Source organism: Echeneis naucrates, chromosome 12 (genome assembly GCF_900963305.1).
Source record: "Echeneis naucrates chromosome 12, fEcheNa1.1, whole genome shotgun sequence".
Lineage (NCBI taxonomy): Eukaryota > Metazoa > Chordata > Actinopteri > Carangiformes > Echeneidae > Echeneis > Echeneis naucrates.
The window spans coordinates 14,417,504-14,489,592 of record NC_042522.1 but is presented as its reverse complement, the minus strand read 5'-3'; the positions used below and the strand labels follow the sequence as shown (position 1 = coordinate 14,489,592).

The following is a 72,089-nucleotide window of genomic DNA, read 5'->3' as shown; positions in this document are numbered from 1 at the left end:
ATTCTACTTTGCACATTCTGCCCCTGCTGGGAAGCTAACATGGCTAACAGCTGCAGATATCAGGCTGATGTCTTGTTTACACAAAAGAGGGATAAAGTGAGCAGACTTTCAGTTTGTGCTCTGTCTGCACTTTGTCTGTGCTAAGTTGAAGCTTCTTACTGACAGTCTGTGTGTATGTGAGTCTTTGTGCATTTTTACGAGACTGAGAGAACTTGAAGACAAACAAATGAGCCACAGGGATAAATTGTCCAGGCAGATATGTTGATATTACACACAAATGCTGCAGCAAGAAATTGCTTTACAAATGTTTTATGGACCAATAAAACCGAGGGTGAGTACTTTGGGAAGAAAATGGAGCATTATCTATGGCATAAAAAGGACATATCAATATGAAACACTGTGCCAAAGGTGAAGTGTGGCAGACAGAGCATCATGACGGGGGCTTTGCTGCTCAGGTGAAACTGGACAATTCAGCAGCAGCATGAGCCTAAATATTAAAGTAAATCTACCAAAGAATAACTTCAGAGAACATGCAGCCTTTAGAGGCTTCCTGAGAATATGTCTGTAGGAAGACTCCTCAACCCCCCCGGAGAGTGTGCAGGTCTGATCAGGACCTGCTGGAAGAGCCTGTTTGAGGTTACTCATGCCAAAGGAGCTTTGACCAATTATTAAAATTATGCCATTTAAGTTTTCCACCGATACATGGCATATTAATTGCACATGTTTGAAAAAGGAAAATAATTGTTGGTCTGTTGTTACCATAAATCCTGACAAACACAGCTCACCTCTGACCGAGATGAAGATCTGGTAATCTGCAGAAAAATCTCTTCATTCGAAATGGCTCACTCACTTTTTGCCATTTCATTGTTTAGGGGTTTCAACCCATTTTGTTTGTGTCGCAGCTTAAACGTTGTGTTAACACAGCCATGATTGCTCCTGTCCATCTTTATTAGACGAGGAACCAGCTGGCTGGGAGGACTCCAATTACGGGCCTCTCAGCCTCAGATATAACGTCCCTTCATCAGTGCCACTGTCTCGCAACCCTTTGTCCAAAGAACAAAAAAAAAAAAGCAGGCTTTAAAATTCCCTTGATGTGTTCAGGTAGGCTGTTCACGAATGCTGTGTATGTGTATTCAATAGATTTAAAGAAATCAAATATTTAACTTTTCTTTTGATAAGGATTTCTTTTTGATTGAGTATGCTTTTTGAAAAAAAGTTTCATATTGTCGGCCCCCCCCCCCTCCCTTTTTTGTTTGGGCTCACACTTTTTAACCAAAATTATTCTGTGTAATATTCTCAGTGATGCAAACAAACTTCGAAGCTAAATTAAATTCATGATTCCCTCAAGGACTTCACTTGAAAGAAGAAGAGTTTTGTAATTTCTAATTTGGAGCAGCAACAGTGTCAAGGCTTAACCGTTGTTCAGTGGCTCTCTCCCTTCAAAGGCGTATGTTTGGTTTAATATTCAGCTGAGTACGTGAAAAGCAATTTGGTATCATGGGGAGCAACCAGGCATTTCAGGGAAGCACATCTGAATGTTCAAATAGAGCTTGTGGCTGTCATCCTGTCTGGTCAATCACCGCCATCGTGCTTTAAAGGAAAGATGACAGAAAAAAAAAAAAAGATAGTTTTTAAGTAAACAATGTTGCCTTGCTGATGTGGAATCCCACTTTAGATTATACACTTAGCACATCGTTACTGCTTCTCTTGAATTCAAATAAAGTTGTTATTCTTTCCAAGAGACTTCTGGAGATAGAAAGTATTGGCTCTAATTATAGAGCACAGTGCTAGCCTGCTCAGTTATCTGCTAGACTGCCCACTCATCTTTTACCCTGACGCACGCACGCACGCACACACGCACGCACGCACGCACCAACTTGCACACAAATGAACACTCGCACCTCCAGTCTCCTCTCCTTCTTGCTCTCTCACAGACTGTCGCCCTCACAAGTTGTGGTGCAGTGAGAGAAGAGGTGACATCGACACACCCGACTCTGTGTGTGCACGCGCGCACATAACCACAGAAACACACACATGCGCACACAACTTAATTTTTCACCAGGCTTTTTCTGTCTCTTCCACACCACCGCCGCCTCCGCCTCCTCCTCCTCGTCTCTCACCCTCTGTCACACTCAGGGTTCAGTTGTGGGTTAGCTGGCTCAGTTGCTACATATTTGGTTTAATGTTGAGTTATTACTGGGATTTTTAAGTTTTGTTTGCAGCAGTTTTACAATATTTTGTGAAGTTTTTGTTTGTCGGAGGCATCAATTCTTTAAGAATTCATCAGGTATGAATAAGGCGTCAAGAAATGCCAACTTTCACAAAGACCATCAAGACCAGTGAAGTGGTAATAATTCCCCATCTGCTCCTTTTTGGTCATTTTCATCTTTTTCATTTCATTTCATGGCTCCTCTTGACATCTCTTGTGCCAAATTGAGAATAGAGGACACTAGGAATGAATCAAGGTACCAATCAGCGTCATTTTGGCACTAATGCGGCTCCTTTTGCTCCTCCAAATATTCGAGCCCAGTTTTAGCACAGACAGTACAGACATGTTAACCACAGCTGTGAAAGCAGCTTTACTTGGCAAAGACACTCCCACGTAGAGCCTAAAAAAATTACATCAGTGCTGCTTCCCTTTGGTTCATTTCATTTTCAACTGCTTATCCATCCCGGTCTTGGGCTTCTCTTTGGTTTGATATAAATTCAACGAGCAGACACAACTACATGTTTGTGCTTAAGGCCATAATGCCAGTGGGGCCGAGTCTGTCCTGTGCGGGGGGGGGGGCTATCTGTCAGTCACAGATGTTTGCACGCTGTATGAGACACACCACTTTCGCCTGATTAAAACCCCACAGTCATCTTATCTGAAGGCTGCAGGACAGGTGAGTGAGCTCCAGTGGAAACCGTTAATTTGAGGGATGTGCTGCACATCTTCAAAGAGCCAGTCCAATTACATAAAGCACTTCTGTCGGAGTGTCTGCACCCTGGTTCAATGCTGCCGTTGGGATCAGACTTAACTTCTTGCCTTCTGTCTTCACTAAGCTAGTAGTCCAGAACTAGCTTGTTGTAATTTATAGAGTTGGTGAAGGGAGCACATTCATTTTCTAGGACCACGCCAGTATGAACACATCAGTCGTTTGTGATGAGTTGATTTCATTTCCTCATAATCAACAAAGCGTCTCTGCCCGGACCAAACAGAAACAGCATATTTAAGTATTGAGCCATACCCTACATTTATGCACACCATTATTCTGGTTACCATAATACTTGGGATATGAAATTTGTAAAGACGAGGCACTTGCTTATTCTTTGTGTACAGATGAGTGCGTGTGTGTAAATGAGTAAGACAATCGGTGGATTTAGGCTCTACCGAGCACGGTGTAGATCCAGGTGTCTTTGATTTCTCACTCTGCCACTTTCTGCAATTTCTATAGCAACTAAATTAACCATGGCAGCTGAGTGTGAACCCCACTCAGATCTTTTATAAGACCATCTGCAATGCCATAATTGCATAACTTCTAATGAATAAAATTCATCCTTCCCTGTCAGACTTCCATTCCATTTCAGCAAAGATCATTATTACATATTCATCGCAATTATTTTCTTTTGTTTTACAGTGATAATGTGAACAGATCAAACATCGAGGAACAAGTTTTTACATGTCATAGTTTCCATTTCCAATGCTGTATTTGTTTAATAGTAAGTCAGAGCTCACTGTGATGCCATCTGCCGTGCAACATTACTATTTGTTTACCTTGTTTTTGTCCAAAGTGGAAAGCTCTAAAATACAGCGTACTACCTGCTCAGCACCAAACTGCAGGCGGACACAGTGACTGAATAGCTGTTGTTGAAGCACGGAGTTAAACGGATCTGAAAAGGAAGGTGGATGACTTGGATTTGGCAAGCATATCCAAACAAAGGCTAATGTTTCTCTGTTATGTGTAAAGTTTGCCAAATCAGCTTTGTCAATACTGTTGTCTATACTTTGCTCACAACTTGTTTCTATTGCCACCAAATGGCCAGAAAATCAGTCAGGTTACAAATAAGGTTGGACAGACACATCAATCAACCGCCAGTGTTGCAATACAAAACAGTACTTGTTAAAAACAAATAAGAACACAACTATAAATGCTTGACAAATTTTCCTGACAAATCCAAAATGTCAGTGTTTTATTTTTGTGTGTGTGTGGGAATCCCCCCCCCCCCCCAAAAAAAAAAAAAAAAAATCCAAACTGTCACCATTTCTGCAGTGTCATCATTATCCATATTTTAAAAAGCATTACGTTTTAAAACATCCTTCTTACAGACCTGCCTCAGACATTCTCAGGATGCCTCTAAAGGCTGCATGTTCTCTGAAGTTATTCTTTGGTAGATTTACTTTAATATTTAGGCTCATGCTGCTGCTGAATTGTCCAGTTTCACCTGAGCAGCAAAGCCCCCGTCATGATGCTCTGTCTGCCACACTTCACCTTTGGCACAGTGTTTCATATTGATATGTCCTTTTTATGCCATAGATAATGCTCCATTTTCTTCCCAAAGTACTCACCCTCGGTTTTATTGGTCCATAAAACATTTGTAAAGCAATTTCTTGCTGCAGCATTTGTGTGTAATATCAACATATCTGCCTGGACAATTTATCCCTGTGGCTCATTTGTTTCGGTCTTCTGGTTTCATTTTTACTGAGATGTCTTATGATGATTAAAAACAAAAAAAAAAAGTATGAAATGTATTTAGTTTGTTTTTGTGAATTTTCTGAGTGTAATAGAACTTTTCAGCCATTAAATTGATACTTAAAGGTAAAATGCAATATAAAATAGTGCATGGTGCACAGGGAATCATGATTTTATATTCATGACCTGCCGTGTGTGTGTGTGTGTGTGTGTGTGTGTGTGTGTGTGTGTGTGTGTGTGTGTGTGTGTGTGTGTGTGTGTGTGTGTGTGTGTGTGTGTGTGTGTGTGTGTGTGTGTGTGTGTGTGTGAAGTAGCCCCTGTTGTACACTCATGGCACCATGATTCAATTATATAGAGCCAGAGCTTTGCCTGAATATTAATCTGGGGGCCCAAACTTAATTTGTCTGGCGATGGGGGGACACAAGCCCATCTGGCTGTGTGGTAAGTGTGACTCTGTGTGTGCATGTGTGCATGAGAGGGGGTTGTCTGTCTATTGTGAGACACAGAGGGACCTGTCACCCTTCTCTGAGGAAGACAGATCACTTTGTGGGGGGCAGACCATCACTGGACACACAAAACACACACACAAGCACACACTCTCCCCAGAGACAGAAGGACTGAAAAAAAAGGGGAGAGAGAATGAGAATAATTCAGAAAAAGTGAAGGACAAAATATATATATATATATATTCTTTTTATGCAAAATATTAATAAAGTTCTAAGGAACTACTTTTACATTTAAAAAGAAAGTCCTCATCTTGTGGGGATGAAAACCAACATTTTTATTCCGATACAGGGACCTCGAATCTCAAACAGTGCTCACATCCACTGTAGAAGTGAATTTGAAGGTTTTATTTTCTTAAACTAAACAAAAATCCAAAATTCTTTGCTGGGACCTGAGCTGAACCATCGTGGAAAATGGAGCTCCATATTCAGAGAAATAAGAGTACATAGCTGCACCCCCCCCCTCTGATTAGGTCAAGTGGGACCCCCCTGCCTCGTCCTTGTCACAGTGCCCACAGTCCTTTGGGACAAAATCAGCACCGCGGGGCATGAACCCAACCTCTCCTTCACCTTCCTCTGCGCATGTGACCTTCCTCTGATGTGAGGTTAGCTTTTATACTAGCACCGAGGTCAAAGGCAGCGGCTGAGAGGAAAGAGGCTGAATGGAGGCAGGCTGCGACGGGGGGGGTTGAAATGGAGAAAGCGAAGGGGACAAAGAGTCGAGAGGGAGTGTTTGTGTGTGCAGGAGCCAGAGAGTGAGACCTACTGACGGGGACGTGTCTCACATTCTGCTTCACAGATTTATGTATTTTGAACAGGAAAGCTGAAGGCCATAATAGGAGTGCTAATACAAGGTGACAGACACACACATGTAAATATGCACATGGAGACACATGCATGCTGTGTAGTCTGAAAGGGGAAGCTTCCATGATGCTGGTTGTTGTTTTGTTCTCAGTGTTTGAGGTCAACAGACTCGTGAAGATGTGCAGATGAGGACTCTGTGGTGCGTATCAGCTGACTGCGGATGTCTCTAGTTGCATCTTCTGTTAGTGGCATTTCTGTCTGAGTCATTAGGGGGAAAAAAGTTCTTCCTCTAAATCTAACCTTGCAAACTTTGACTCACCTAAATTCAATCTTCTCACCCTTCACACTCTCCGGCCTTCTCTGTTCTCCTTTTAACCTCATAACTAGCTGAAACCTAACCTCCAAAAAGCTGCAACTCTGAGCTCAGAATCAACATCCTGAACAGATCCCTGCATTAGTCTAGGTTTCTTTTAGCCATTCTCCTCTGATGTGTACTGTTTATGCTCCATCTTTGCTCTCTGTGATTACATTTGGTACACCTGATGCTTTTACAGATGTTTAAGGATGTCGTTGTTGATGTTTGACAAAAAAAATCCTCAAAACAAAAACAAAGATTTAAGGATCCTGAACTTACCAAAATTCATCTTAATATAGATTTAGTATTTTCATCACAATACGAGCATGGCCAACAGTCCTGTTCCACAATTCTGACATGCCTGAATGTTAATCTCAATTTATCTTGTTGATTTTCAGTGTAAAATGCATATACATGAAAATCAGTGACTGCTTTCAGGGTGCAGGAAATTTAAAAACTCTTTCAGAAACAGTCAGCTGCAGGTGAAACACCTTATGGTCTCACACACACACACGCACAGTACGGTCCTTTTTTATAGAAAAAAAAAAAAAAAGCCAGATGGAGAAACAGGTAAATCACTTTGAGCGCATGGATTTCTAGGGTCAGCTCTCAGCCAGCTTACTTTAAAAGTTTTCTAAATGCACACTCAAAGCTTTGTCTGTTCGACAGCTTGCAGGTTAAGATATGTATGTCGACAAGACTATATCAGCCAAACCCGTGGCTCTGTAATAACACAAGGCTAAACAGGTTTTTACACCTGTATGTTAATCCTGACACGTTGGTGTTTCTCTTGGCTCCGAGGTGAGTGTTAGCACAAACTAAGCTTTAATTAATGGCCAGGCAGTCTCTCCTTGCACATGCCAGCCTTCTTGAGTATACATAGGAGGAAAATTTGGTTCTAATGTCTTGATCCTCCCAATTCTTCTTCTCTGACTCACAGACATTAAGGAGGCAATTTGCATGTCTGGCCTGCTTGTTTATGCTTTATTTGTCCCATTTCTTCACCCTCCATTCATCGACATCTCTCTATTCATGTCTATATACTTCTTTTATTGCCCCCTTCAGTCTCGCCGCACGGCTTGATCTTAAAAGCGTTAAAATGCATGTTTATGGTGTGTGCTTGATTAATAATTTAGATCAATAGCTCCAGCCATTATGAGAAGGCAAAACACATGCCAGAGGGGACGCTAGCCACAATGGTTATGTTTTGTAATGACTAATCAATAACTTAATCAATCTGTCTGGGAGAGGCTTGAATGATGATAGGTAATCATGTCCAATAACATCTCACCATAAGCAGCACAGCACGACTGTATTAGTAATACGAAAAGATCAATCAGGCTTATCTGATTGTCTAAAGTGTTTGACAATAAACCTGTCAAGATAGTCTTTATTTTTGCGATTATGATGGTTTTTAAGTGAATATTGATCAGAAGAAAGTCGGCCGTCAATGACTTTCCAAAGCAATCGCAAACAAATCAGTTGGTTCTGTCTGTTCTGTCAATTTTGGGCATCACTTATTTTTAGATATGTGAGCAAACACCTTCTCCACAAAAAAAGAAAAATCTAAACTACCCCACAATGTCCAGATAGTTTTCTCGAGGATTTGGTTCACCTACTTTTAGTTTCCTGCTATTTCAAGGACCACTCCTTCGTGCCAGCGTTTCGTGAAGGGGTGAACATCGCTTTTGTGAGCGTGACAGCGGGAAACATAATGGAATCTCACCAAGGCTCCGAAGGACCAGAGAGTCAAACTGTGTGCTCCTCACCAGCGCGCTATATGACAATGAGTGTTTGCAAGATGGTGCGAAAGAGGTGAGAAATGAGGTGATCACCTTGACTGAGAAGAGAAATATCCTGTTACCAAGACAACACGCCTCTAAAACACCTACTGCTCCTCAGGAGAGAAACAAGCAACATGATCTCGACTGCCAAGCACTTTCTGAATGGCAGTGTCTTGAGTTAGTATCACGCATAGACACACAACTGATTCACAAACACATCCTGCACTAGTGCGTGTGTGCGCTTTCATATTCAGAGCCCGGGCCCAGAGTCATTCTTCCAAGAAGAAAAGCGAAGCTGTACTGACACAGAATAATGCCACTATTGTAGCGCCTGGTGCCACCGATCTCGGCGTCAGCCCCACTGTCTCCAAGAGAGGCCTTGCAATCGCTTGAATGGAACGATGAATTGTCCTTTGTCTGCAGGCCTCGTGTCTGAAGTGCAGCCACGGAGGCTCTGACGCTCAAACACACACACACACACACACACACACACACACACACACACCCCCAGAAGAAACAACCATAATAAAGTAGAGTTCAGCTTGAAACATCATGTCTGCTTCATTCTAATTACATTAAGTGAAACGTTCAGCAGTTCGCACCAACATAGATGCACAGATACCTTGGGAGAAGGATAATGACTGACTTTAAGTAGGTGAGCGACGCTGCAGCCCACACGTTGTAATTATCATATATATTGTATTGGTATTTTACTCATGACTCAATGTCAAAAAAGGTACATATTTAATGAAAAGCATGGCTCCTGGATGAAGAGCATCAGGCCACAGTGTGTTATATCTGATCTCATTAACCATGTTATTATTGTTATAATGGAGCAGGAACATACATCGTTACTACAGGGAGCCATGAAGATGCAGTAATGGAAATTCAACGCTTCACTACTAATCTCATTTTTTAACATCGACTTAAAGGAATGCCTCTGCCAGGTTGACAATAAAGTAGTGCTGATATTTTCTTCAGCTTAACAGTATGAAATGAAGTTTTAAGGGGAAAAGAAATGTTCCCCTGTTCCCAATTGCCCTTGTGCTGAAAACGTATGATAAAAAGAGACACATTACAATGAGCTGTCTGCTCCACCTTTGTACAAAGAGAGATGGAAATAAAGCTACATTTTGTTTCTCCTTGGCTGAAAGAGAAACAAGGAAATCATAAACGAGGGAGAAAACAAGATAGAGAGGGAGAAAATGACTGTGTGTGTGTGGGCACAAATTGTTTTTTTGAAACAATGGAGCATTCACCGTCAGACAGCAACATTGCCAAATAGCTGTCTCCATGCCTCCTGCCCCCCCAGACTGGCTGTGGTTTGGCTCACCACACGACTAACAGGGTGACCCACTGACCACCCAGTGATGTCAGACAAACCCAGGCGAGGTGTGCGTTTGTGACTGAATCACACCCCCCGCCCCGTCACCCACCCACCCTTCCCGGCTGAGAGACGGTGACAGGTGTGCCTCAGCCCGCCAGGCTCCAGGGAAACTGAAGAGAGTGTGTGTGTGTGTGTGGGAGGACGTGAAACGGAGCCAGTCAGATGGAGTCAGTCAGACTTTGCCATTGTTGTCTGGGTTTCCCAAAAGGCATCAGGGCTGATTTTTGTCATATGAGCTCACAGTGGGATGCAGAGGAAAGGATCAAAATGTCAGCAGGAAGCCTCTGGGACACACGTTTGATGGCATTCAAGTGCGAAATCAAAAAGCACCTGTATGTTTACACACTTAGATCTACAGATATTCATATATATATATATATATATATATATATATATATATATATATATATATATATATATATATATATATATATATATATATATATATATATATATATATATATATATATACATACATACATACATACAGAGAGGGAGAGAGAGAGTTCTATCCTGACTCAATGAAACAAAACAAGGAATATGTCCCCTGTGATATAGATGTTTGCCATTATATACACATCAAATGTGTTCTTTTACCAAAATCTTAAGCGATTTAAAATTTCTGCAGATTTTTCCTCACAAATCTTGACTGAGTTTTGCTGAGAGGCAGGAAGAAGGCTTCTTACTGGCAGTTAGAGACACAGATGGGTTGAGCCTTTTAGCACATTAATAATTTCAAAGCTCGTCTCTGGGTGTAACTGACAGTAAACACAGGAAGGCAGTGATTATGGCTAACTACAAAAAAACCCAGAAAAACCCCCACGGCATTATTTCTGTCCTGCAGCAATTACAGCCAAGTACATAAATGATATTAGGTTGTTCTCTGAATGTTCTCTGAACATATATACATAACGAAGGCTATGTTTTTTTTTTTTTTTTTTTAGTAAGATGCATTGTTTAGTCAGGTTTCTCTTGGCTCAGAAATTTTCCCAGGTAACCAGAAACATTTTGAGGAATTCAATTCCTCCTACTGGAGAAACAGGCTCTTAATCAACCTGCTGATAAATAGTCAGACTCAATGATGAAATGACTAATAACTTAAAAGTCTCATGGGCCAGCTGTTTTTGCCAAAGATTTCCTCACATGATAGTCACGAGTCGGCTTCGTGTAAAAACCAAAAATGCCTTCCAAAATCTGCTAACACTAATGCGGACCTGCTCTTCAACAGCCAGACAGACAAATTCCAACAAAACCACAGACACCAGCTCTGCTGCTGCACCAGCTTCGGTTACTAGGAGACCAGAAGATGCCTACCTATCTGTGTGCGCCTTTTGTGTTTGTGTGCGCTCGTAGGTGCCAAGTGGGCATGTTATTGTTATGTGCAAGCAGCAGGAATAGGAAGAGAAAGAGGGCATGGGGAAAAAAACAAGGGGAAAATTTGATTGTTGCACACAGTGCGTTAGATAAAAGACTTCAGAGCCTGCTGGACTGGAAACAGACAGAAATAATGAAGATGTTGTGAATAATTCACACACTGGCCAATTGCTTTGTATTTATTAATTCACTTTTTACAGTTCTTTTGTTATTCTACTTCAAAGCTCAGCTAATTCAAACCTGAAATGTTGTGCTGGACTGATGCGGTTGGGACAATGCTCTTAATTAGATGAATTAACTACGATCTCAGCTCAGTTTAATTATGCTGCCTGTTCGCTTTCTCTTGGCCTTGAGCCACAGCATATTCATTAACACTCTCTGTAAAACATGATAGTAATACAGCTACACAGAGTATAAAGCTGATAAAAGCTGGTATAAATCAATCAAGCCCTGAAAGAGAAAACTAAGTTGAAAGTTGGATTGGTGGCGCCGTGTGTTCCCCACTTTCCTTCCAGAGTCCAAATATACAAATCAGGTCAAGTGTGGACTCCAGATGAAAGAGGTGAAAATGACAGTAAGCTGTTGTGTTTCCTATTGTCTGAATATTCCTATTATTTGGGCACATATTACACTTGCAGCCTGATATGCAATGGAAAATTCTGATGGAAAATTCTCATTTTCACTGAAAACTAATTATTAAAATGAAGATGTTTTCGTTTGTTCATCTTCCAAACAAACGTGCTTTTTGTCTGGAGAGTAAGATTTGCATTGCTTATGGTGCAAACAAAGCACAACAACGTGGCGATCCATTTTACCTTTCTCAAAAAACTAGCAGCTCCTGTAAGGTTTAGCAATTTCAACGGTATTTAGATTAATTGTGCAGCTCGGCTGAGTTTTAGCATGTTCCAGTTGCTGTGTGATTGTATTGCAAAGAAAGGGAAATGCACACATTATACTTTGTTTTCTGATGAATATTTCATAGATTTTTAAAATAAACCTTCCCAAAAGTTGCTAATGGTTCAAACTGAAGTTATCTAGATGGGCGTGCAGCTGGCCTATCAAAAAATTTCAACTGGAAAGGTGAAAAAAATCTATTTCATCAATGAATCTGTTTCATCTATTCGTTTCAGTTTGTTATTTTCACCACATTGTTCCACTCCGATCTGATGTTTTCATCACTTCACTGGAAGCCTCATTTTTATGTTTCAGGCACAACTTTTTTTTTTTTTTTTTTTTTCAGTCTGTTGCCATTGTACTTCCTCACAATTTTCTTTTGTGGATGCACAAACTATTCCACCTCAGCCAAGTGTAAAATTGTTATCATCTCAACCAAGGAAGGAAGTATTTGCACCTGTACGAGTTTCTTTGTGTTTGTGTGTGATTCAGCAGGGTAGCGCCTATAGTACCAATCCGATTTGGTGCAGGGATGGAACATGGGCCAAGTAACTACCCCTAACCAGGTAAATTCTGTTTTTAAGTGGCGGGTCCAAGAATTGTTGTAGATTTACTCTCTGTTGTGAAAAACATTTTTCCATTTTCTCAGGAAATGATGTGAGAATCTTGATGCAAAGAAAACATGATTTATGGTGTTCGATTTGGTGCAGACAGGCAGCGCTATGTGTGCTGAGCTAATTTTAAGGATAGGCAGATTTATTTATTTATTTTTTTTCAATTTTTGGCATATCCATTCTTTTATTTTTTATTTTAAAACCACACTGTGAATATGTAGCAGGGATGAAAGCCCTCCCACAGGCTCTTTGTAATCTCTTCTTAGTGTTTATCATCCTGGATTGAGGCTGACACTGATACAGAATGTAGGACGATAATCAAAGTCATATTTAAGTGAGCGCGCACAAAAACAAGCAAATAACATCCTTCCAGATAGCGTTTGCCAAGAGTCACTCACCGCCCAGCAATGGCAGCATGGGGGCACAGTGTCTTCCCGGCTGTGTGGGTTGTGTGTGTGCACTATAGCTATCAACAAAATAAAACATGAAAGACAGCAGAAAGGCTGATAGATTTAAAGGATGTTCAACCTTCATGATGTCATGTCAGGTTATGCTTTTTAACAACTTGTTCCCAATAGCAGACTGTTTTCACGCTTCACTTGTGTAAATTGCATATGAAGACCACAGCGTGTTCAAATGTATAATAATGTGAATGCTTCCCTGTTGAACCTTGTTGGTTAAACTGTGCATTGTTTTAAGATGTGTTATCCGTTTCACCATGACAACTAGCTGAGCAAAGTGATCCAGACATAACTTCTTCAGGTCCACCTGGATTTGCAAGTACTTCCATCCCGGCAGGAAAGCGTTTCCTGTCTGAAGAAGAGGAGATTTAAAGCACTGTGGTATGTTGCTGTAAATATTGAGAAACATTGGCTTGACTGTAAAATACCTCAGCCTGCCACGAAAGGCTAACTTGGATACTTAAAAGGACGTCTGGATCCAACAGATGTGTTTTATTTTCAGGGAGTTGCAGGATCCACCAAGGAGCTGGAGTAGAGATCCTAAAGGCTACTGATAATAGGAATGCCACAACATGGAGGCTTAGGCATGAGGCGAATCGAATAATCAGGTCGTACAAAGTAAAAGGCACAACATTGTACAAGAGTCCATGTGATCCATGGGCTGTGTGCTAAGCTCTTTTATGTGTGTGTTTACACACAGTACACTGTGAAACCGCCTCGCACAGCATGCCACCTCACAAATCAAAGGCCGGCTGGCGTGCAGGGGGTGGGCCTGTAAAAGTAGGAGAGGGCGGATGGACTCACCATTTTGGATGAAGACACACTCAGGTTGAAAATGTCAGTTCTTGCTGTTGTCGTGCTTCACTGCTTCCTTTGATCAACTGTCCTCAGACCTTCAAGTACTTCTTTTTTTTTTTCCCCCCCTTCAAGTACTACTTCTGTGTTAACGTAATTTTTATTTTGATTTTAGTCAAGGTCTGAGCCCACTTCTTTAATCTCCTCTCTTTTTCTATCTTTAAGTTTTTGCTCTCATCACATGACTTTCTGACTGTCACAGAAGTTCAGGTTGCCTAGCAACAGGGTCATACTTTTCACAGCAGGTAGCCCCGGTGACAGTCACTGGGTGGGAACATGGCAACAAAGACATCAGGTGTTACTTCCTACCGCTCGTCTGCGGACACTTCCATCGACCTCCAACGGTTGCTATGTGTTTGCGTGTGTGTGTGTGGGTGTAAAGTATGTGTATATTCACTTCAGGCCCGGTGAGCATCAGCGGCTGTGCTGACGGTCCCCATGTCCTTTTCCCATCTCTGATTGTGGTGTGTATGCGCGCGTGTGTGTGTTTATGTGTTGATTTCTGCTTGAATGATCGGTCACTGAGTGCAGCTCACAGCGGAAGCTTTGCTCACGCCAGCTTGTCAGCTAGAAAGACACACTTCTGGGTGGCTGGTCTGGTCAGGACACACGCATACATGCACACACACACACCATTCCTCATAAATTACATCATTTGGCACAGATGAAGCTTGTAATAGATATAAAGGCAGTGAAAAAGAAATGATCCAATAATTCCTCTTAATTTGTTGCTGTACATAAACTCCAGTTTCAGTGTCGGAGGTTTTCCTCCTCCACCTCACCGTCCTTCTCTTCCCTGCTCCCTGTACGAAGCTCCGTCTGTTGACATTGGCATTGTGCGTGTTGTTGCTGGCAGCAACAAAGTGAGAATAGCCGACTGCAGCACACACCTCTCAGCCAGGCCACTGCAGGTGCACATATGCTCCTGAACAACAAAGACGTCATGCTTCCTCACCTAAAAGTGAGCTGTCCTACGAGCTGTCACTGGAATAAATGAGGGCACGAAATTCACAAAAACAACGTTGCTTAAATAGCTGGTGCTTCAGTCTCATCTATACTCGTCTTGTACTGTTTCCCAGACTGTGTACGCACTCAGGTCCCTTGGTGCTTTTACTGCATATGATAATAGTGGAATACTTGTGATGGCAAAAAGTTTTGTGTTTGTTTTGTTGCTGTTTGTTTTTGTTTAGTTTTTATCCACCACCTTGGTCAAGGAAGAAATATCTGAACTATTTGTAATTACATTTTATAGATATTCCTTGTCCCCTGAGGATGGATATTGTTGACAAATGTCATTGAATTGTGAATGGACAGCTTTGGGATTCTCCAATATTTCATTCAGTGTTTAGACTGGCATGGAGAACATTTACAGGACTGCAGTCGGCGTATGTGGCAGCATTATTACAGGCCCATATATTTTTCCGGCTACTGTTAGCTTTTTTGATGAACGTATCGGTCTGTATACTTGGTAGATTATCCTTTAAGCTAATTACATGTTAGTCATCCATTTGTGTTTATACTGTTAAATTGAGGTGCACAGTGTTTGAGGGGACCTGTTAGGTGTTTTTTGGGATACAGATATTGTACGTGGTAGAATATTTTTGTCTGCTGTGTGATGGTCCAAGTGACTCAATGAAGACATCCATTGACGGACATAGAAACTAATAGTTGGTTAATTCAACAGATCCTCCATGAAAAAGGCCACTCAGAGTTCATTCAGGAAATCAGAAGGTCATGACATAATATCCTACACTGCCAGTCCAGGAAGCGGGAATACAGCTGTCAAGTTTCCGCTCTGCTTGTTATCCCATTTTACTTTTCCTCCAAAAAAACAAGTTTTATGTAAAAAGTGTGTGTGCGTGCGAGAGAGAGCACTTGATCTTGAAGGGATGACAGATGTGGCTAGACATTTCAGCTGCATAGATATTTTTTCTTTTTAATAAATTTACCTTGCAAATTTTTCTAACAAAGCAAAATGTAGTACATATAGAAATTTAAAAAGTAGAAAATTCAGTATTCCAAATGTCGCACGTTGAAAATTGTAAAAGTATATGGATAGAAAGAACAAGACGAAGACGATGATTCTGAACTCTAATGAATAGCGATAATTAAAGTATGATTAATAAATAATTGTGGCCCAGACGCTGGAATCAGTATTCGATAAACAACTAAAATGTCTGAATCTAACTGCAGTTCAGCTAGAATAATTTTTTGGGGGGGCAGTAGGATAAACTAGAGCGCAGTAGCTGCTGCTGAGATGGAAAGGTCAAGAGAGCAAGCTAAAACCACTTCATAGCCCACAGTTATTGATTTCTCCCACAGCAGAGCGTACTGTTGGAAAACATCTGGGGATGCTTCTGTGTGTTTTAGCTCCACTTTGTTTTACACAATATCTGGCCTCTGTAGCCTCGGACCAAACAGACGAGATTCTGCAGTGCACTCCTCTGGTTAAAGCTGATCAAAGACAGAGAGACACGCACTGTGCAGATGAGAGGGCAGGCACAGACAAAATAAAGGTCTAAATACACAATCTGTGAGCCGTCAGACAACTAAGACATATGAGATCATATCTATACGCTGATAGTTAAATGCTTCGGTGTGTGAGAGCGTCTCGTAACGTGAGTGTCCCCTTTTCTCGCTTTTGGTACTTTATGAAGGCCGGCTTCGCAGCCTACTTTTGTCTGGTGCAAACAATAGACAGTACTAGTGTGAGTCACCCTGCACGCACACACAAGCATCCAAATCCATTCATCCATCAATACGAGCAAAGAAAAAAAGGCCAACCTGAAGTCAGATACGATGCCATGAAGCATGGATTATATTTACCAACTGCAACTAACAATGATGTTCATAGTCGGCTCATCGACTGATTATTTTCTTGATAAAATAATACATTGTTTATGAAATGTATAAATTTGACAAAGATATGGATGTTTGATTTAAAAAAAAAAAAAAAAATACATAAATCTGAAATAATGGTGTGGACATAAAACAATGTTAAGTGAATCCTAGATATGGCTGCAGGGTTATGTTCTTTTTGTCCTTAATCTGTTTTTTTTTTCGTTAAGAACTTTCATAAGTTTACAGACTGTAACACAATCTCTTCACATGTTTTTGTTTTTGGCCATTGCCCAAAAATATCAAGTTTGCTTTCCCAAGATGCATTTTGGAAAGAAACATTCAGTTACCAAGCAAAAGGGACGCTGTCATGAATAACCAGCTGGAGGTAAAGATTAAAGTTGACGAAACATAACGCAGCTGCAGCTTAAGTCAAGTTGTTTGTGTATCCTGGATCCATTTTCAATGAATTCGGCATCTATGTCCACTATCACCATGCTTTGTTTATAAATTAAACGATAATATTATAATATTTGTGTCTACCTCTGATTTGTTTTTTTTTATTTGTATTTTTTCTCTGCAGCAACATCACAAGTTTGTATTTCCAGCTGGTCACCATGACTCCCCAGAGAGGAAGTGGAATTTGTCAACACAGGTGACGATGACACACACACACAAATCAGGAAACTCTTGAGGCTCTGTGTAAAGTAACATGAAGTTACATGACATGACATAGCTTAAAAAATTGTGTAATTTAGAAATTGACCAAATAGTAGTGGACCTCCTACTTCACAACAGTCCAAAGACATTATTTTAATGTTGTATATTATAAAGAAGCAGGGTTTTTTTAGGCTTAGCATGTTAGTTGCAAAATATTTGTCTTTTGATTGGCGTATCCATTAATCCTTTAAATTCTCGCTTAACCATTTAACCATTTGATGAAGCACAACCTGAGTCCATTCATATGAACTACAGTTGTTTCATTCACTCACCGGTTTATAAATCTCCTCTCCCTCTTCCTTTTTTATTTATTTATTAATACGATCTGATTCTAAATTAGAGACTGACTTATTGTATCCTACCAGCGTAAACTCCAGCCAACACAATATTATCCCTCCGGGCTAACATGCCTGTTCAACTGTCTGTTTTCACTGCGCACAGATAAATTAACCATGATGCTAATTGTCATCCCGGGCCAGCTCTGTCTTTCTTCCACTGCTTGCATCTATTTCTCAACACCCTCCTTCTGTCCCAATATTCACTCATTTCTATATATGTACACACACTTTGCCTCTCACTTCATCTACTCCTACATTTATTTCAGTTCGTCTGTCACCATTTCGTCTCACTTAGCACCCCCCCCACACTACAGCAGCTGAATACATTTTCTGTCTGTCTTCACACTGTGGCTGCTGCATGAGTTGGTTTCTCACTGTGTAATATCTTCTCCATTGTCTCTGCTTTGTATTGTGCTAAAAAGAAGCTTGCACGTGTTGTGACTCTAAATGAAACACGACCATCACCATAAATCCATCCCTGTCAAGTACACAACAGAGAATAACAAAACAAAGCTTCCCTTGGTGTCGATGGCACATTCTGATTGTTAAACTCTGTCAGACGTATTTGAATATTCAGACTCACAGGATTACGTTTGATGTGTACCAGTGTTGATGGACGTCCAATAGGTTGTTGAGATGGGGTCCTTACTGGGGAGGCAGCCCTGGCCCTGGGCGAGCCTGTTGGGATCCCCATGGTTGCAGAGCCCCCAGGCATGTGTCAGGGCCAACTAAAGGGAAATCAGGGGCCAAGGACATGATCCCACACAAACGCACACACAGTGCTATTAAAATTCAGAAGTGTGGTCTGTTTAAAGTGTGACGGTGTAAAGGCGAAGACATGTAAATGAGAAGCTCCAGTGTGCAGATGAATGATTTAGGATTATAATGACCTATTGTGGTGCCAGGATTAGTTACGCAGCCGAGCTAGTAATGGCGGGGAAAACAGTTTGTCGTTGTTTCTTTTGTGATGTAGAAATATCTTCATTACAGCCTGTTTGACTCAGACAGCGCCGATAGGCGAGCAGACAGAAAACACGCCGCAGTTTGTTCCGTCACATCATCTTTTTCTCATTAGTTTATTTTTCAATTGCTTAGAAAAACAAAACAAACAAGAGCTCAAAGATGACCCACTATTACCAATCTACAGCTTGTCTGTGCGCCAACCGGAGCCTCATTTATTTATTTATTTATTTATTTTTTAATATTCATGAGAATATGCAGATGAAGGTGCGTCTCATTCAATCGTCGAGAGTCATGTGACCCGAACCGAGGGGTCTAAGGGCACGCAGGGTGGGGAGGCTCCAGCGCCACAGACGGGGGGGGGGGGGTCCCCACCTGCACACATCTGCTGTGAGAGCTAATCATTCTTTGCATAATGGAAATTGACCGATGGGCGTTTTTCTTTTTTCTTTTCACAAACTAAAACACAGTAATACCACACTTACACACTTGCCAGCAAGCTAGGTATCACAACAGTTTCAGATGTGTTGAAAACCCACCAGAAGGGAAAATTATATACGTGTGTATATGTGTGTATATATATATATACACATATATACACACACATTTAAATGAGCTAAATATAACTTAAATAGAAACCTAGAAATAAAATAAGTACAACAAAAGACAAAAAAAAAAGACATTGAAACAAATCATTTCTTAAGTAGACACATTTACAGATCATTAGGCTGCACCTTGAATATTTGTGAGCTTTAAACAATGATTTTCCTCTAACTAGTTTTCCGGGGTGTGTTTCTACCACACAGGATCTTATTTCTTGATGCAAGACAGAGAAAATAATATAAAAACACTTGTAACTGCCCACAGAAATTCAATGGGAAACTAAGTATATGCATGTGGGTGTGCAACTACTCACAAGCAATGAGTTTGTTTCTGATAGAGATGCATGGAAAAGGCCAATTTTTAGCCGTGGTCTTACTCTGTATAACATTACTCTTTCCATATTCCTTTTAATTTCAGTGTTTTAAAATACTTGTAAATATACCGTATGAGGATTACATATAGAGCCCATTTACAAACAGTACTTGATTGGCTTTGTACGTCAGTATCTTGGTACACACGTTAGCTGGAATAAGGGTCACATATAAGAAGCTAATGAGTTCATATGATAAGATTTTCAGCTTTTCTTCATGTCAGCGTCAAAGACACAGGTTAATAGGTGTCATTTTTCTCAAAAACAAAGCAAGATCAAATACAGTCGATATTAAACACTTGCAAAATGTCCACTGCAAAGAATGGCTTGAGTAAAGAAGCGTTCCACTTCTGTTTCTCTGTGTGCCATGCTTGTTGTTTTTTTTGTTTTTTTTGTTTTTTTTTTTTTTAATGTCGTATGTCTTTTTTTTCAAACGTATGTATTTATTTTTAAATCTTGAGCAATAAAACAATGTGAATAAGTCTCACTGTTTAGTCCTCAGCATGCTCCCTCCTGCCACAGACCCTGCAGGGCCAAAAAAAGAGAGCGCCTATAAAAAAAAAAATGGAGAATTGACAAGGCCACTAGTCCATTAAAGCATCCTAAAATCCCTCACTATGCTCAAGCCATTTCTCTCACTACTGAGATTTCATTTCAAACTTTTCTTGTTTTCATTTTTTCCCATTTGAATACAGTGCAAAACATATCAAACCTGTGCAATTAGGCCTACCACTACAATATCTCATACTCACATTGTATCATAAAAACAAGACTTCAAAATGAAATGACAATAATAATAATAAAAACAAATGATTAAAAAAATATAATATCAACAATGGTGTTAACAAAGCATTGACATGCACAGATTATCAGAGAAGAAGAGACATTCCCCTTTAGGACAAAAACAAAAGAATTATGAGACAGCAGTGTCTGATTTTAATGCTTTTTTTCTCCCAAACCCCCCACCACAACACTCCTGCTCCTCCTATTAGTAACACCGGCCTGAGCATGGGGAGCAGGGAGCCAGGGTGCCAAAGGGATGTGTTGGGAGTGTGTCGTCTCACAAGGGCTCAAGTAGCCATCTGCCACCCTTCTCTAGCCAGCCTGATCCTTATCCTCAGCCCAGGCCAGCCCAGCAGGCCCGCTGTCTCATCCCCACAAAAAGGCTTCCTGCTGGGAGGGTTGTGGTGGAGGGGGAGTTGGGGAGACAAAGGCAGGGAGGAGCTGTGGGAGCTGGGGAGCTCCATGGTGAGACCCTTTGACCCGGTCCCCTGGCCTGGTGGAGCAGACAGCCCAGACAGACAGCACCGTGTCTGCTCCCTGCCACCCCCTCCTCCTCCTCTCTTTTATCAGCCCCACAGACCCTAGGGGCTGACAGAGAGACAGAGGTGGGGGGAGGAGAAAGAGACAGAGGGAAGGGGAGGGTGACAGGGCAAATGAACACAATGAAGAGACTGACACGCTCTACCCTGAACATCCCCCCCCTCCATTCATCTTTGGGTACAGATCTCTCTATTCCCCATGGATAGACTCGCGCCCCCGTCTGTTCCCTCCTTCAACGCTCAGTCACATCCAAACAAGACCCCACACTCTGTGTGGCCAAGCATGCCCCTACTGGCCATCAATTGGCTAGTGTCTTCTCAAATCTGTGCAGAAAGGCAGGTCGTTGTTTGAATGCGTCATGTAGTGTTGCTTAGAGGACTGAGGCCTACCTGTTTCCTGGCTGGTATGTGGTTTCTTTGTGGCAGTGGATGCCTTTTCTGGAAAATTATGGAATTGTGCAGTTACGCTCAATAACCACAGAAAGTATATATTTACTGATTTTTTTTTTTTTTGTGTGTGGAGTTTTGTCGTAAAACTATAAGAACAGATTGTTACGCAACTGGAAAATGTCTCTTCTCCTCTCAGCGGCGTTGGGGGCTGGCACCTAGGCAGTGGTGGTGAGCTTTTGGATGGTACGGTTGTAATATTGGGTGGTGAGAGCCTCAAGGGGGCTCCAGCGATGTGCATGCAGCTCGATGACCTCCATGAGGAGCGAGCGGGTCAGCTGAGATTCAGCTGGACAAAGCATCTTGTCTCTGACTGCTGCTAGGAGCTCTGTCATCATCTGTGGCAGCTGCTCTTCCAGGAGACGCCCAGTGCTCTGCAACTGGTGGAGAGAGACGGCACAGAGGGAGTCAGTCAGGAGGCAGGGGGTCAGAGTATGGGGAGCAAGACAAAATGTCTGGCACCTTGTTACTATGGGTACAGTCAGACAGCAGAGGCTCACACACCCTCTGGCCATAGTGCTGCTAGATAATCATAGTTGCAAAGGTTGGAGTTGTTTGTGAGCATCTGGGAAATGTTTGGTGATGAGAGCTCACTCGACTTTTCCTCTTTCGGTTCGTTTACAGGCAATTAAAAGCTTGATTTTATCTATAGTTCTATCTAAATTGGTTGGACCAGAAATTGGGACAGAGGGTTTGGACTTGAGGGTGCATGTGTTTCTGTGTCTGGTGGGGTACATACCTCCATGGAGCAGCAAAGGACTGCATCTTCCTTAACATCCGTGGACTCTAACAGCTAAAAGGGACAAGAACAGACATTACGGGAATATACATCAAAATTGTGCGCCAAATAAATAAATAAATAAATAAATTCAAACATATCAGCAAGACCAGCATAGTGGTGAAAGTCTAATAGGGCTAGCAGATGTATAAATACCTGTATATTTGGGTACAGGCCACAAGAGGAGATTTAGCAATTGCAAGTGTTTGAGTGTGCTAATCAGTTCACCAAAACAAACAAACAAACAAAAAAAAAAAGACCTAATCCTGATTGTAAATATTTTCAACATTACAAATTTAAGTCTTGGAAGACAACAGACCATAGTTTCATCCTGCCAAGCTGGCTGTTCATCACACATTAAGGTTTGCTTTATGCACACTGTAAATCTACACACATATACAGAAATACAGGCACACAATGTGTACACACACAGTGGAGCCAAAAACAAACAGTTGAGCTGGTAAACATGTTAGCTGGCTTTTCCCCCCATGCTGGCCCCATGCACAGATGGGCATACAACTGCCACTTGTTAACAATGCAATGTGACAAAGGGAGGCTGAGTGATAGAGTCAGACCCTGCTATGTTGACGATGGGCATTTACTGTTAGATTACAGAGTAAGCAATCTCTTTAATGTGATCGGAGGCCATTTTACTTCATACAAGTCTGTTTGGGAAGGACGCAACAGTAAGGAAGGGGTAAGTTGTTTTGGAATAATACATAATTAAGCCATAGAAATGTAGAGCTGCTGCATGATGAACAAAATAAGGTACAGATGCAGGGCACAGGTGCACAGTTATAGAAGCAGCTCATGAGATCATGCAGTGAACACCAGGGAGTTTACAAGAAGAAAGTGAATGCAGTACGTCTTCAATTGTCCTTAAGTGAAATTTGTTAATACCAATGAATCAAATAACAATAATGTGTCAATGGTGCCAAATGAGTCATTTACATACAAGACAAACAACAGGTCTAGAGTCTGCATTGAATTTTGACATTTGTGGAATAATCCATATGCGCTAAAGTATACTCAAACACAGATTTTAGGACAAACCACCAAGAGGAACACTGTCATGGAAACATTTTCTAAATCTTAATTGCTGAAGAAGAACCAAGATCACTGCCATCCGATGCTAGGACTCAGTAAGCCTTATGGCTACCAATCTGTCAGAGCCAGTGGTTGCACAGATTTGCTTAGACGGGTGTGTGACAGCGTGGCTGTTTGATGTAGGAGCACCAGTCTCGTCATTTCCAGAGTAAGAGAGAAGTGTGACAAGTAGTTTAGCTCATAATGAGTTCTCTGGGGGAGTTGAAGGTGAAGTTTCACTCAATACATTTAAAACGACGAACGATCTAATCTATGCTTACTGTATGTATTATAATTTCTTCCATCCATTGCAACAGCTGATATTATTTCCTTCCAACTGTTCTCCTATGCTATTATACGAGAAGAAAGACATCTACATACATAACTGTGAGACCGTTTAACACACAGTGGCTCTACTGAAGCTGAAAACTGTCACCACGTTAGTTACATCATAACAAAAGAAAGCTCACAGAAATGGAAAACGTTTGGATTCTTTGGCATTCCAATTTAATATTCAAAAATTTAATGAGGACTAAAGGAAACTCAAATAACTATAAGTAGGACAGCTGTGAGCCTCTTGTCGCACTGATAGGAAGAGACACACCTTGCATGACTTGGTGAGGTCACCTAGAAAAACATCCCCATTCAATTAAACTGCCTGCTGTGGCTTCATCTGCCTTCAGTTTAACCTCATTACTCAAACGCGTCCATGTTTATATATGCTCAGACTGAGTTAAAAAATAAAGAAGAAAAGAAATAAAACCATAATGGGGTTTCACATTGTTGCATAGCAACACCAGGTCTAGTGTCAAGACCGGCGCTTCCCATAGTCACATTACATAAGATTACTCTGTTTGTGTCGCATCAGTACTGAGTTTAAGTGACTGCTTAACAAAGAACAGAAAGTGCACTGTACTACACCTAAAGCAGACTGAGGCTCTGAATATAACATTTCTGAAGCAGACAAACATCTACATATTCACCATCAGAATAAATATTCTTATTCATTCACTCTAGATTGTGAGAGCTCTCTCTCACTCAAAAAGGGAGAGCAAGGCACAATATAAATAGCTTCTGATGTCACCACTCGACAGTGTAAGTGCATGCTTTCTGCAGTGTGCAACTGCAAACCAATATCCTGATGAAATCCTCGGTGGGACACATGCAGGTCATTTGCTTCAATAAAAGACGGTTTTATGTTATCGAGAATTAATAAGCATCCTGGATCCTGCCCTCTGATTTTATTGGCCTATTAGGCAGTGCATGACTGTTTGTACTGAAGAGAAAAGTGTTATTAGTTTGTTCGGTTTTAAGATGAGTTATTTTGACAAGTATTTGGGGTTTTTTTTTTGTCTGTGCAACTTAGCATAAACTACGTTTTACATACTTGGTCTGGTTAAAAATGAACTTCTGTTCAAAAACAGTCAGTGTATTTCAGCAGCTTCATGCACATGTTGCTTGGCTCAATCGCTGTTCTAAATTTATGCACTCACCACAAAGTTTCTTAACAGCCTATGTAACCACAGCAACATGCTGAAGCAGAAGCAAGCACAATAAACAAGCTGAAGAAAGGAAAACTTTTGCTTCATAAATTTTGCATAGTTAGATATAACCAACAAAATGGCAATTTCATTTGTAGAAAAGTCTTATTTAAAAGGTTTTCTTATCTGAAACTTTGTGAAAATAATGGAGCGAATATGAAAGCAGTTGCCTTTAATCATGAACTAACACAGAATAATCATCCCTCCACTAAGTATTTATGTATCTTGTATGACAGAGTTGGCCCATCGGACGACTGTGAATCTGTGATGAATGGGTGAAATGGATGACATCACTGCTTGTTAACTCGCTCTGTCTATACATAGTGCTGCCGTGAAGAATCAAACAGTTCAATTGTACATCTTTGGAAGAGAGCTGCACACATGCAGGAGCATATTCCTGCATAAACAAACATGCAAACATTTTGGCTTAAGGCTTGTAGCTGGGGCCCAGACATGCTATAGCACAACAGTCATAACAGCAGATGGATAAAAATTAGGAACAATAGCACTGGGAACTTAATTGTTGAACAAGGGCCTGCAACCACAAACATGTTTCACTCTACAGATATTTTCACATTTTTCGCAGGTGTCTTCTGACCTCAAGCATAATAAGTCTAAATATGACACTGCTGATACTGCTGTTACTCCACACAGTCACGTCGCAGAGCCTCTTAACAAGCTGTGATAATGCTCTAGGCATATGCTCAGACAGGGTGTGGATGACAATAGTCGTCCATGATTGTGTTTGGTAGTTAGACGCAGGGTGTGTTGAGTGTCTGGCCGGCAGAGGTGTGGACGTGGGCTGTAAAACAACCCGCCACGTGCCTCAACCCTGTTATTATTTCGTCTCCCATGCTCTGAACTACAAATTAAAATAATTTCACTCCTGGATTCCGCCACCTGCCTCTCCCTTGTCTTGCCCCTTCTACCTGTCATGCAATGAGTAAACTTCCTGTGCAACCTCCAACCCCCTGCTTCCCCTTTCAATATTCCAGCTGTCATTAACCACTTCTGTATTGTGGTATGCTTGCTGCAGCTATGCTGTATGGTTTCCATGGTGTGTGTAAGACTGCATAACCAGCCGATGGGAACTGAACCTGGGGTCATGTATTTTCCTGGAACTGATAGCGTCCTCTGTGTTGACACCATGAGCCAGACCTCAATGTGGTGTCTCGAGTCTAGACTTGGTCTGGCCAAAAACAGGAAACTCTTGTTTGGTGCACGTATTGATCTCAACAAGAAAGATGAACAGAGATAGACACCTTCCCTCTACTTGTACAACCGTGCATTAGGTCGATCGATTGGTTATTGACATGTTCATTGATTGAAGTGCAGATCTAGATACAGACCTCTCGTAGGCATGTGTAGATGGGACAGACCAACACCCTGAATGGCTCTCCGCAGTTGCTCCTCATGGTTGCAAACACCTCACATAAGAAGGTGATGAAACCCAACCACCTTTCCACATCTGACTGCTGAAGCTCCTCACGACGGGAGAAATCCCTCTGTAAACAAGAGAGAGAACAGGAAATAAGTTTGTAAAATAAACTAAAAGACTAGATTTAGTTGATGTTTAACAAAGGTTCGATGAAGGCAGTAGGTGGGTGGTTATTTAAGTGTTTTATAAATTCATCAGGAGTGGAGGTAATCATCATTCACATCTTTACAATCTCTCTGATGGGGAGTTTTTGTAGGTGGCACACATATTAACCTTGTAGTGCAGTAAGTACTCTAAGCCAAAAAGCTGTTGAAAAACACATTAAACAGCTTCATGAATTTCTTTTATCAGTCTAAAGTAGAGGGGAATATGTTAATTCGGTTTGAAAGTGAAGGGTAGTGAACTGTGTCAGTGTTGTAAAAGTGTTGGGGTTAATATGGGTTAATGCTTAATGCGCACTTGTAAAGATGTTATACAGCAGGTTAAACTGAATCTTTATTAACAGTCGGAGCAACTCGCTGTTTTGAATATTTTTCCAGAGTACATCCTATCATTGTGCACTGCAGTGAACTGCAGATACAAGTGGTTTATATTCTCACAGACTCATCCATCTCTGCTGAATGCCTGCACACAGACAAGCAAAAAATATGCAGCCTTGAATAGATCCAACAAAAAATTCACTCACACCGTCAAAAACAAACATACCGCACACACTCAAGAACGACACACACCTCTCATACACCTTCAAGGACATCGCCATGGTATTTGACACTTAAACAACAAGCCAGCGCCAGGAGGAGACACACACATATATACATAATAAAGTAATAAAACATTTTGCGGGAGTGGCAAACAGCATTAGTGTGGGGGGGAATCCACTCTCCTCAGTAGAGCTAAATAAAGACATAGGTATAGGTCTGGCTATGTTTATTCAAAGCAACAACAAACCCTGGTGCCTGACTTTTAATAAGCAGAGCAGTCACACACTAATTAGCCCCACATTGAGATCCAGGGGTCTGGCAGCAACATCATTAATAATGGCCTTCATGATCCCACTTGTGACATTTAAAATGTTTTAAAAGCAAAAAAGCCAAAATGTCAAAGACAAGGAGGGGGTCCATGCTGGCTGGGAAGTGGGAATTAAAGTGAGAAATAAAAGAAGGGGAGGGACCACACTGAGATAAAGGGGGAATAAATAAAACTGATGGGGGGCAGGCATAAAGAAGATTAAGGCAGGATTCACAACTGCTGAGTCTGGGATAAAAATCTCAACTTCTAAAGGGAGAGGTGTTTAAATGGAAAAACATGAAAATAGAAGAGATGACCCAAAAAAGAATTGCGGCTGTGAAGAAGAAAGAAAAGAGGGGTTGGGAAAGGTGTGGGGGAAAAAAAAAAAAAAAAAAAAAAGATGATGATGATGAGGCACCAGGTAGATTAAAATGGAGACTTTGAATATCAGCTGAAAGCAGCATATATGTGTTGTTTGCCTACTTTCTAAACTGTCTGCCACTCTGCTGAGGGTGTCTGGCTCTCAGGATGAAGCAAAGGGTGAAAGGGAGGAGTGTGGTCAGAGGGGAGGGAGACATGGAAAGTGTGTAGAGAGAAGCAGTGAGGTGCTGGCCTGTGTCGTGCTGGGGGAGCACAGGAATAAAGAGCTCATAAGGGATGCAGGAGGGTGGGGGGTAGCAGTGAAATATATAAAGGCTGAGAGGATGTTTTCATCATTGGTGCAAGACTGGAACAGTGCTGTAAAGTACAGGAATGGAGGCCTGGTGAAGGGGAGGGGGTCTCTTCCCTCGGTGTTTAGATTAGTTAGTCTGCCAATTGACATAAAAAAAAAAAAAAAAAAAAATCACACACACAGTTGGCTGCCACATGAAGGGGCTTCTCGTTAAACTAAGGTGGATACTAAAATGAAGGGGATTTTGTTAAACACGCAGTTTAAACAATTAATGGTTTGCCAGAAATTTACTGTACTACCAAGTGCTGCCATGTTGGAAATTGTTTTAAAAGGGCATTTTGTGAGCAACTTATTTAAAGGTATCTACAGGCAAGAGTCATTATCCGCTCATCAAATCCCAGCAATAAAAACATTTTTAAAAACAGAAGTCAGTTACTTTACTACAGATGAAAACACTGAAAGAGAGATGAGCTAAGATGGAACTGCTGTACTTTCCACATTCCACACTCACCTGCAGCATGTTGAGCAGCAGCGATCTAAACTTGGTCCCTTCCACCATGAACAGGGCCATCTTGTCACAGAGCTTGGCGGCTGTGGCAGCGAAGCTCCTGTCTGACACGGCCTTGGAATAGATTGTGCTGACCACCTGACTCAGTGTTTCCTCTGATCGTGCTGAGCACTGTGCCTCCTCCATGAATGAGGCCAGCTGCTGTTCAACCCCTCTACTGTTGCTCCTCATATTGTTTAGAAGGTCCACCAATCGGTCTATGTTCTGTGCCCCGGAGCCTGACGCCTCCACTCGGGCCTCCTCCTGAGGCAGGAGATAAGAGAGGACAGTGGTGATAGGTGTGGCTCACAGCTGGTTTTACCAAAAACTTGAAGTCTTGAGGAAGGCAAAATGAATAAACACTTGTCAAGCGACTTGTTTTTCTTCTTAAGTATGGTTGCACTAGTTACATAATCATGAATGAGTTAAAGAGCTCAACAGATTAAAGGTGACCATCAGTCCAATTACTTCATTAAATATGGTTTTACTGGAAGTATTTATACATTTATGTGCAAAGTGGTTCACATCCTTTGTGGTTACACATGAATACAAGCAGTCCACACAACCCATTCAAAAGGTTTTTTCTACTTATGTAATAACTTTTGACCAACATATTTTTTTATATTAAATTAAATGGTCTGTATTCAGGAATAATTTTTCGTGCCTGTATTTGTAATGATTACTTCTGATTTCAGAAGCAGGATGTTTAAATATTTTGCCTGTTCATTGGTCATCACACTCCATGAACAGTAGACCTTAGCTCCCTGACTCAATTGCCAAGTCATTTTCATGCACGTAACTTCAATGTGTGTTCAAATGTTACACACATACATCAAAAGGTTATTTTATTTTATTTTTTTTTTTATTGACGCAATTCTACTTTCCATCCAAGGACTCCTGGTTGGGACTCACTGTGATGATGTAAGAACCAACATGATAAAGGACACTTGTGGTGCTTTCATGCCAGTACCACATAATTCACATGACAAGAATCCCATTCAGTGGCTTGTAACATGTAACCAATATACCACATCTTACGATCTTATTTATGATTCTTATGTTCTTTATACTACAAGGTCAGGAAATCCTAATCTGGCTCTTGGACTGGACACTTTGATTCATTAGTATCACTGAGGATATGCTTATTAATTCCTGCCTGCCTGCTTGCATGCTGTAAAATCACCACAGACAGAAAATAAGTCAGCTGTAGAAGGAGGACACTTATTTGCCAGTTTAGTGCTCACAGTGGAAAAAATAAAAAATGTTTAACTGTTAATGCTGCTTTAATTTCTTCACCTCCTCCCTGAGAGCATGTTCTTTCTTCCTTGCCAGTCTGGTTTTATGTCAATCTGGATTAAATAATAAAGTAGAAATGACTGATGCAAAGCAGTGTGAGAAAAGTGTGTGTGTACAAATCTTTATATTAATGACAATATGTGTGTGTGTGTGTGTGTGTGTAAGCATAATGAAAGTAATTATAAGACCATATGGTGCCATGTGTGTACACATGCACATTGGTTCTGACTGCCTTAATACTGACTGACAGGCACTAAGCAGCTTTTGAGTACCTTGTCCTTTAGTCTCCTCCTCAGCCTTTCCTTCGACGACTGCAGCAAGCTGATTTTGGGCTGTTCGGACTGGCCCTCACTTGCCTTTCCACCTCCTGCTGGGTTGGGAGATTCCTTATTAACTGTCAGATGTGGGAAAGCATTTGCAATGGGTGTTGACTCAGATTTGGTTGATTCATTGGGGTTCTTACTGCTGCAGTCCTGTTGTTGTCTGATCTGCTCATCACCAGGTTTTACATTCTCAGTCTCTTTGTCTTTGGTTGATCTCAGGGCCAATCCTTTATCGCCTGTAGCGTTTGTCTGTCCGTGTCCCTGACCTTTCTGATTGTGGTGCCAACGCCGGTTCTGGCTGTATCCATGGTGTGGGGGTCCTCCTTGGCGCTGCCCATTTCCTCCTTGGTACTGGCGAGTTGGTCTGTCACCACTATTGTTTCTATTCTCTCCCAGTTCTGTTGAATTCTGCTGCTGTTGGTTTGGAGCCTGCTGTTGGGTTTGATCCCTCAGGTGCTGCGGTGACTGTTGCTGTGTCTGCTGTGGCTGATTCTTCCCTCCTCCGCCACCTCCTCCTCCTCCCTGAGGCCGTTGCTGTCTCCTGGAATGAGAGCAATTAGCTTCAATGTGATGCATCAGAAGCTGGCTTCTACCTCAAACTGATGCACATGACTCTGGCCCCTCTTTGTGTTACACTATTGTCATGATGGTCTACAAAATTCTTCCCAGGCCCCCTGCCCCTCCTAAAAATCACAATAACTCCTACCGGTGTACACATTTTAATCGTTTTTTTAACGATCTGTTCATCTAGTCACACATCACCATTATTCTAAACCAGAAACGAGCTAGTAATCTATGTTCTACTGGTACAATATTAAAAGTAGCTAAAATTCAAAAGCCTGGTGTCTGCTTACATGTGGACACACAGTGTGTCTGTGCTTTCCTGTCCTGCATATCTCTGTGCTTTTGCTGCACTGGCTCTGTGCTTGACAAGCAGCTGACATATGGTTCAGGGGATTAGTCACCCTGGCACTGAGGAGGCAACCAATTATCTGCCTCAGCCTATGAACTAGAACAAACTCAGTGAGCAGAAGCTGGCACAACTTTCCTCTCATTTAATTGGGTCCATATTTGCTTTTACACATTGACATTTAATAGCAAGTGTATTAATGCAGACAATAAAATAAATTGAAGGAACTCTAGGCCTGTTTCAATAACAATTAACAGATTACCCATGTAAGTAAATGGAGGAGCTATGCAGTTTTGGTGCATAGGCATGTATTAAATGATGAGCTATAAAAGGCAAGGGTACTCTGTATACAGCAGGCTGAGATGCACCATGCATGACACATTCTTGCCTTAACCTTCATTAATATTTTGTGGCACAGTAACCTTTATGTCAGACAGGACCAGACAGGATAACCTCAGTTTCTCTCAAGCACCAATGTCAGTTCAGCATGTCGGTAACAGTTTAGTCTTCGTCAGACACTCAAATGTTCCACTCACTCACTAATTGCACAGAGAGGAAAAAAAGGAAAACTACAGTAGTTAGTTGCACTGCAGCTGTGAAGTAGCTAGTCATCACTTTTATAAAATCCTTTGTTGACCAAAGGATCATAATGAATTATTGTTTCAGATGTCCAGCATTTATGTCTGAAATTCATAGAAAGCTACTGAACTTCAGTAAATACTGTTTCAGGAACATGATAATAAGTCATGCTACAAGTATACATAGACACAAGGTAAGAGAACGCACAAAGGCTTTTCCCACCATAAGTCCATACAAGATCAGAATCATAGCAAACAATAAAAGAAGGTAAATCATCTTAAAGGAATACTAGTGTAAACTTGTAATACTGGTCTGTTCTATAGCACACATAAATACTAAGCACCTTTAAAATTAGAATGGAACAGCAAGAAGCACAATGCATTTTCAGTCCTGAAAAACGAAAAAAAAGTTTGATCTGTTTGTCTATGTACTGATTTCCAACTCAATGCCAACTCAACAAAAAGTGGCAAAAAATTAACCAACGCTCCTTGCAGTCAAACTTTTTTAAAAGGTTCTTTTACAAAAACCTAGTAAAAAGAACCCCCCCCCCAACTCCCAAAAGCAACAAAAGTAAAATCACTCATGGCCTTTGGGCTGTGTAAGCCACGGGGGAGGCTGAATTGACAAGCTAAGAAAGACATATTCACAAGAGTTCATCAATGTAGAGATTAAAAAACCTTTCCTTGCACTTTTGATTTTTGCATCCTTCAATAGCTTAATTTTTTAGACCATAACATGAAAAATGAATGAGGAAGCCAGACATTTTTGAGATTACAGAACAAAAGGACAAACTATTCAACCTTGTGGAAGAGAAATTTTCACAAGGTTAACGTTCTCTTTAAAAAAAAAACTGGACAGATATATTCCCCCTCAAAATTCAAGTTTGCAAACAAATTCATTTTAGTTCAATAGTTTTAGATTTGAAAAATCTTTTTAATTACTTTATAAACTTCCTTTATTTTAAAGAACTCTTGTACCTTCTTACACCAAAATTAAATGAATTAAGTAAATTAAAATGCAGGCGACATGCAGACAGCTGACCTGATAGTTACTAAGGCTCGGTAGCATAAACCAGGATGCAGCTCTGATGCTATTTATGTATTGTATTGTATTACCATATCACAATGTGGATGAAGATAGAATATATGTACAATATGTGCACTGAACGTGCAATGAATGTTAAATTCATTGTTTATTGATAGGAATCATATTTGAAAAAATATATTCCTATTTCTGATCAGTTTTAATATTGTAGTTTGTGGTGCTGTTACAAAATGCTTGATATTGTAAATGCCTCTTTTCCACACTTGGTTACTGTATTTAGACAACAAATTATCAAACATCACAAATGTTGATTCTTTAATGCAAGGAGCATTTTTTTGTTCAGGTTTAAGTCTATTAGTCCCCTTTTAACACGGTGCACAGTGAATACATTTTAAAATGATGATACATTTCCATAATGATAATTACTTGTTTTTCCAACTGCCTAGTTTAATTTATAAAGAAGACACCAATTAACAGCACGATTACATTTGAGTACACGATTACAGCCAAGATGGTTGGGAGTGAAGTTCTACCCTTTTTTGCGTCATCCATCGGTCGTGTGTGTATGCGCGCACGACGCAGAAGCAGTGTATTTATAGTTCATATGTGTGTGTTCATTTGGTTTATGCCTCGCCTGGCCTTACAGATCCACTCTCTTGGGGAGGTTGACAGACAGTTCATCTTCTGACTCTGTCCTGTACCCAGCACTTTGCATCTTCAGATTTGTATTGCCCTGAAACATTCTGTCAGTGGTAATATGGCTAAACTAAGCCTTTCCGTGTTTCACAATAAACAGCTTTCCAAATGTATCTTAAATTTCAATCAAAATGAAATAAATACATTTGAAGATACAAATTTACAAAAATAGACATTCGATATTTCTGCTTGTTTGATGTATTTATTTTCAATGTCCTCATCTCTCCATTTTCATCTGTCACAACTTTTCATCTCGTTTGTCTGAGTCAGAGTTAATTTATGCCATGATTAATTAACCAAGTTATTTCCATTGCACATCAACTTTCCAGCTAAGTGTAAAAACATTTTTTCAATATTTTACAGTTTTCATTGAGTTGCGTGAGTGTTCCTTTTTTTTTTAATTAGAAAATTTAAAATGTAAATGTATGTGTGGATGGTAACTCGCCTAAAGTACATCCTCAGGCATTTTCATCAGCATCATTCAATGTCAAATTTTTTCAATTATAAAGCAAACCTTTAATTGTTAAATGGCTGCTTATCAAGGATTTTCACTAATCGTCACATCTGGAATATTAGCTTAACATTGACTGACAGAAATAGTTTCAGAGATTTTATTTTATGTGATTTTTGTGACAAAAAGTGAGATTTTACAATGTTTCACTAAAGTCTAGGCTCATCGGCAACACTGAGATTTGAGGAATACAGTATCTCCCTCTCTGAAACAGACATTGACTCATCTGATGATTAATTTGATCTCTATAGTCACTGCTAGTTCAGGCTCAGCTCTAGTAAGACCTTCGCCTGATCTACTAGTAATGTGAAGAGGTGAAAGCGAGGAAGCAATAAAATTTTAATCACATTTAATGACTGTGGGCTCTGCAGTAGCTTAAGTGTTGCATGGATGGACCGTATATCAGTCATATTAGTGCCAGGGAGACGTGTGCATTCAGGATAAATGATGGGGCCACTGATGAAATCTCATCTCACAATATCTTGCCACTTAAACAGGTCATCTGTGGTGTGATTGACTGCCTAATCAAATAAGTAAATACTGTTTTGTTAAAATTACGAGTCATATCATAACTTTAAATTTAAATTAGTGTTCCATATTGAATCTTTTTAATTGTATTTCACACTACTTATATTGAACTATTCAAGTATTTGATGGAGAAAAAAAAAACAAATAAAAGGGGAGCTCTTTATTCTTGCCTTTGTATTTATCAGCTGACTTTTAGACGTTGTGCATTTGTTGAGGAGAAAAAAAATCAATTGCAATTTACAGTTTGTTGAATTTGAAAATCTCTTCACGTCCCAGTTTGCGCTCTCAATCTTGGCTTACATGTTGTCACTAACCTGGCTGAGACTTGCCGTTTTCCCCCAGGGGCAGTAGGCAGAAGTATGGTTAACTGGCCTCGGGTGAACTGATCAACCATTCTACAAGCAGAAAAGTGTATGCCACAATGCAGGTGATTGGAGGAAGGGAGGAGGACGAGGATTAAATGAAGAAGTGAAAAGTGGCAGAACAATTTTTAGAAAACGACGAGGAGTAATATTGTAGATGTCAGAAGAGAAGAAAGAGAATATAGAAGATACAGGAAGGAGGGAACGGCCAAGCAAAGAGAGAAAGAAACAAAAACAAAAAAAAGAAAAACTACAGGTTCATCACTGTCATCTAATTTAATTCAAACAACATGCATAGAACTACAGGAAGTGAAGAGTAATATAGGAACTAAAAAGGTGAAATGAATTGGCTGATATCATCATGGGAGGAGGTAGGATACTAGTGATCGATCATGGCTGTTGCTAGGTGTACTTGTGTGGATGGAGATTTCTGGACCATTGGTTGACCCAGACTAGAGAATCGATTGGCCCAGGGGGAAGAGAAGCCTGCAGGCCAGACAGTCAATAACAGAGGCGAAGCTTCACACAGGCCACAACACACAACACACCGCTTTAATGGACTGTGGGAAGACAGGTTTTGATTGTGTGACGAAACATTTACATCACTTGTAATGCAGTTTTTGTTTGTTTTTTTTCTTTTAAGTTTTTATTTTAAGATTCAAAATAAAGAATTACGTAATGTGTGCATAAATGCAGGTATAGAGATTACAATCAATAACTTTAAGCCATATATACTGTAAAAAAAAGCAAACTGTTCTTTGTAGGCGCAGAAAAAAACAAGTAAACCTGGGGCCCGATGTCATAGTGTGTATACACAAGAACCATGGACATACAATTTCTCACACATAAACTGGTATTCACCAGAAAAAAAAAGAATGTATGCACCACAGGCATACAGCATCTCTTTTATACAGGTGAGAGGCATAATGTAAAAGTAAAGATGTTTAGGTTTACACTTACTGAGTTATTGATTTTGCAGTATACAAAATAGTGTATTTTAATCATCAGAGATCATAAAGTGAGTGGGGCTAGTTTTTATTACCCGGCATTGTTGGACATGGAATGTTAAGCATTAAATAGAAGAGATTACATTAAATTAAATTTATCTTAATGTGCTGTGGTGTTCAACATAGCATTAAGAGTCATAGAGTTTAAATTTGGTATAGGTGCAAACTAAAGGGCTTGTATTGTGGATTCCCTGTTTAAGAGTGAAGCATTTTGTTATTCTGTTTGCGTTCGGGCCAATGTTTCCTTTTGTTGATTTTTTTTTTTTCCAGTAAATCCTTCATTGTGAAGCATTATATGAAGTGTTTTTCAATACTGCTATAAATGAATAATTGATTACCTCTGTGGTTTACAGGCACATGTGATAATGTATTTTTAAAATTTTAAAATCACAAGGGTTAATTGATTCTGCTGGAGAACCGTGCCGCTGTGATGTAGTAGGCAAAACTGCACTTCTTTGTTAACTTGCCACTGACACATCTAATAAATAGCTGAAAGGAAAAGTTCAGAGTTTGGTCTAGACCTGCCCTATATGTAAAGTGCCTTGATGTAACTTTGCTATGATTTGGCGCTATATAAATAAATCTGATTTGATTTGAATTTTTACACCCATTGCCAGCTAACTGTGGGAGTGGAAATGAGATTTGTGTATGTGCGTGCATCATTTCATGGTGACGAAGGTTTAGAAAACATAGCTACGCATGTGCACATTAAAAATATGACAAAAGCATGTGTATGCATATTTCTGTCTTTGTGCATACACACAGTGTATGTGTCTGGTCCCTGCAGTTTACTTTTCTTTGAGTGCATTAGTACATGCACGCGCACACACAAGATTTCATCGCGATCACAGAATAGATAGTGAAATTGGTGTTAGGTGTGGTTAAACATTTCAACATTCTGGAGTTAAATTATAATAGCTGTTCACTCTATCACTTTCGAACATCATTGTGTGGAAAGTGGATGCACCAGTGGGCAGATAGGCTTTGTGTTTGGTGTTAGAAAAAACAAACATATTCCTTAAATTGCAAAAGCACAATAAAAACAAATCCAAGTAAAACAGACAAAATGACCTGTAAATGCATAAAGGTTCCTTAATAACTTACTTATTTTGTTTGAGAAAGAGGGAAATGAAAGACGTATAAAAAGCACATTAGCTACTCTTTACCCTTTTTCTGTTTTGGAGCAGAAAGCAGTAAGCAGCACATTCCAGTAAATCACAACTAATTTCAACCCTGCTTGACGTGCCTACTAAAGTAGAAACACATGCAAGACCTCCCCTTTCTTTTCCTTCCTGCCACAGCCAGCCTACACTTTTCCTTTACTCAATCTCAAAGTGTTCTTGTTGCTTTATTCAATACAACCCTTAAGCTTTGCACTTATATTTCCATATTTCATTGTCTTCTTCAAACAAGGTAACATCTTTTAGTTTTTTCTTTCTGTCACTGACTACAAATGCAACACCAAAGTAAATAAACACAACTGCAACATTATCTATGTGGTTTCTTTCTGCAACAAATATTGATTGCCTTGGGTTACTGGTTGCATTCTGTCAGGGAACCTGAACATTGGAGAATATCAAAATAAGAGGATTACTATGTTTGATGGACAAACATGTAGTTAATGTGTTTGATGAGTAAACACACTAAGCTTCATACAGGACAGTATGTGTGAGCAATGATAATTGTGGGGTCTGCTTCCTGTGCCAGTTCTCTTTCATGTTAACACATTTACGCTTTTGTACAAGATCACTCAGCAAGCTTAAATAGCTATGTTCACCCATTTACACTGCAACTACAGCTTTATGGATCCTACATTGTGTACACTTTGTAAGAGCTTCCTTAGCTATGATGACATGATTCTGTGCTCCTTCTACTACCCTTCCACTTGTGTGGAAGTATAACAAAATGGCTATTCGAACGGAAAGTGTTTTTTAATGCGTACACTCACTGAGCACTTCATTAACAATATTTGTGTTTCTGTTTGCTCATATAATTATCCAATCAACCAATAATGTGGCATAGCATCCTGCAATAAAACATCATAGAGGAGAAAAATGAGATCTCAGTATCTTTGACAATGGCAGGATTGTTGGTGCCAGACAGATAGTTTTGAATATTCTGAAACTGCTGACCTCCTAAGACTTTAATGTATGCATGTCCCTTGGGTTTTTAACTCTGAATGGTCAGAAAAAACAACAAAACATTTGGTGAGCTGCAGTTCAGTGAAAGGAAACGCCTTGTTGATGAGAGAGGTCAGATTAGAACAGCCAGACTGTGTGGAGCTGACAGAAAGGGTAACTCAGATAACACGCTTTACCATTGCTGTGAGTAGAAATGCATCTAAGAATGGACGACATGTCAGACCACAAGGCAGATGAGCTCATATTGGGTTCCATTCCTGTCAGCCAAGAACCAATATCAGAAGTCTGAGGCTGGACCATCAACCGGTGGTGAAAACTATTCATTCATTCATCTTCTCCCACCTCACATTGGGTGAGGGCGGGGTACACCCTGGACAGGTCGCCAGTCAATCACAGGGCCAACATACAGAGACAGACAAAGATGAAGAACCACTCACACGCAGACAACGGACAATTTAGAGTCACCAACTGGCCTAAACATGATGTCTTTGGACCGATGACAGAAATCAGAGTACCCAGTGGAAACCCAGAAGCGCACGCAAACTCTGCACTGAAAGGCCCCAGACCCAGGAACCAAACCCATGACCTTCTTGTTCTGGGGCATCAGCGCTAACCACTATGCTGCTGTGCTCTCCCAGGAGATGAATGTGCAGCTGATACATCTGCTGAAATGATGTGATGGAGTCATATCAAGATGGAGGTAGATTGCAAAGGAAAGTTTCTAACATCTTGAAGAATCCAAGCCATGATGAACTAAGGCTATTTTGAGAGCATATATTTGAGGCCCTACCCAGCATAAGTACAGCTGTCCTAAAAAGCGCTCTTTGAGTGTATGAATGTTTTAATGATCTGCCAGATAGACCAAAGGCAATTTCTAGACTTTCGCAAACAATAGAATTCTATTTTGTTTTATTCTCCTCACGTCTGACCTCCCCCAATATCTTTGTTGCATAATGTACATGGAAAAAATACAAGATGCACATAGAGATCCCTTGAGGCAGATTTGATGAATGAGTTTGCCAGTTGTGTTCGAGAACATTTCTCTTTCCTGTTCAGTTTATCTAAGTTTGCTCATACGGTTCTGATCTGTTTTTCATGTTTGTCCATCCCTTCTAATCCTCTGCCTCACCCCTCCTTTAACAGTGTTTGTCCTAAAATTCAGCCTGTTTCTCCATTGCTACACTGTAATTATATTTGGCCAGCCTGTGAAATCCCTGTTGTAGGTCTGAATAGACAGGGGGCTACATGTAACCCCGTAACATTAGCACATGAGAGGTTAATCCTAATACAAATCTAATGTGGCTTTTCACATTAAAGCCTTGCGGGAGCACTACCTTGAACAGCATGTACTCACCCAATCAAGCAGGTTTAAGGTTTGGAAAATATCAGTTGCGATATTGTCAGCTCAAGAGTTCAGATTTCATAATGTTTGAGTCAAACACTAAAAAGTTATATTGCTTTTCTCAGTTGCTGTAGCTGCAGGCATTGAAAGAAGTAAGTTATTCATGCATGTGATGAAAAGCTATTTCCAAGAATAGTCCTTAAATACAAGCTGTTACAGAGTTTCTGACAAAATGCGCTTGGAAGCAAAGTGTACAAGACGACAGGATGGTCTCTTGTTAATATTTCCAGTTTACAAAACTAATGGATTGAAACCCAAGCAAACTGCTGTTGGTCCAAGTTTATATTTTTGCTTTTTTCCTTTTGCCAGGCCTGCACTGCACCCATCACACATAAACACAATAGCTCTGGACAGATCCAATTATGCTCTGTACTTAAAAACAAGGATGAAAGTGCTTTTGTCCATTTTGCAGAGCTGAAATTTCCTCTTTTTAACCACAAATACAACCCAAATATTTTCTCTTTGCCTGTCTCTTAGCAACTGAAGAACAGTTTTCCAGTGACATCAGGGCAAAGAGTGAGAGAACGAAAAAGGGAGATTTTTTCTCTCTCTTACAGACCAGGTTTCAATGAAGTCAGACTTGAGTGAAATTAGATTTCAGTTAAAATGTGCCACTTGAAAATTTTTCTGGCAGAGTGGCAGAGTTTGGACTTTTGGGGCAGAATAACAGATTAAATATTTTAAAGCATAACAAGCAAATACACATTTTCAAGAGAAAAGAACGCTTGAGTGTTTTGAGGCCAATAATATGTGACTGAATAACTGGATTAGTGACCTATTAAATGTTTGAAAAAGAAAAAAAAAAAAAAAAACCTTAAGCGTCTCCTCAATGTTTTTTTTTTTCTTTTTCCTGTCTGCAGTGAAGTGTGGAGCCTGCATTCCTGTCTTGACATTGCTTTGGCCGGGGAGAGATGTTAAGGCTATGGGACTGGCTGTGCACTGACATCTGACATCAGCGCATAAAAAAACATTCCCTCTCACTGAGGTAGGTGTGGGAGTCTGTGTGTGTCTATGTATGTATGTGTGTGTGTGTGTGTGTGTGTGTGTGTGTGTGTGTGTGTGTGTGTGTGTGTGTAGGCTCGTATGCGTCATTACCGTCGGTCATTCCTCCTGCGTCGGAAGAGCTTTTTGGTGTGAGCAATCTCAGCCTCATTAGGAAGGGGTGGGAAGACCTGTTAGAGACAAATCATAGAGTAAGAGACAGCTACTGTCAAAATCCGCAATTTATATCTGTATGGAAAGTATCCAATGAATTCTTCACCACTGAACAAGTAGACGAACACTGAAACGTGCAAACTTTTTGCCATCTCCAGAACAATTTTTCCTTTGGGAAGATGTTTATAACCCAGCAGGCCTTAAGTTTCATAAGAAAGTTTGGATAACCATCAAAAGTGAATTTTTTATGAAAAAACTCATACTCTTGATAAGTGAAGAATTTTTGCGTTTATACAAAATTTTGTGCTGTTTCACATGCGGATTATTTGTTTAATTTTACCTCCTCATTCATACCACAACCTATTGCTGTTGAACAAGCTTTTTGTGTTTGCATTGTAAATAAATCAACATGTCCTTAGCTGTGGGACAAGTGACTTTGTGTTCCCAAAAATCCCTCCCTCATCCCGCCACTCCCCACCCAATGACTTAATCTTAATTTTCACATCTATAAACTGCAGGATGTTACCCTAAGGAACTGAACATTTGTAGATGCTGCAGGTAAGAATTTCACTGGGCACTAACAGTAAGTTGTGGAGAAAAAATGTCTGTGTCAATATATAACATCATTACCAGAGAAGTCAGTTTCGTAAAATCCGGTAGTAGGGTGCAGAGCTTTCTCTATTTGTGTTTTTCCCTGCCTTATAAAACATACTTCCTCTTGTTTAACTATATGTTTACATTAGCAACTCCAGTGACAGGAGTTGTTAGACTACATTTCATTTTCTAAACCATGAAAGCAGAATCCAGAATAGCAGAAGTAAATGAACAGTGGGTATTTTTGTTGGAAGGTTATGATAGAATATTTTATCCGTCAAGTGTTGTCTTTTATATTTTACTCTGAAAAGTAAATAAGACCATTATCCATTAAATATAAGCCCTGTCAATCAACAGCACATTCCCCCATTACCCAGGATCACTGTGTGCTGTTACCATAGCTACAGGTAGTGCTATTGTATATACATACAGTCTGCTATGGTTGATGATGTTGTGTGTGTACGATGGGTGCATAAATGTGTTTTTTGTGAAGAGGGCCCCCATGACATTATTCTCCATGTGGATTCAGTGTATAATGTGAGGGGATGGATACCTGCACTCCTGTGGGCCTGAGGAAAGCACCTCCTGCCATCATCTACAAATTTGAAGTCAACGAGTGTTTGTGCTAATCATTGATCGGGGATGCATGTTTCTGTGTTGTGCAGTACATGATTACAGCTTTATGTCACCAAACTTTAAAACGATAACGAAAAGATAACTGCAGTCTGTGCAATCAGTGTCATTTGTAGTTCCTCGTTTGTTTTCCTGAAAACATAATGGTACCAAATGATCTCAGCACATCAGATTTACAAATTTTTGGATGACCAAAGTCATGCCATTCATTTCTAATTCTCATTTTATCAGACCTACAGCTACAATTACTGAATTTATTTATACATTTTTTAAAGAAAATGGGAAAAAGACAGAGAAAGTAAGTGAAGATATCTGCTATCTCTGTATCGGCTTCTACGGATTCACAATGTCAAATATACACAAGCACATATGGACCATACATCACAGCTGCACTACATTATTATAGTTTTAGGAATGCAAAATTAGACTTATATTTTGGTTGCAGAGTCTATTTTACACAAACATACTGTACATTCAGACATTCAGGCACACATAGCCATACAAATGAAGAGAGAGAGAGGTTGATATTTGACACTGCTGCTCTAACCTACTTCTCTCATAGAGAGGCTGCTGGGGATTGTTGGCTATTGATTAAATCCAGATGTTAGAAGAAAAAACTGTGTGTGTGTCTGAGGGGAGACACTGCATTTGTGTGGCACATTAATATCCAAAAAAGGCAGACAAGCACAGGCATAAGCTGTCTTAGTACAAAGCTTTACTTTGACCAGAGCGATTTAAATGGGTTCATATATAAACCCAAAAATATTAGTAGTTTTTTCAACCAGAATTCATCCTTTTGCCACCAAAAAAAAGAAGGTGCAGAAAGAAACAGATGAACTGTTGCATGTTTAGCTACTGTAGTTTTCCTCTAGGATATCATTAGCTGTAATTCTGCCTTCAAATGGTAACCAGATGACAGTGAGCACACACAAGATTAGCAATGCACACTACACATATTTACCAAATCCTTTTAACTTTGTTGTAGTATTTTTCCAGAGTTAGTTCAGAGTGCATGGGATTTTTTTTTTTATCTTTTTGCTGTATGTGAAGCTTAAATCATCCAACTATATATCCAAAGAACAAAAGCTTTACTGTGGACAGCAGCCAATTTTTAGAGAAAGGCTTCCTTTCTTGTGTGTGCACAGTTTATGACACATCCAGCAGAAACATAAGAGGCAGGAAGCGAGAGATGTAAAATGTCTTCCCTGGCTGACAGGCAGAGCACTCTGTGTATATGCGTGCATATGTGTTAATGTGCTATCTGCAGGTAGCAGCCAGTGCGGGGTAGATCAAAAGGAGGCGTGTGCTGCCCGAGTCCCCAGACAGAAGACCTCTCACCTCGAGGCAGGCGGTGCGAGCCCCGTGGACATGACAAGCATGGTGAGGGGTGTGTGGGGGCTGTCAATGAGACTTCTAGAGAATATAGAAACCAAAAAAATAGAGCCTGTTTTTGCATCTGTTTATATTTGTTTCTAGGACAAATGCAGCAGTATGGACTTGCAAGCTACATGAACTAGATACTAGATAGTAAAAAGGTTTATGAAAAGCAGCAAATATTTTTCTCCAATATTGTGGGTGCACTGAGTATATGTTTAAATCAATGAGCATGTGTTTTTGTTCTGGTTTTTTTTGTCTATGTTTTTATTGCTTGTTTGTATAAAATCAATAATAAAGAAAATGTGTCAAATGTGTCCAGTAAATGCAAAAGTGCGGAGGGGTGGCTGCATTGATGTGAATTTGCATCTATCTGAAAGCAAACAGGGGCAAATAAAACTGACACATGGAAGCTAGAAATTTATCACAGCCACGATCCCAAGGTAAGTACTAGTTCACAATGGAGTTATCTGCCATCAATACCTGCTAGTACAGATCTCATTGGTCAGCCACATGCAGGATGGAGGCGGTAAGATCAAAGACCAATAAGATATGGCCAGACCAATGACTGCACTGTGTCATGTCTTCAAGTGCAATATGAGTCGGAGCAGCAGGAATCAAAAGGAAGGAATATACAGTACACAATTCTTGATGAGAAAAGACAGTTTTGAAGAGAGTGAGTGATGTGATGTTTAAGGGAAACAAAAGAGGCATCATGCTGGAGAAATATGACAGGAAATGTCAAGACAGAAGGAGGAGCATTGCATGTGCTATTGAGGGATTTGAGATCAATGATAGTGACTTCAGAGTCATGACGGATAAACTGAGAGAAACTGGTTTTCATATCCTTGAGGCAGCTGGTGATATTGAAGCAGTTAGTGACAATTCTAAATCTTCACTAGCTAACTAGCTGATTTTTTAGAATCAGGATTTCAAATGCATTAATAATTTGTTTGTTGTGCTATTTCGACATGGATAAGCATAGCAAATGCATCTTAACGACTAAAAAAAAATTGTCAGCCCTACAGTAATTGTTTAGTCACTTGTATACTGAAAAGAATGCGATCGACCATGCATGTTGGTAATGAAGGTTTGGCAACATGTATTTGCATTTTGATTTCTTGCCAGGAGCATGGGGTGGTGATTGTCATTTGACAAGAGCTTAGCCATGTCAAAGACAAGAGGTTATAATACACCAGCTGAGCAGGGCAGAAACTCCAAGGCAGATTTTAGGATAGAGTGAGTCGTTAAAATGAGACAGGGTGGGGCTGGTCGGTTGGGGTACTTTCTTCATTATAAGAAAAGGCCTTGTAGAGACTACAGTAGAGGTAACTATGGTCATGCTATCTACCTTTTGGTGAGCAAAGGGCTTAAGTTTCACATTTCTCTACAATGGGAAGTTAACAGCTTTTACTGCGAACGTTGGCTGTGTAGCAATAGCAAAACTTAGAGAAAGCCCCGTTAAACTCCAGGTTGTTGTAAGGCGTGAGCATTAAACTTGATTTTTGCAGGCTGAAGCAAACATTAAGTGTCAGTTGTCTCACACGCTGCTGACAGCCAACAACTCATAAACCATTAATCAAATGAGTTTGCTGTCAACTTAAAATTTTACAACCCTGATTTGTATTTCAGCAGCAAGATCACTGGTCACTAGGAGAGATTACCTGAGACGAATAGAAACAATGTGCTCTTTCTACATCATGTATCTCCACAGTACCCAGGAAACAACAAAAAAATGTAAAAGGTGTGTATCATTTTGGTTTAAAAGAGTTGGTTGAACTCCTAAACTCATTAGTAACCAAAAGGGTTTCAATTTTCCAAAAGTGTTGCCAATAGGCTCATGGACCTGGGTCACATACTTAAGTTGAGCCATTTATAACAATGATGGCGGTTTAGTGTGAAAGGGGGTATAAGTAACAAGGAAGGAAAGTAAAATAATGATAAAAGTGAACAGGGATGGAAATATAAAGAATAGAAATGCAATGAGCGCAATGATCATAGAACTTTCTCTAGAATAGCATAGAAATTCAAGTGTGGGTCTTCCTGTCCCTTCTAGTGTATAACAATTCTGGTATGATGCTCATTCAGTAAGTCCATTGTTTCTCTCAGCTTATTTATGTTGCAAGGGCTCTCAGCCAAAAACAATAAATTCATAACTGCCCCAGGGGTGGCATTACAGGACAGGTTGTTGAGAGCATAGGCTAGAGAGAGAGGAAGTATGACAAAAAGTGACTGTAAATACAAGATACCACATAAAAGACAGGGAAGCCAAAACACACACAATGAAATTATTCTGACATTTTGCCCACACATCAAGCCTGAATGATTAATGCTTCTCTCTGTGTCTTTAATATATGGATATTGGACTTTGCTATTCTGTTTTATGCATTAGTGAGTAGCTATAATAAATAGCTTGAATGCATTATATGTTACTTTTATATAGAACAATTTAAATCTACATCTCAAAAACAGGCACAAATATACCATTATATACCTTTAAAGTTGACATGCTGGTTATTTAAACATCCAGAAATCACAGAGTAACGTTTTCATTCATTTGTAATTATGGTTCTGTCCACAAAATAGTCTCTGTGGTTTATTTCTTTTGATCAACTGCAGTTATTGAGGGGCTGAGAGAAATATCTGTGTTTCCCAGCTAGTCTTTCACTGTACATTCCTACCCAGAGAATTCAGAGACAGGAAATACTATGTCATTTGAAATAGGTCCTGGCACGCTGCTGTCATGACCCTGGATATGCAGCGTTGAGCTGGCTTGTGGCAGAAATCAAGTTAACATTTAGGACTTCTCAAATTGTTTCTCAGTGCTAAAAGATTTACCATGTTTCATGATCCTAGCTTTAGGCCTTTCATGTAACTTTCTCTGCAGCCGATGCCAGCCAATGGCACAGAAAGAAAAGAGCTTCACAGTCAGGTAGAGCGGGTGATCAGTGATAAGCGACAAAGATCTGAGGTCCTGACATCCATGTCTCATTTAATAAGTGATCTGAGGCTGGGGGCATGGCTGAGCACAGACAGATAGACAGGTACATCAAAGAACTTGGGGGTTTAGCTACAGGAGATGGAGTCATTGTGGCATCAAAGTGTCAGAGTGAGAGAAAAAAAAAACTTAATTATCTTATAGAAGTGCAAATGTACTGCAGCCACAGGCTTTATGCGCTTATGGCTCTGCTCTAGCTACCTCTGCCAGTGACAAAAAAGGGACTTCAATCATAGCTTTTTGTCACATTACAGAAACAGTCACCTCATCAGCAGTGCAGGCTCAGGCCCGATGCTTCTTGTTTGCATGTGTTACCTGTTCTAGATTATATCTGTGAGGACCAGCTATTTAACGAATTTAATGTTTCTTACTACTATAGTAAAGGTATAAATTGACACAGTCACAGCTTTCACCAACAGAGGCTGGGGAGACAAAACTAATTTCATTATGACAACGAGTGGAATTACCTTGTTCCCTTTGATTCAATACACCAGTAATATGGCAAGTATATATAAACTAGTTCAATAATACGTGAATAATAGTAAGGAGGGATGGTGGTGGGGGGATTGGAGTTACCATCTTTTTGACCTTTTTATTATACAGAAAAACATTTCATTAATAAATTATTATTAACATTAATATTGTTAACTTGACTTTCTGTATCTATTTACATATAATGGCTGCTCTGGTAAATTTAACAGATTACGTCGCTTATGAGCTTTTAATGAATTTCTCTGTGGCCTAGTCACAATTTCCTGTGGTATCCTGCTTTCATGCATGTACTCAAGTCTCCAGTGTTTCTCCCATGATTGAACCCACAGTATAAAACCGTCATTAAGCCAGTATGTGTGTAGTTGATAGAGTGGAAGAGGCAAGCAGCAGTATGACCAGAGACAATAGCAGGAAGAGACCACGGGGAGGGGGCTGCCGGTCACCATGACCCCCTGGATATTGTTCTGCTGCCCACCAACATTTGAAGGATGGAGGGGAGGAGTGAAGGACGACATTAGAAGAGGGAGGAGGAGAGAGTATAATAATGTTGGTCAGAAGAAAATAGGAAAAAGGAAACAGCAAATAGGAAGAAGCAAAATGATGTTAGAAATGACATGAAGGAGACAGATGAATGCATTTGAAGAGAGCATAAACATATAGAAACAGTAAATCTGTGCGAATAAATACTGAGTGGTAGGGAGGTCTCAGACAGACTGACAGCTGACAGAACACCAAAAGAGCCCACCCCGCCCCCCAATGTCCCTTGTCAACCCGAGTCCTGCTCTGCGGCACGTACACTTCTAGACGGAGGGGCCGACCAGTCTGTAATATCTCAACTCCAGACTCCTGCTTTGTTCCCCTGTTGGACGGCTTTGTCCTCACACCAGAGACCTGATGTCTCCTCAATGACTAGCCGCTTTCTGGTCTCACCCTACCCTGCTGTTCCTTCACTGGTGCCCTCCATTCTCAAAAAATGTTGAACTCTTGCCACCATTCTTGAATCTGCAGTTTGCACTATAATTAGGGCTCTGTCTTTCAAGGGCGGGAGGGAGTTTGACTTTAAAACAGAGAACTAGGGCTTGGAACTAAGGATAATTAGAATTTTTGAGTAACTGATCTGTACATTTTCTTATTTAGTTGATAAATCATTAAGCACATTATACACAGATGGCTATCACAGCTTCTAAAAGCCCAAGCTGATGTTTTCAAATTTTAATCTGACTGACACTCCAGTTTTTGATGATATGTGAGTACAAGAATTTAAAAGTACTGCTTCATTTCGTTTAAAATGAACTCACACCACACTATCTATAATCACATACGATCATTACACTTAAAATGCCTTAATTTTTTACATTTTTATTTGACTGTGTAATCAGACTTTCTACTCCAATTTGTATTTTATTTGTCACAATATTATGTGTTGTTTATTATATGTTATAGTATTGTGATTCATTTTAAGCCTAATTAGTTTTATTTCTAACTTTTCTTAAATACTCATTTGTAAAAATTGGTTTTACAATGTGTCATACAAATATGATGGATTATTAAAATCATAATGTCATATAAATAGTATTTATGTTTTATATTTTTCTAGAATCACAGGGATCAAATACTTGCTCTTCAGTACCCTGGATGCTTTTGTTAAGGCAAGGCAGCATTGTAGTTAGCACTATTGCCCCACATGGGTTTGGTTCCTGGACCTGGTATCTACCAGCTATCATCCAGACATGCATGTTTAGGTTAATGAGGATTAGGTTATGAGCGTTATGAGTGTGAGTGGTTGTTTGTCTCCGTGTGTCTCTATATGTTGGCCATGCGATGGACTGACCACCTGTCCAGGGTGTTCCCACGAGAGCTGGGACTGGTTCCAGCACCCTCCGTGACCCGGAAACGGATAAGCAGTAGAAGATGAGTGAGAGTGAGTGAGTGAGACCTGACACTAGACTATTGTACGTGCCGGTTGACATTCCAGTGAGGCCATTAGAGGTGCAGCACCATCAGAGGGTGAAAGGAGGAAGACCATTCTTAGCGAATAGCTCATGTTTTCCTGGGATGTTTTCTGCATTGCAAGGCTATTTGTACATCTGCTCTGGCTCCTATAAAGGGGAAGTGAATGTTGGTAGGAAGTGGATGATGTAGCCCTACCATACACTAGCTCTGAGGCATGACTGGCGGGTTATTGTTGCTTGGTTACATGGGAAATGATTGCATAAATGCTGGAAAGTAATTTTTATGATAAGCAAATGTTATATTATTTGGAAATCTATAATGTGTATAAATGAGCTGGGAAAAAATACTAAAATCTTTTTCTCAAATGAAAGTATCATATAAATCATCTGTTAATGGTCTAATAATCAGTGAATGTTTTGTCAATTTGTGACTAATTACTTCACAATTCTCTTTGACATATTTTTGTGCTATTTTTTGTACTCCAAATTACCTGACTTCAGGTTGGATAATATTTATGGTACTTGTTGTTGGTTGAAAAATGGAAGACATCTTGATTCAAAAATGACATTGTTGACCTAGAGTGAATCCTGATTAAAATTTACCTTGGAAAAACACAATGCCTATTGCCTTGTAACTTTCACTGGGGGCATATGCATCATATCAGAAAAATATGAAAATGAATTTAAGATATCTTAAACTAGCCTTTTACACAGTAGATTGTGAGCACAGAAAGGAAATATTTGCCCATTACAGAAGCACTCTGTACCACCAGTGCCTCAGTCTGTTCTTGCTAGCCAAATCAAGTGGGCTTTTCACAAGTAACAGTCTTTTGTAGTCCAAATTCACCCTTTCCTTCCATTATCTGCCTGTTGAAGCTCAGTGTGGAAACATTGTCTAGGTACACAAGAAATTGAAATTTTGGATTGAAAAAATTATAACTGAAAACACCCACAAGATTTGTCTTTCTCAGACTGCGCCATTATATTATATTAAATTATCCTAAACTGAATTAAGGACAGGGACTGCAGATTATATATATATTTTATGGATTAGGAGACACATTGAGAAGGTTTGATATCTTTAATGGTAACATATGAACTTAGCTTTGGGCCAGACTTGAAAAAATATTATTATTTAAGCATTACAGCAACTGATACAAAAAAGGGTCTGCTGCCACAGATTCCATCAACCCACATCACTCCTTTGTTGCCACACTGTGGTGGCTGAGACAGTTATTCAGTACACCTACTGAAGATGAAAGCATTGCAATAAAACAGTTTGTGCTGAATCCATTTTAGAGAAGTGTAGATCACACTGTCAATTTAAAGGCTCCAGTTTTTGGTGCAGTTTAATTGAATAGCTTTATGCAGACAGGTGTTTAGTCTATTTGTCTACTCTCTTCAGTGTTTAATGCCATAAAATTCAACAACGCCAAACAACATTCTTTACTGGTTTAAACAATTTCTACATTATAAACATTATAAGGGACCACTGCATTAAACTGAACGTGAAAACAATATGTTGAAATATAAAAAATTATAATGTTAGTCATGGATATGACCACTGGAGGTCAGTGTAAGAACGTTATCTACTTCTCATATCAACCAAAGATCACTTCAGCATCTACCCAGAAGGTGTCACCAAAGATTCATTTAAGACTGATTGAATCAGTTATCTCAATACAGAACTATCTTATATTTGTTAATTGCTATTCAGCACACAAAACTGCTCTACTGTTGCTTCATATAAGTCAGGAGAGCTGATTAATTTATGATTTTGATGATGAATAGAAGAACTATTGTTCTGCTCACACCACCAGTTTTTTTTTGTTCAGTTATGCCACCAGAGGTCGCTTTCTAACAACTAACATAGAGGCTTTCTGTAAAAAGGACATACTCAACTGTGTCAAATCAACTTAGATGCTATGAAAAGATTCAGTTCCACAAAAGGACAAAACTGTGTGACTTACAGAGCGCAGATGGGGAAGGAACATCTCTATGTCATTCATATCAATGCCGTCATCCTCCTCAAACTTGTTTTTGTTCATCCTGACAAAGAGAATTAACTGTAAACTTAAGGGATGACACATGAATTTTGATCAAAAGTGACAGAGGAGAATTTGAAAGATGTTAACTATGACAATATGGAGTAATGAGAGCAAATTACAATACACAGCAGATAAAAAGCCCGGTCAAAAGCCCAGATCTTACCCCTCTCTGTCAATATGTGGAAGGTGCTTTGATGTTCCTCTAAAATGTTTCCTGTGGAAATGACTGAAGTCCAGTTTTTCTGGCTGCACATCCCAACCTGCCCCTCTTTCATGTAGAGACAAGACAGACTAAAGTTTAGACAGAGCGCATCAAAGCATGTAAAAAAGCAATGTGAAGAAGGAATGTGAGACGATTTTCTATATTATATAATGTATAAATATATAAAATACAAATCTTTTTCTAAAATGTACACAAGAAAACAAAGGATATGGAAAAAAAGATGTCATAAATTCCTCAAAATAACTTAAAGCTTAACATTTTTATGCAACTTTACATTTGCAATATTGAAGATCACCTTATAAGTATGGGATTGACATGAGTGGCACCATAGTTTGGAAACTGATTTTTTTACTTTTTTCCCTGGTCTGCTGACTGCTCACAAGTGCCAACGTGGCTGAGACCTACGTATCTGAAGCCGTCATGCTGCAGTTGCCATGGCGACCGGTTTCCCAGACCACCCCCAGCCTCAGCCTCAGCGCAATTAATAAATGTCCTACTCACTTCCATTTTTTCCCCCTTTCATTCTTCTCCAAGTTTCAGGCCCTGCTCTTGTCAGTCATTTAATCACAAGATCTACTTTAAGGCATTGCTTGTGAAAAGTTACACAAAGGTACATACATTTTGGATTAACATGTATTCCTCACGTAAAAATCTGAAATTAACTGGGTCCAGGAAGACTAAATCTGAGCAATGATGCCTCTGGGTAATCAGGTTGAGAAAAATTTAGACAGAGGTCCTCAAATGACAATGAAAACTGATATTAACAACTAAAATCAAGATTTGAGAAAGTCAAAGTGAAAAGGCCAACCAAAACAAAGAACAAGAGACTGGTGTGTATTATATCATATTACTCCCACAAACTATGGTTGGATTCAGACTTAGTAGGCTGTACAACATGCAAGTTTGTGAGACAGCAAGACACCTACCCATGTGAATCCATTGTGTTGGCAGCCCATATGTCTGTGCCTAGGATGTCAAAGGAGCCGTCTCTGTTCCCATTCTAGACAGCACACAAGGAAAAGTTTAACATGATGACAAAACAATTCTTAGCACATCATCTCTAACTTATCTAGCATACTTGGCTAATATAGTTTTGTACCTACAATATCCCCTCAGTATTTGTGCTTTTAAATAAAAGGGTATTCTACAAACATTGCGCAGCCTTGCAAAAAAGTCAAAGGACTCGCAGGAAAAAAGACAACAAAAAACAAACAATCAAATAGTCAAAAAGAAGCATGAATAGCGTGGTTTGGAGTTCCTGTTGTAGGCCATTCTTCATGTGCAAAATTGGTGGAGTGGCCAATTAACATTTAACAATGATGAAGTATTGTGGTGATGTATTTTAATGCTCACGAAGCTGAGTAAAGAGTCCAGAGGGAAAAACACAATATGAGCCTGTCAAGAGACATGTAGCAGAACTAGCAAATTTATCGGGACCTCAAAGTCTCATAAAAACTGACATTCTCTCTCTTCTAGTAATTTCTTTCAGAGGCAGTGACTGAGGGAACACTGAGGGGATATCGTAATAGCAAAGAGAAAACACATAACACAATTGGATCAGCACCTTAGCAGGGCATTTGAACTGGTTGTTTCTGCCTCTGCTGCCAGAGCGTGAGCCAGAACCTGGTCTCGATCCTGAACTGGGTCTGGAGCCTGTACTGCCGTTACTGCTGTGTTCCCACTCGTCCTGTAGAGTTGAGAAAAGACAGCTCTTGTGTGAATAATGAATTGTTGTTGGATTTGTTTCACTGAGTTTGACAGTGTACTACACTAGAAAAGAAATGTTAAAAGGTTCAAAAATCGCTTTGCTAGCTCTTTCATATCATCATCATATTTCCTCAAGTTAACTGTCAAAACAAATTGAAAATGAAAGGTTCATGATTTCTGGGACTCCGTTTTTTGATCTACTGATATAAATACTGAGATTTCAATTTGGGTACCTTCTGCAAGCTCCTTTGTATTTTGGAGTCATGCTGTTTCTTCCTCACTGTTTACTTCTTTATGAGTCATTCCAATGAATCTCTGAGGAGCAATAATGATCTAAATCTTACACACAGACACATTTAGCTGACTAATTGAGTGATAATTATTTAGGATCATTCAGTGTCTGACTCTAGCCCTGCAGTATCTCATGTTAGTCATTAAAAGCATGCTTTGTCTGCTGCAACTGCTGACGAGCTATAAAGCACTTAGAGCTGGTCTCTTTACATGAACACACAGAACTGAGAACATACCCATTAATCTTCATCAGAACAGAAGGAGTAAGTAGTGAATGTTTAATGCACAAACACCAATCATTAATCTCTCAAATATAATAAAATGGTTCTTGCACAAAAGAATTTGGTAAGTAAAAAAAAAAAATAATAATAATAGAGATACTCAGATTGATCTGATGCTGATCATAATCGGCCGATACTGGCTAAAAATAGCTTGATCAGCTTGACCTACAAATGGTGCACTCCCTTCTAGATTATAGATAAAAGATATGGTAGATTCTCAAACCGCTACCATTCTGTTATTGGCAATCAGCAGATCACGATTTTGGTGATTGTGCCCAAAACTACTGATCGGAGCATTTCTAATAAATAAAGGTCAATAGTAGGGTAAAACGTAAAAGTAAGGTGAATACTGTTCAATTAGCAGAACCCTTCGATGCACACATGCATACCTACCGGCTTGGATGAGCCTCTCCCCCGTGAAGATGTGAAGCTGCCATCTCTCTTGTCAATGCAGTCGTCCGTCCACTAGAAGAGAGAAATGCAATAAGAAGTTGCTATCATTTCTGAAAGTGGTTGGGTTTTTTATGGGTAAATAAGGACTACAAACTAACACAAAAGTAAAGGCAGGAAACTAAATGCAAGGAAAACCTGCTTTGAATCACAATCACAAATATTTTATTAATGAGAGGTTTCTTGACAAAGGTTCTTGTATTAGTGATTCAAAATAGCATCATTGTTTTTGAGCCCATCTTCGGGTTATTTTGTGTCTGTACATATACTGTATGAATGGATGCATAGAAGACAAATTACATCAAAGCAGCACGAGTGTGTGGTGAAAACATATGGGCTGCATATCCATACACTAGCCACCCTGGATATGTCTTGTTTACATATACATTTTAATAATAAGGGGAGCTGGTGCAACCCTCCGTTGTGTTATGGAACATCTGAAACCCACCACGAGATTCCCTTGCAAAACATAACCACTGCTCCTACCAGATAAGGACGCTAACAATCGTAAGACGTGTCTGACCTGTGGCACCTTGCCACCATTGTCCAAATCCAAGTCTCCATCTGCCTTGTCTCCCAGAAGCCCCTGCACCTGATACTCCAGGACGTAGCTGTCGATGAAGCGCTCCAACTCTTCTATTTCCTGTGAACGTGTGCTCCCAGCCTCAGACGATGCAGACGCTACTGAGGAATTCTCCATGGCAACCAGTGCTGCAAGTGGCGAGGGGGGAGGAGGAGGAGGGGGAGGGAAGGAGGAAAGTGACCTGTACAGAGAGGAAAATAAAATGATGCAGAGGAGTAAGCTGACACACTCAGCATGACTCCCTTACCTTGCTTCCTTTCAACTTCCCAGCATTCAAAGACGGTGCAAAGCCTTGTTAATGACAAAAAACATCCATATTTGCAGTGTGCTTCCAAAGTACCCAACAGCAAATGTGCCCTGGTTTGGCACTACACTGCATCCATCTTCTGAAAAAACTTAATTTGTTTGGCCAAATGTCAACTCAATATTAATTTCTCAGTTTGGTTTCCCACCTCTTCCCTGCTGTCACTCTCTCTGGACTGTAGGTGTGTGATCAGCTGACCTGAGGCCAACAGGCAAGCAGCTTCCTGCCTGCCTGTCTATGGCTACTAAGCTCCTTTGCATCACAGCTTGATCACCAGCCATGAAAAGAGGATTTATGGCCTTGGAGCACGCAGAATGGTATCTGCTGAACCCTGGGGGACGCACTGGGGAGCCCTGTGCATTTGCAGCCAGCTAGGTCTAGGTCTAGGTCTAATGCCTTTCTTTTGGTTTTGGCTGCAGGGATAACAAATATTATAGTAATCTAAAGTGTTAAATACCTGATGACTATCTTCAGTCATTAAGTCCAAGCTTACTATCTGCTGCAGTTTTGTAGGATGAGTTCCCCTTTCAAATTCACAAAACCACAAAGTATAGAAAGAAATATAACTGCACTTTTTCAATATAACTAAAATAAAATCAATGTCCTTTATGAGTATCAGTAATACCAAGAAAAATGCTATTACACTGCACCAAGAGGGAAATGCTTCATTAGAAGATCAGACCTCGGCAATAAGATCCCTATTGAGCAAAACTGGAACCTGAACCATCCTCTTGTTGAATAACTGCCCAGCTAATTTCCTTTATGGACATTTCAGGCTAATGCTTTAATCCAGTCATACTACGTGGCATGGTCAATATGACCGAAGCTGATCTAGTGTCAATAGTGCAATCCTTCCAGACAATGATGCCAGAGCTTTTATTAGTGCAATGACTTGCAGTTAGTGAGCCTGAGCCATCAGCACTCAGAGCATTGAAGAGGTTTTTCTTTAGACAATAAAATACATGAATAAGTACATATCAATAAGCATATATGCAAGTGCATAAATAGCAACTTTGTCTGTGTATGTAAGATAAGATGTGGTTTCTTTTTGTCTGTTGCTAACAAGAAAAAAAAATCTAAACAAAAGAGAATCACACTTGGTATTCAGAGCAATTTTACAGCATTGGACATATTACACTTAAAACTACTAGCTGTGTTTCTGTTTTCCCGACTACATATGAGTAAACCAAAATTCTGTTAGCTCAGGTCAAATAACACGGATATCACTGAGTCATCCAAGTCATGTCACAATCCAGTGGCATCCTTCTTTGACAGCCTCCTAACACACAGTTTACTTGCCAGTCAAATATTCCTAAACATTAACATGTGGTACTGCATACTGTAATACACTTGAGCATTACAGCTGCACAACAGCCCTGCATTGAGCATGACTATAGTTATACCTGGTCTTCAATTTTGTCAGATTGCACATGCGAGTTTCTGAAGTAAATAGAGCAAAGTTTAACTCAAACACAGCTAAAATGAATGGAGAGGCACACAGGAAAAATAAGATGTTTGCAACAATGAGTCAACTGGTGCATACTGATCATGGAAAGAGTCCAGTCTGTTGTCCTACTCTTGTCCTTGAGACAGAGTATAGAATTACTGCCTATGGGAAAGCTGCCAGTAGCTATTGACACATCCATTTATACAGCTCTTATCTAGTTCTGCCATTTGCCTCATTATCAATCAGCATCCTACATATTATGCATTATCATAGGATGACACCAGTGTATGTAAAATGGGACTTAAAGTCCTATCTATGCTGCTCCGTTTTATAACATGACACCAAACCTGTTTCAGTTCATACTGTGAAGATCTGGTATGGTGCTGGCTGTTGTCTACTTTTCATTTGCTTGCAGAAATTATTTTTCCAGTTTGTCATAATAACATCAATGTGCTTCTGGTGGAGGACAAACTTGTTTGCCTTGGTTGATACACATTTGCTCACTTGTGAACGACAAAAGGAACGGTAGAGAAGAGGAGGTTTGAAAAAGACCAAAGATTAATTTGACCCAGATGAAGAAAAGGCTGCTATCTTAAGCATAGACGAGAAAAACAAACATAGATGACATGAATATAGAAAGCAGACCGGTGGCCCCTCTGAACTTCAGCTAAACAGAGAAACTGACTCTGCAAGGTCAGACCACAAATAGCATTACAAGACATCTCCCATTTAATAAACACAAGTCTTATTTTGGCAGCGCATAGACCCCGAGATGATGCAATGATGTAAGGTTCCATTTAAGAAGATGACACTGATGCAGATGCTGAGGGGCCTTCATGAAAACAAAAAACTGTTTGCATGTTAAGTAAGCCTATCTCTTCTCCTTCACACAAAAAGAGAGAATGATTCACTGCTGGGGCTACTACCATGCCAGAACACCTGACTGAGGTGTGAATAGTTTTGATACACTGCGGGTCATTGCTGGAGTTTGACTAGGAAGTTTTGATCCTGACAGATAGAGGGTTGTTACGCTAAATCAGTGGCATAGCTTTTAATCAATTAATCTGCCCTGAAAATAATTACTGCATTGTTTTGTGTCAGATAATTGTAAAGAACAGCCATCACAGTTTCCAAAACCTCAAGATGACACATGGAGATTGCTTGTTTAATCATCCATTCAAAAAGCAAAAGATATTAAGCAGAGAAAACAAAGAAAAGCTACTAATATGCATGATTAGGTGAAACCAGAGAATTTCCTACTTGAATTATGGCATCTTTACTAAAGGATTTGTTAAATTTTTGTTGATCTGACAGTAGATTATTTGAGTAAGCTGTTTTACTGTGAGAGAAAAAAAAATAAAGCTGTTGAAGAATTGTGGGGTCAGTCAGTCAATTTGATGAAGCAGTTTGCTGCACTGGTTATCAATGTATATATATCCACTGGGCTGGAAGTGCACAGATCATTATAATGTGAGACCATTTCCATTTTCGTTTGTCTGTCCCACTCTCCTTTCAGTCCCTCATCCCACATTAATCACTCCTCCTCTGTCCCTTCCTGTCTCCACCCTTTCACACTCAAGTTTACCAGCTGTACCAATAAAGAGCTGCCTGCTCATCTGTTGAGGCCATTGATGATTTTGAATAAACTGAAATGATTCAGCAGTCCACAACCATGCTTAGTTGGGTGACCTCAATTTTCAACTAACCACTGGTTGGACACATTAGTACTCAGAGTTTCAAGTCGACTGAATTGCATGATACAATAATAAACAGTCAGGGAAAGCGTTCAAAAAATGTGTTTGGAGGCAATGACACTCCAGGCAAATAGAGAAGAATCCAGAATGTCAAATGTAAAGCATTGTGTGTACAGAATGACCATACTGTGCCCAAAGTCCAGCACCAACCAGACAGACACTAAACTGGCCAGACAGACACAGCATGGCAGTGGGCAGCACACTGTTTCTTTGTTCATGAAGCAGTGATGACAGCAAATCTAACATGCTCTATAATAGATATCTTGCAAAGAGAAACAATTGTTATCATGGGCCTTGAGCAAAGCGACTCTGTAATAAAGATATGGAAAAACTAATACATACTGTGAGATTGGTAGGTAAGAAGGCCTGATAATGTGGCGATTTTTCCAAGACCATGAATATCTCCTTTTTCTTCGTGCATTTTGATTCAGTAAAGAGAGCTCAACTCTAATACAAGGCTGAGGGCTGCCTTATTTTATTAAAATTTACTGATTTAAAATTTCATGATGACAGTAAAAACAATCTGTCTGAAAATAAAATTAATGATCTGTTCTCAAGATTAATGACAACAAATTTCTTTCTGGATGAAATAGTAGGATAACGCATGACAACTATATCAAACATTATCATCTTGAATCGACAGACACATTCCCACCAAAGTAGACGGTAGACATAGTCTCCTAACAAATCACCCTGGCTGCATTGGGCTGCATGGTATAACACAGAAAACACAACAAGCCCTGAGCCATCAATGATGTGCAGTCTTTGATACGTTTACACACCAACCAAAGAGTAAGAACAATAATCCCTAAAACCCAAACAGTGATGAACAACAAATACAGTCTCCTCAGTGGGAGTCCAAGTAAATGTTCTCACCCCATGCAGCTAGAGCTGCTAATAGTTTTAATCTGGTCTACCACTGACTGGCCATCTCAACAAAGTCACACATGGGTTTGAATATAATTTGGACAGCATGGTGATTATCAATATATAAAAAAACAAAAACGTGTAAAACAAAAACGAGTATGTGTTTTTAATCTTATGGAGTCACACATTTGACTCTTCAACTTGAGCATAGTAATTCAAAAACAGGAACACGCAAGAAACAAAACTTCAGCGGTTTGAAAAATAAGTGGCTCTGCAAGAAAATTATTTTTAATTGCATATGGTGTACTGGAGTACTTATCTTTTCTGTGCAGCCTCTGGTACTCTGCACTGCATTTCTCTGTACCTTATAAACAGATCCAATAAAACAATTTATTCATGTTTTTATGGTATCCTTTTGGATATTTGAGAATTTAAATAGAAAGTACAGTTTTTGCTCAGGTTTTCATGCCCTTCAGAGTCATGTCTGAAGTCAGGGTGTACACTGGCAAGATAACACTAAAATAAAGGGAGAACACGCGTACAACCTTCTCAGGTGAAAGTAACAATCCCTAGAGTGTCATTTATGAAGGCATAAGCAAAATTTTGAATGAGAAATTTGCATTTGTAGAGTTAAGGAATACAAACCAACTTCAAAGGAGTGTTGTAATTCCTGCCTGCCATTCATTGTAACAAGCTGTTGTGAGTAAATTTGTTTACTCATACAGTGTGTGAGCTGGATGACCTGAATATAGAAGAGCAGACCAGTGAGGGAAAGCATGCACAAGCACACACAAGGAGGTCCAAGTGTGTGTGTATGTGTATACATGCATTTAACAATAGCCTTATTGTCTCCCTTTGCCCCTGTAGTGACCTAATGAGAGGGGATTGGCCTTGTGCAGTACTGTGGAACGGTAGCCCAACAATGCCATTCTGTCTAAATCTTTACATACACATACATATGCGTGCACGCACACACACATGCAACAAAAGACCTGGCAAACAACTGAGGGTGTGTAATAACGCTCACGGCCTCCACAACCTGTATGGAGTGTAAGAAGTTCTGAGGCCTCAGAACTGAATGTGAACAAAAGTGAAAAGGGAGACAACAAAGGTCAGTCTGCAACAAAACAGTGACCATTATCTGTGAGGGTTGAACACACGGGAAATAGCAGCAACATGTCAGCAATACAGAGACCAGAGCTGCTTGTTTCCTAAATATGCTGGGATTATCATGGGGTTCATAATATGTTAGCGAACTTCTCTGCATCCCTGCACTAAGCTAAAGGAGTCAAATTTTCATCTTTACACCATCTAAGAACTCTTTGCTCACAAAGCAACTGAACGTTTCCCTCAATCATGGCCCATGTTATCTCCCTGTGTCTCCTTCTTCTCTTTCCACACTCCGTCTTCCATGAGCATTAGTTCCCACTGAAATGAGGCGACGTCTCTGCTTTGCAGCTTGACTCAGGGTGTTCCAGTTTTTGGCAGGCAACTCCCACTCTTGCCATAATATGCAGCTGTGGCCACTACTCCACCACATTCTTGAAATCACCACATGCATATAAATGGGCATGCATCACAACTATAAACATTAGCCCATTTCATAGGGTTCCCTTTAAGAAGAAGCACGGGGTTGAAAGTCCCATGCTGAACCCTGGGACCATTGATTGATTGATAGTACTCTGGGATTGATTTTTCATTTCCTTTCATTGTTTGATCTCTGAGGGCAAAGTTCAACACCTCAGTCCCCCTCCCCATCGAGCATATGTATATACATAGAGAGAGAGAGAGTGATTAAATATTAGATCGGTTTTATGGAATAGGACCCTGAATAAATAATTACCTGTGATTGATTTATACACAGATAAACTCTATATCATGTACTTGTGAAAGAAATGTTTTCTCCATGAATGTTTAAACAAAATCTAGAAAATCTATCTAAAATTTTTGTGTGCTTTTTTTTTTTACTTATTTCAGTAAAATAACAAACAAACAAACATAGATTTTGACCACAGGCTTGTGGCCAACTCAAATGTCTCCAGTGTACTATGAATACTGGATACAGGATGAGACACTGGCTAAACCTGACAAACTGCTTGGCAGACTAATGCATGTTCACGATTGAGGCACCGCTATAATACTGGAACTTGGCAATGGATCACCCATGTGTCTTTTTATTCATTCAGAAAAACAAATGCTCCTCTCAGTGGGTTTGGTAAAATCAAATAATTTTTGTTATCCTGTTTTCTGTACAGAGGTCTCACTCAGGTCTTAAGGGTCTGTAGTGTGACTTGTGGTGGCATGCAAACATTCCTTGACATCCATGCAAAGCAATGAAAAGCAGGAATCTCTGGAATGTTATGAGCAGACTTCAGTACAACCTTGAGGACTCCTTACAGGACTGATCGTCGCCTGTTAAGTGTCTCAATTTAAAATGGATTCGTTGGTATGTACTTCTTTCTTAAGGTGGTACGCCTTTTTTCCCAGCTCATGCTCCACGTGGTTTACATTTGTGCCATCCCGTGCTAGTCCAGTGATAATTATTCAAAGTAACCTTCAAACCAGAACAACTGTTTGTATCTGCCTCCGTCGGGATGACAGTTCCTTCTTCAGGTAGTAGCTGATGACATTACAGTGATTTATCTCCGTCCTGGATGGCACCGGATGTGATCCGGTCTTTGTTGTGAGGGCGAACAGCTGACACAAGCTGCTGATCTGCTGCAATCTCAGCTCCTTTACAGACCACATTAACATCTGACCACTCGTTCCTATCCTGCAACTGTAAGGCGCCATTGCTGAAACCAAACACAAAGCCAACTTGACACCAACGATACGCTGACTATTACCTACTTTACTCATATTTTGCGCTCCCAAAACCACGCCCATGCTGTCTCGGATGCTAGTGCTACGTCCATCAATTAGCAAGGTGGTGTATCCAGACGGGACGGCGGTGCTGGGGTCGTGTTGAACGGCCGCACCGTGATGCCCCTGTCACGGCGGCAGAGCCACATCTGGCGGCGGCCGCGCGGCCTGATGTGTCCGCCCTGTCCGCGCACCGCCGGTGACAATGGTGACGCAAGCTTTGCGGCTAAACCAGCCGGGCTAACGTTAGCTAGCTCTAAAGTACACAACCGTAAACAACCACAGGCCACACATTAAGGACTGCAAACCGCCGTCCGACAACTGCGCTACATCAACAGGTCTCCAAGTGGAGGTAAAAATAAAACAAATAAACAAAACAGGTCATTCTCAGCAAAAAAAACCAAAACAAAACAGCGAATGTTTTAAAAACTGTTATGTGCTTTTTTTTTTAACGGTTGCAGCACTACAACGGTCACACAAACATACACATACAAATCTTCAACGGGCTCAGAATGAGACAAGCATTTACCCGACGTGAGATTCTGACTCCTGGCGAACCCGGGATCCCCCCCTGAGATCAAATCCGCCGTGTCATGGGTGTGTTTCTCAAAACGAGAAGGGGGGAAAGAGGATTAGGTGTCTGGTGGTAACTCCGACGTCCCGGACTGAGGAAAGAGGCGATGCAGGAATGTGACGTCCAGTCCGGTCTGCTGGCAGCGTTGACACGTGCACCGAGGAGCGGGGCATTGTGGGAAAGGTAGTTCAGTACTGGAGTAAACAGACCAGTGGCTGCCATTTAGGATCAAAAGCTTCCTATTTAACACCCGCTGACAAACGAAACTAAACACAAGTATGGGAAGTCAGACCACCCTTTGGCCTGCCTCCCGTGAATCTAAGTGATGAAGCAAAAGTTTATTATTGTTGCTACAGGTGGAAACTAATATGAACAATAACACAAATAAATAAATAAACCTTCTTTCATTTTAGTTCACAGATTCTTTCTGCTATCACTAAGACAACAAACACAATTCATGTATTTACGTACTGTGCAGATTCACAATGACACTGGGTAAGGTATATAAGGTGTACAGGGCAATTACCTGGGGGAAGTTTGGAATTCACTGTTAAGCAATTAAAGAAGAAGAAGTTTTATTGTCATTCTACTGAGATACAACAATATTTAGTTTGGGAGCAAATCTTACTAGTAGCGGCCACAGTGTCACTTATAGGGATGGCAAATATGAAAGTAGAATAAATCCATGTGTTTCAACAAAGAATAAGAATAAGCATAGAATATGTACAATATGTAGTAGTGGAAAGGGTAGTTCAATTGTGCATCTTTGGACTGTGGGAGGAAGCCAGAGGGACAGAGAGAACATCCAAACTCCACAAAGCACCCAGCAATCGAATCCAGAACCTTCTTGCTGTGAGGCAGCGGCACTAACCACCAAACCACCATGCCAGCAGTGTATAAAAGGTTAATCAGGAGTATAGACATATATAGCCACATCATTAAGGCCATACATACATAAAGGCATCATTCTGAAATTTTCCATGACTGATAAATGTCTAAATAATCATCAATCAAAATTGTGTAATCATGTGAATCATAATTCCCTTTATTAACGGGTGTATCTCTTTATTAACACCTTAACATTTTGTTAGTTTTTAAACTAGTTAGTTAAAAAAATTACAAATTAAGCACAACCAATGGTATATTGGAAACTCCCTTTTCTTGCAAAACACACATTTTGGCAAACATTTGCCTACATTGTAAAATTTGTAATTACACTAATTTAATAGCTATTGCAGGCATATTTCACAAAATTGTGGCTGTAATTTAACAATAGCATGACTTTTTTTTTTTTTTTTTTGCTGATGACTGTTCGACTCTAGATTAGCAGACTGAATGCGTTGAAATAATTTGCTTCTCTCTCTCCTTACATCATCAGCCTCCAAGAATACCAAACACAAATGGCTGTGGATTACTGTTAAAACCTGCTGATGTAATCTTTACATTGTAATTATGACCCCTTGTGGAAAAAAGGAAAAATGCAGTTAAAAGGATTTTCTCTAGTGTGTTTCATTGCGTACATGTGAATGTGTGCATTATGAATATGCATAGCACAAGGAATTAATCAGGGTTCTTAGTCAATATGGTAGACAGCTGGAGGATGGTGCTCAAGCAGACTGACTGATAGACAGGGTTGCATATAAACACGATACAGAGCTGTTGATAGTCATTTTGGCACATGAAACAGATAGGCAGATAAACTGAACTCTGGTTTACAGACAGCTTTAATAAGACTGACTGTATGGGCAGGTAGGCAGACTGTGTAATGGAAGATCCCCTCCCCTCCTCCAGATGGGAACAGAGTGTTTCTACCACCACAGGCACAGGTTGATCAACCATCACACTATGATGGAAACTCAAGCAGGTCGCTACAACCCCCACCCCCAATATGTCTTCGCTATTTCAGTCTCCCTTTCTTTCTCATTCCTGCGGCCAGTTCTACGTCTAGTCAGGCCATAATTATTCACTCAAAGCACTAAAAAGTTTTCAGCCCTCGATTTTTTCTCTATTTAGATGCTCCATTTATATTGTTTTTTTTTTTTTTTGCATGTATTCATCTACTCAGCTATAGCAAGTACCTGGAAAAAGTAAAACAAAACTCAACATGGTAAAACCTGCTCTGGCTGTTTGGGAACAGAACTTGTGGCACAAAAGACATTGTGTCACTGCTTTCATTGCAGTCATTTCAAAATCTTGTGCCTATCTTATAAATCTAGTCTTTAAAAACAAGTTCTCTGTAAAAGTACAGTTTTAAGGCTTGAGTAAAGTTGTAAATAAAAGTTGTGCTGTTTCCAAGGAAACTATAGGTTGAATTTATATTTAATTTCAGTGTTCTAAAAATGTCAACGCTTTTTGCATGGCACACAATTAAAAAGCTGTTCACCAATCGAATCTATCTATTCACATTTTTTGAAACTCAATTTTCTCTTTATATCTCAATGTTGTGAATTTCATAATAAAGACAGCAAGGAGGTTAATATTTGAAATGAGTATATATATATATAATTATGAATAATTTGCAATTAATATTGACATATTTGAGTTTTATTATATTTGAAGTGTATAGAAAATAATCAGAAATGTAATCTCAGTATAATGATTGTTGCCTCATTTCTTTGTAGAGAGGGCCCACTGTTAATGAAAATATATTCAATTAAAGTTTTTTGACATCTGAATATTGGTTTTAATACTGTGCGTTTAGTAAAGTAATTGGAAGAGAACAAATGCTGAAATTGGAAGTACTCCTCAGGTCAGCCTGCACAAAGTTGAATTCTCACCAGAGGGATGGTACCAAGGCACCAATTAGAAGTGGAGAGGGTGCATGATGATATTTCCGTGTGCTTGTGGCCTGGGCAGCTCCGTCTGTGTGCGTTATAAAAGGCAAAACCATAAACATGGAATTAGACAGTACAGGCCCCACAGCTCTTAAGGTCACAGACTCTCCCCTCCTGCGGGTTTCGAGAGCAACGGTGTGGTATAAACAACATTGGCCAGCAAACTGTTATTACTGTACGTGAAGGTTTTCTAACAGGGCAGCTGATTATTTGTGTTTGTCAGTATGTGAAGTTCATTAGGCCAGTGGCCCTGATGCACCAGACTGATGCAGCTCTGCTCTTTTATTGTTAGGTCGAATGGGTGCAGGATATAGGTGTGGGAGAAAGATCACTGTGAACCAGAGCGCCAGAGAGAGAGAAACTAAGTGGGTGGAAGTGACTGAACATATCTTTGTGCTCGCTCACACGCCCGCACGCACACACACACTAACTGTCAGACAAATAAACACACTGAAATTGGCCATGGTTCAATTTGTTGAGTAACAAAAACATGAGAGCTTTCTAACCAGCAGGTGGGGGCAGTAGACAGATCATAAGACTCCTGTGTACTGAGCAGCATAATGTTGTCTAAGGAATAGATACAGCACAAGGTACATTAGAAGGCTGGTGGTGAGTAGAATCCACCATAACAGCTACTCAACAAGCATGTGTTTGCAAGGTTTTTGAAATTTAACTCTGCGGCCAAAAAGACAAAATAGCATCATAAATGACTGGAATATCTGGGGAGTTAAACCCAGTGCATGAGCTTCACTTCTAAACTACATTTAAGATGCAACTACCTGAACACTGTTTGGGATGGAACGAATCCTTCCTCATCCTTGACAAGCTTCATGTCATTTTATTGCATGAAGCCTTATCACTCTGTCAGTCTCAACCGCTCACAAAATCACAATAGCACACTGACTAGAATGATAAAATAAGATAGGTGGGAAAAAAAATTTAGAAAACTATATTTGTTATTCTATTATTTTAGTATAGCTTTCAATAATTCAACCTCCAAACAGTTTAGAAGAGACTACAATCATAAAACTGAGCAATTATTTTCATTATTGATTAATCTACCAGTCATTTTCTTGATTAACAGAATAACAACTTGGTAAAAAAAAAAAAAAGTTAGAAAAGGTTAAAGGCCATGTATCTAAAAAACATTCAATGTACTTTGACGCAAAATATGAAAAAAAAACCAAAACTGGTCTGACGAGCTGGAAACTGAAAAAATGACAAATCATTAATAAGTCATACATTTGGGATATCTCATTTTCTCCATGACAACTGATCATTTGTTGACGAGCAGTTTCAGATCCACCTACAGCAAGTAAAATTGTTCTACTGTCAAGTTTTTGCACAGAAGACAGGAGATTTAAACGATGTGCACAAAAGAGTGGCCTCTTCCTCTTCTTGGATAAAACATTAAAACAGGGATTATTTTTGGTTTAAGCAGAGATATTATTAAATTCTAAAAACAAACAAGAAAAATATTCCAAACATAAGTAGGTCAGTGTTAGGTGTTAGTTTGTTCTTTAGTCCGTCCACCTCCACGATCAGAAACTGGGCCCCCCACTCCCTCCTGTCCCTGGCAGCCTGAAACTCCCCCTGCTGTTGAACTGCGGTAGAGCGTGGACTGTCCGAGGAGTGAGTTGACAGCTCTGGGCCGTGTGTCTTCCCACCTGCCTGTATGGCGAGCACCCGTTGAGTAGGTGGGTCTGCTGGAAGGGAGTGGGAGAGGTGGGAAAGGGGCAGATGGAACACAGAAGGAAGTTCACCAGCAACACATAGAGTGTCAGAAAGTAGAGAGGGATGGCGAGGGAGGGGCTCAAGCCAGAGCGACAGAGGGACAGTGGTAGGTAGAGGAGGCAAATGTGAGAGATTGAGGGGACGGATGGTGGGTGGGATAAGGATGAGGGAGAGCGAGGCAGAGTAATGGAGCAGGAGAGGTGAGACGCGTCAGGTACCAGAGGGAAAGGTGATGAGCAGCAGGGGTAGGAGGGAGGGTGGAGGAGTTGGGGTTTGGGGGGTGATAATGAAATCAGGTGCAGGAGGCTAACGGGACGCAGGGATGGGTGGCTGGTGCAAGGACTGGCAAGGAGAGAGGAAAATACCTTTCAACCTTCAACAATAGGCTGACATTTGAATTTACCTTTATTCGCCCTCGTTCCTTCGCATTGACATGGTCACCTCATCTTTCCAAAGTTAAAGCATTAAAAGTAAAGTTATTTGTTACTGACTATGGGTCAATATAAATCAGCATATACGCCCAAAGCTATTTTTGAATTTTAGATATATAAATTATAAAATACTTATTTAAACTTAAAAAAAGAAGAAATTATCTCTATTAGCATCACAGTACATAAGCAGTACTTCAGTTTCCTTCACTCTGTGTCCTCCAGACATGTTTTAAGATATAAACATAAAATGTTAAAGTCAATGTTTAGAGTGCACTGGAGTTTTTAAGTTGAAGTTTGAAACACAATTTGCTTCCAGAGTAATTGCAGCGTCGAAAAATCGCCTAATCACCTTTTGGCTTAGCTGTTTCGGACACAGCTACAAGGTGAGCACATACAGGCAGATGAATGTCAGTGAATGCGCGCTGTCTCCTTGTGTCATACAGTAAAGTATGTGCAAAGATCATTCTGAACAGTGACGCCTAAAGAAATTCCACAGTGGACCCCAGACGATCAGTGTCAAGAAGAACAGTTCAAATTAAAATAACATCCTGGATCTGAGCCCTCATGTAACCACCTTTCAAAAACAGACACTACCCTATATGATGTAATTTGTTTGTGGAAATCCATTAGACTAGCTTTCAGTTTGAATGGTCATGACAGATGTCTATGACATATTTCCTCTTCGTTCACGTCAGTGTTCAGGGATTTTTCATTATACCATCTCCTCTGTGTTATTGTGCTGGCAAATTAATCCAGTCTAGTCTTTCTAATTTACGAGCAATGTAGTGGCATTATGCTGTCTGGACATGAATAAGTGCTGGAATAACTCCAGCCATTTGGAAACAAAAGGAAAGTTTTAAAAATTTGCCCCATCTGAGAGTAGTCCTATTTTGGGGAAGTATGGGTCTTTATTATTATATCTAAAAAAACTTTAACATTGTAAAAATAGATCAACAATAAGTTGTCAACCACAATATCTTCCCAATGTTAAGTCAATTAAGCATTGATGTATAGTGTGTGTAGTGAGAAGAAAGATGTCTGGTATGTTGCTCTCTGTCAGTCTGTCTTTGTGATGCTTTGTGTGCTTTGTGTGATGTTTCTACATGGTTTCACATTCACTCCTTTCCTTGGGTGTGTGTGTGTTTGCACATGTCCATGTGAGGATACTTGTGTGTCTGCATGTAAGCACGAGGACTCCAACTAGGGGCGTTAAAACAGAAATCTCAGCCCAATAACTGACCTTGTCTGAACTGCAGAGCACGCACAGTGATAGCGTGTGGCACCTTCAGGTCGGAGTAGGGTGTTAAAATTATCCTACATAACATCTGTGTGTGTATGCCTGTGTGTGTTTGTGTCTTGTCTAGGTGGGGAGGGGGAAGAAAAGAGTTTGTCTGGTTAGACAGTGTCCATAACCAGCCATGCTACATCCCACACAAGGCTGAGAGACTGTGATAAGTAATTAAAAACTCTTCATTTTCCTGTGTGTGTGTGTGTGTGTGTTGTGGATGTAATGCTACAATGATTTTAGTGTGTTCATTTGTCATATGTACTAAAATATATTTACTTTACAGACTGTTGTGGTATAAGCATGTAAGTGTGATTTGTTCTGTAATTATGAAGTGCAATCATGTAATTTTATTATAAAATGATAAATGGGAAATAAGCTGAACCACATCCTGTTTTCGTTCTGCCAGTCAATTCTTGACATAATACGACACAGTAATTTTATTTATGCTAGTGCATTGTTTGTACGTGAAAGCATCAACTATTTTGTGAGACTATCTGGGTGGTGAACTCTTTAACTTTTGAAAATAAAAATTACAGCTGAAAAAACCTCATCAGAGCGTTTCACTGAACACACTCAGGTAAGCTCTTACAGCAAAGAGTTGCTATGGTATTCACATGCAAATATCCTTAATTACTGAGCCCTGAGTTATTTTTAAATCTTATCTGCATCAATCAAAGACATACAAGCACATGTGTCTCATAGGTGCACTGATTCTGTGACACTGAAGAAATACTCAGAACTTAGTTCATTATTATGGGGTTGTAATGCATCATTCAATTGTGTTAATGTTTAATATTCGCATTCAGCAAGAATAAATTGCTCATAAAATGTATTATTGAAAAGATAACTTCATACTAGAAATTATTTAATAATTTAGCATTTTGAAATAGTGAAACAATGCAATAAATAAAAAAAAAGAAAGAAAAACTGTTAGCCAAAGTCTGATCCACATTAACAGCTCATTTTTGTAAATTGTGCTGCAGTGGATCTTTTGTAGCCCAACCTATCCCAAGATTAATTCTTGCTGATGATGAATCATCAAAATGTCAGACTCCATAAAGAAAAAATAGCTGATAATAAATTGGAAACTCTCAGGAAATTCTTCAGACATTGTCCTTCAAAGGATGCAGCACCATGAATATGGCAGTGATCACTGAGAAGTGTATTATCTGGTTTAGATATAACATGTTGTCTTACTCTAACTTTTAATATTTGCCTCCGATAGATTTGCACCGAATCATCAAAAATATGGAAAAAAGGGTGTTAAAATATTAAATATTTCATTCAATATTTAATGAGGTGGCTGGCAGCCCCGCTAAGAAGGTGACATTGTTCTTACATGCATGCAACCTGGCAGGAAAAAGTATCTGAGACAGACAGCTACCATTCTTAAGTTGTCCAAGGATGTGAGGAATCTATGTGAGTTCATTTGCTGTCGTTTTAAACTAAACATACATGATGATGATGTTCCGTGTCAGTTTTTTTACAGCAGCAGTCACCTGTCACCTGATGATGATCCCGGAGAGACAGGAGATGAGCGTGCATGTCTGCGTTTGTGTGTTGTTGTGTATGCCTTTGGTTAGTCCACGGTTGTCATGGTGAGAGGAGGTCGGGGGATGCACTGTAGCTTCGGCTACAAAACGTGATCAAGAGTAAAAACTTTTTTGTTCACGTGTGTGTGTGTGTGTGTGTCGCAGCAGCTCTATTGAACCACCCCCATACAGTAACGCATGGTGCTTTACGGGTTGTGTGTGCAACACAGGCAGGTTGTGGGCTTCTTTTCATCATGAACAAACACACAATGTGCAGAGACACAAGAGTATTACAAACACACATTCATACCTTGTAAAGGCTGTGATACACACCGGCAAGCTTATTGCCAATAATCAATCAATGGCTTTAAAAATGTTGCCAGTCCCTCTCTATCTATATATTTCTCTCTCTCTCTCTCTCTCTCTCTCTCTTTCTGTGTGTGTGTGTGTGTGTGTGTGTGTGTGTGTGTGTGTGTGTGTGTGTGCGACTCATGCTGGAACATGTCTGTGTCTTAGATTTCTGATTTTTTAGTCAGTCACGTTCTATGTGTTGGCAGAAGTGGCAGTTTGATCATCCCAAATATACACACACTCACACAAGCATGCATATCAAACACACAAAAATACATATATCAGTGAGGCCACATACATGTGTCAGCCTGGGCTACTGAAGAAAAATACTTCTACAGTGGAGCTGGAGCAGACACACAGTGATGGAAAGACATTCCTCTCAGTACTGTAGTACACAATTTTTTTACAACTTGTATCAGATTTACATTTGCACTACTATTACATACGAGTTCACGCTTCAAGTGCACTGCATTTCAGAGAGAAATGGGATTCTTTCAACTTTTTTTAAAGATCAACTTCATATGATCTAAAATGCGTTATTATAAACTAAACAATCATACTGCATACAGATTTGTTCAGATTACTTCCACCAGAATTATAAAGAAAAAGAATATACTGAAGCGTCATTTATAATTAACTTCCAATGTTTAATTAATGACAGAAAATTTTCTGACTAAGAAGTTTTTTATTCTGAATACAGCATCCGAACCTGTAATTGACGCGTCTTCCATCATTGGACACCAAACCAAAACTATATAAAAAAGATATACTGCAATGGATTACACCTCTAAATGCGGGGCCATCTCATAAAATTTGAGAAATGCTTTTATTTTGTGTGTAATGCATTGAAATATTTCTTTGAGTTTGGGTTTGTGGGCAGTGTTTTTAATAGCAGCTAACCGTGTGGCTGCAGGCCGAGTGGCTGCTGCGGTGAGAAGGCAGCAGTCAAGAGACTCTTTCATGACCTGTTTGGGTGAGGAGCTCTGCTGACACACCACCAACATTTGTGTGCATACAAATACACTCATGTGCGGACACGCCCATGCTACATCTGCACGTGCACACCCTGCGTGACACACACGAATGCCACACTTCACACAGCGCATACATGTACGTGTATACATGTACATTAAATTCATCACATACACAGGTGGATATAGACACACATGCATCCGGGAACCCAAGCGCGTGCACACAAACACACACACACACACAGACAGTACTCATTCTAATAGTATATCCCTCCCTGATGACCGGTTAGGTTGAGGAGTGCTGCCGGTGCTGTGGACCAATCCAAGTCATTCTACAGTTGATTTACTGTCCCACCACCAGTCCACTACTGTATAATTACTCTAACATACACACACACACGTATAGACACAAAATTACTCACACACATATACACATAATTAGACACACAGCACAAGCACTGTACACTCATATGCATGCACGGCAAAAATGTGTAACACAAGGGTTCAAAAATAAACAAGTAACAATGCATAGACAAACATGGGTGCTACACTGATATGAAATCCTTGGTTTACATAGATTATTTGTTTTGGGTTTTTTGGGAATTTCTCTGGGTCTGGCTATTCTGCAAAAATCTCATCACAATATCATAAAGTCTAGTTTTATATTCAGACCTGGAAAATGATACGTACCACTCACGAAAAAGAGAAAAAAGAAAGGCTGCAGGGATTTGAATCTTATAAGCAACAGAATATCTTAATGCAATGAAATCCCCACTGAAATGCAAATACAATTTAATTTGTACCAATTAAATACTTAATTTTAAAGCCATTCATCTGAACTGACTGAATTAATCAACTGAAATTTGTTGTACTGGACTAGCTGCCCCCCCCTACAAATACAGACAAAAGTCAAACAATCACAAATTACAATTTATCAGATTCATTTGCTTTAAAAAAAAATGTATAAAAATCAATACAAATTCAAATCGAATGAGTGTTAAGAGTTCCAGACAAACTGAGAGAGATTATATGTGAAAGCATAAAACATAAACCTATAAGTCTTAAAATAGTTTAAAACAAATAAATAGAGTGACATTAACTGAGAATTGAAGTGGTGTTTTTCCCAGCATGCACTGGGTTCATTGATAAATTACTTGGACAGAAAAATCAGAAGCAGAAAAACTCTC

General features: G+C 39.9%; 1 protein-coding gene across 3 annotated transcripts; it reads right to left on the bottom strand.

The window, feature by feature from the left end:
- Positions 1-19,903: 19,903 nt before the first annotated feature.
- Positions 19,904-61,860, bottom strand: ctif (CBP80/20-dependent translation initiation factor). Of its 3 annotated transcripts, XM_029516264.1 has the most exons (15): positions 61,717-61,860; positions 53,894-54,134; positions 53,314-53,385; positions 52,206-52,328; positions 51,568-51,641; positions 50,582-50,686; positions 50,341-50,419; positions 40,268-40,344; positions 34,575-34,655; positions 30,133-30,533; positions 29,942-30,039; positions 28,338-28,637; positions 26,057-26,212; positions 22,042-22,095; positions 19,904-21,682 (listed from the first exon to the last, which is right to left on the bottom strand). In XM_029516264.1, the coding sequence occupies exons 2-15, from the start codon at positions 54,068-54,070 to the stop codon at positions 21,461-21,463; spliced, it is 2,019 nt and encodes a 672-aa protein (XP_029372124.1). In that variant the 5' UTR covers positions 54,071-54,134; positions 61,717-61,860; the 3' UTR covers positions 19,904-21,460. The 3 variants fall into 3 exon arrangements, with proteins under 3 accessions (XP_029372124.1, XP_029372123.1, XP_029372125.1); XM_029516263.1 differs by having other exon boundaries at positions 29,942-30,533; XM_029516265.1 differs by lacking the exon at positions 34,575-34,655 and having other exon boundaries at positions 29,942-30,533.
- Between the last annotated feature and the right edge of the window lie 10,229 nt (positions 61,861-72,089).

Bases quoted from the DNA above. Each gene is read 5' to 3' on its own strand.
- ctif (XM_029516263.1), bottom strand. From the start codon at position 54,070: ATGGAGAATTCCTCAGTAGCGTCTGCATCGTCTGAGGCTGGGAGCACA. The intron at 53,386-53,893 runs GTCAGACACGTC...TCTCTCTTCTAG, and splicing joins ATGGTGGCAAGGTGCCACAG to TGGACGGACGACTGCATTGA. The intron at 26,213-28,337 runs GTGAGTGTGGAA...TCTTGTTTACAG, and splicing joins TGCTGCTCAACATGCTGCAG to AGGGATTTCTCCCGTCGTGA.